At 57.7% G+C, this 63,350-nt stretch overlaps 11 protein-coding genes and 1 non-coding gene across 12 annotated transcripts in view; 7 read left to right on the top strand and 5 right to left on the bottom strand.

The window, feature by feature from the left end:
• PALD1 (phosphatase domain containing paladin 1) overlaps positions 1–2,266 on the bottom strand; it is a 10,749-nt gene extending 8,483 nt beyond the window's left edge. The window contains exons 1-8 of the mRNA XM_010223610.2: positions 2,085–2,266; positions 1,901–2,003; positions 1,493–1,672; positions 1,053–1,217; positions 807–967; positions 625–700; positions 342–493; positions 96–192 (exon numbers count right to left, since the gene is read on the bottom strand). Of these exons, the coding sequence (XP_010221912.2) occupies positions 96–192; positions 342–493; positions 625–700; positions 807–967; positions 1,053–1,217; positions 1,493–1,672; positions 1,901–2,003; positions 2,085–2,266 (1,116 nt within the window). The remainder of the gene's footprint in view (positions 1–95; positions 193–341; positions 494–624; positions 701–806; positions 968–1,052; positions 1,218–1,492; positions 1,673–1,900; positions 2,004–2,084) is intronic.
• Positions 2,267–6,105: 3,839 nt separating this feature from the next.
• On the bottom strand, positions 6,106–6,928 carry EIF4EBP2 (eukaryotic translation initiation factor 4E binding protein 2). The gene is made up of 3 exons (XM_010223619.2): positions 6,802–6,928; positions 6,239–6,406; positions 6,106–6,137 (listed from the first exon to the last, which is right to left on the bottom strand). The coding sequence occupies exons 1-3, from the start codon at positions 6,926–6,928 to the stop codon at positions 6,106–6,108; spliced, it is 327 nt and encodes a 108-aa protein (XP_010221921.2).
• Positions 6,929–7,080: 152 nt separating this feature from the next.
• On the top strand, positions 7,081–7,152 carry TRNAE-UUC (transfer RNA glutamic acid (anticodon UUC)). Its single transcript has one exon. It is a non-coding gene; the product is annotated as a tRNA-Glu (tRNA).
• A 436-nt stretch (positions 7,153–7,588) lies between these two features.
• Positions 7,589–11,725, top strand: NPFFR1 (neuropeptide FF receptor 1). Its single transcript, XM_088524878.1, has 5 exons — positions 7,589–7,658; positions 7,928–8,184; positions 9,288–9,570; positions 10,602–10,701; positions 10,921–11,725. The coding sequence occupies exons 1-5, from the start codon at positions 7,589–7,591 to the stop codon at positions 11,723–11,725; spliced, it is 1,515 nt and encodes a 504-aa protein (XP_088381004.1).
• A 201-nt stretch (positions 11,726–11,926) lies between these two features.
• Positions 11,927–18,516, top strand: PPA1 (inorganic pyrophosphatase 1). Its single transcript, XM_088524867.1, has 11 exons — positions 11,927–12,019; positions 12,105–12,169; positions 13,949–14,002; positions 14,365–14,484; positions 16,009–16,095; positions 16,258–16,384; positions 16,670–16,797; positions 17,220–17,305; positions 17,522–17,591; positions 18,138–18,177; positions 18,374–18,516. The coding sequence occupies exons 1-11, from the start codon at positions 11,956–11,958 to the stop codon at positions 18,514–18,516; spliced, it is 984 nt and encodes a 327-aa protein (XP_088380993.1). The 5' UTR covers positions 11,927–11,955.
• Positions 18,517–19,032: 516 nt separating this feature from the next.
• SAR1A (secretion associated Ras related GTPase 1A) lies at positions 19,033–21,041 on the top strand. The gene is made up of 6 exons (XM_010223615.2): positions 19,033–19,096; positions 19,307–19,426; positions 19,795–19,860; positions 20,031–20,134; positions 20,490–20,621; positions 20,762–21,041. Exons 1-6 carry the CDS (start codon positions 19,039–19,041, stop codon positions 20,876–20,878), a joined length of 597 nt encoding a protein of 198 aa, XP_010221917.2. The 5' UTR covers positions 19,033–19,038; the 3' UTR covers positions 20,879–21,041.
• A 1,140-nt stretch (positions 21,042–22,181) lies between these two features.
• TYSND1 (trypsin like peroxisomal matrix peptidase 1) lies at positions 22,182–24,431 on the top strand. The gene is made up of 4 exons (XM_088524857.1): positions 22,182–23,161; positions 23,234–23,367; positions 23,767–23,952; positions 24,039–24,431. Exons 1-4 carry the CDS (start codon positions 22,182–22,184, stop codon positions 24,254–24,256), a joined length of 1,518 nt encoding a protein of 505 aa, XP_088380983.1. The 3' UTR covers positions 24,257–24,431.
• Positions 24,432–24,543: 112 nt separating this feature from the next.
• Positions 24,544–27,284, bottom strand: SPOCK2 (SPARC (osteonectin), cwcv and kazal like domains proteoglycan 2). Its single transcript, XM_088525452.1, has 10 exons — positions 27,069–27,284; positions 26,234–26,279; positions 26,030–26,144; positions 25,824–25,941; positions 25,627–25,735; positions 25,456–25,560; positions 25,147–25,365; positions 25,008–25,070; positions 24,805–24,942; positions 24,544–24,728 (listed from the first exon to the last, which is right to left on the bottom strand). The coding sequence occupies exons 1-10, from the start codon at positions 27,249–27,251 to the stop codon at positions 24,589–24,591; spliced, it is 1,236 nt and encodes a 411-aa protein (XP_088381578.1). The 5' UTR covers positions 27,252–27,284; the 3' UTR covers positions 24,544–24,588.
• Positions 27,285–28,298: 1,014 nt separating this feature from the next.
• ASCC1 (activating signal cointegrator 1 complex subunit 1) lies at positions 28,299–42,830 on the bottom strand. The gene is made up of 10 exons (XM_088525338.1): positions 42,793–42,830; positions 41,369–41,504; positions 40,440–40,539; positions 40,226–40,323; positions 38,880–39,058; positions 35,936–36,072; positions 34,443–34,562; positions 32,641–32,765; positions 32,240–32,319; positions 28,299–28,468 (listed from the first exon to the last, which is right to left on the bottom strand). Exons 2-10 carry the CDS (start codon positions 41,475–41,477, stop codon positions 28,352–28,354), a joined length of 1,065 nt encoding a protein of 354 aa, XP_088381464.1. The 5' UTR covers positions 41,478–41,504; positions 42,793–42,830; the 3' UTR covers positions 28,299–28,351.
• Positions 42,656–44,992, top strand: ANAPC16 (anaphase promoting complex subunit 16). Its single transcript, XM_088525380.1, has 4 exons — positions 42,656–42,711; positions 43,642–43,796; positions 44,364–44,438; positions 44,861–44,992. Exons 1-4 carry the CDS (start codon positions 42,656–42,658, stop codon positions 44,974–44,976), a joined length of 402 nt encoding a protein of 133 aa, XP_088381506.1. The 3' UTR covers positions 44,977–44,992.
• Positions 44,993–46,985: 1,993 nt separating this feature from the next.
• DDIT4 (DNA damage inducible transcript 4) lies at positions 46,986–48,233 on the top strand. The gene is made up of 2 exons (XM_088525371.1): positions 46,986–47,106; positions 47,706–48,233. The coding sequence occupies exons 1-2, from the start codon at positions 47,010–47,012 to the stop codon at positions 48,194–48,196; spliced, it is 588 nt and encodes a 195-aa protein (XP_088381497.1). The 5' UTR covers positions 46,986–47,009; the 3' UTR covers positions 48,197–48,233.
• A 4,463-nt stretch (positions 48,234–52,696) lies between these two features.
• On the bottom strand, positions 52,697–62,558 carry DNAJB12 (DnaJ heat shock protein family (Hsp40) member B12). The gene is made up of 8 exons (XM_088525302.1): positions 62,401–62,558; positions 60,829–61,003; positions 59,787–59,932; positions 56,998–57,177; positions 55,183–55,262; positions 54,612–54,721; positions 53,087–53,259; positions 52,697–52,934 (listed from the first exon to the last, which is right to left on the bottom strand). Exons 1-8 carry the CDS (start codon positions 62,531–62,533, stop codon positions 52,813–52,815), a joined length of 1,119 nt encoding a protein of 372 aa, XP_088381428.1. The 5' UTR covers positions 62,534–62,558; the 3' UTR covers positions 52,697–52,812.
• Positions 62,559–63,350: the final 792 nt, after the last annotated feature.

The following is a 63,350-nucleotide window of genomic DNA, read 5'->3' as shown; positions in this document are numbered from 1 at the left end:
ACCCTCTGCCCATCTCCTGCCCCATAGTGGGGGCTCACGCGGAGCGATTCAGCAGCTTCATCACCCACAACTCACCTTTACAGACCACCACTTACCTCCTCGACCATCTGTTGACCTTTTGGTACCATCTCAATGAAGGCCTGAATGACCCGAAACCTTTCCCTTGTCGGCATTTTAGCTGCTTGGGGGAGGCTGGAGAAGAAACAGAAGATCATCAAGGTGTGAGCAACAAGACCAGAGTCCTCACCTCATCCCCCTTCCACCTTCCTTGCACGTTCGGGTCAGCCCAGGCCACCAGAAGGTGACAGAGCATAAGGGAAGCCCTGGAGGTAAGCCCTTACTCAGGCTTCGGCGTTGCTCCCTTGTGCTGGAGGAGGACGAGGGTGCCCATGGCCATGGCCAAGTTGGTCCTGCCGACACCGGTCTGACAGCTGAAGAGCAGGGCCGGTGGGGGCCTGCCAGGCTCGCGGAGCAGCAGCACGTTGGGGCTCTCCTAAGGAGAGGAGACACCAGTGCGCGGAGGCGGCAAATGTGGGCACAGTGGCTCCCGAAACACTCCTTGACCGCTACACAGGGCGCCTGGGAGCTGCAAGCCCTCCGGGGGCCCTCCCTCGCAGACCTTACCCTGAGGAACTGGATGAAAGCATCAAACTGGGCCTCGAGAGGAGCACCATCCACAGGCAAGGGCAGCCGATGGTACCTGCCAGCACAGGGAAGAGCCGCTCGTTATGGGGAACGGGCCGAGAGGACCTCTGGAGGACCTCCCCTCTGCATGGCACGGTCAGAGGTCCACCTCCCAGGGGCACCTGTAGGACGGCTGCGTGAAGATGGGCCTCCTGTAGACCTCCTCTGTCACATGGACGTCCTCCTCGCCCCGGATCCTCACGGCATGCGGCTCGTCCTTGAAGTGCTCGATGTCGTTGTAGACATAGTAGGTGCCCTCGCTCAGCTGCGCAAAGTCGTGGAGCTTCGAGAGACGAGCGCGGCCGTCACAACCCACGGCCGTCACAGCCACCGCCGCCTGGACGCGTGGGGACGTCCCCCTTGGTCACCTCTTTGCGAATGGTGAGCTCCAGGTTTTCCACCTTAACCCCCCTCTGGAGGCTGTGCAGGTTTTCGTGCAAGTTCTCCTTGCCGCGTGGCGTGTAGGGCATGAAGTCACTCTCCACGCGCAGGAAGACCACGGGCTCCTCGCGGACGCAGAAGAAGACACATTCCTGCAACAACCCCAGCACGCACCAGCCGTCAGCCTTCCCAGGGGCTACACCAAGAGTGGCGGGCTGGTTGCACAGAGGGTTTCCAAAGCCCGTCCCATCCTTGTAACAGGTTGGCCAAGAGCTCTGGGATGGAGTGTCTTGGCCACTCTGCCCAGAGTTGCTCATCTCTTGGAGCACCTCGAGACACGATGACACTGGGAGATGCCTCAAGGCAACTACACGTTGCCCCTCCAGAAGATGCAACGCAAGACGGGATGTCCCCATCCCACACCCACCTTGTGTCCCTCCTTCTGGATCTTCTGCAGCATCTGCCTGAAGCCGTTGAGGCTGGGCTGCCCCATGCCAAACACGGCGTGGCCGCCTTTGGCTTGCCGGAAATTCGGAGCGCCGCAGCTGCCGGTGGTGTTCAAGACGTCCAACTTACTGTACACATCGCTAACCAGAAAATATTTGCCCTGCAAGGGAAGGGGTGGAGAGAAGAAAGGGAAAAGCTGGAGCGGGACGCAAGTGCCGCATGTAGCAACCGCGAGCGATCTTCGGTGCACTGGGGAGCGAGCAGTGAGATTGGTTGAAGGAAGATCTTCCAACGATCAGTCCAATGTCTCGCAACACATCCCAGCAAGGTCTCCCCAGGCAACCAGGACATCCCGGGCACCGTTGAGGGCATCCCCATGGGCACCCACCTGCACGAGGTAGTGCTCCGGCGTGCTGTCCGAGATGCGGCCCACCGCGTAGTTGGCCTTCAGCAGCTCATCGTGGATCTGGAACTCCTCCCTGCAGTTGTACCTGCAACGGCACCGCTCGGAAAGTGCCCGTGGTGGCCGGGGGCACATCCCCGCGGGAGGAGGAGCAGCAGCGGGCACTTACGTGATGACCACGGGTGCCACCTTGTTGGTGATGATGGACTTGGCCTTGCTGTTGTGCAGCCCCGCGGCCTGGAAGGAGGGGATGCTCGAGCAGCGCTGGTCCTCCATGGCGCTGGCGCCGCGCGCGGCCTCGAAGGCAGCCGCCGACACCGTCTGCTGGGCCGTGCTGGCCGTTGTCCCCATAACCACGGGCAGCTTCATGGGGGGAGAACAAGGGAGAGAGGACGGCGCGCTCAGCGGGCACCACCGCCTCCCACCTTCAAAAGCTCCATATTTTGCTCAATATTTTGTGCGCGTCTCTGTGTGATTTGCCCCTAAGCCTCCCAACGCATTCCCGTCTCTGTTCCTTATTGCAGGACGCAACCAGGCCCTCCAGGACGTCTCGCGCCGGGCTGGAGCACTGTGAGCGTGCACACGTGTGTGTGCATGTCCATGTACACGTGCCAGGTGCCCACATGCCGAGATTCGGGGGAAAAACAGCAGAAAATGGTTCAAACGGCAGCAGCACCTTCCCACGAGCGCCGGGGCCGGGTTCCCGGGGCAGAGCCGCGAACTGGCGGGGCTGCCGCTTTCGCGGCGTGCCGGAGCCCGGCAGCTTGGCCGGGATTCAAAGCCGGAGCGAACAATAGCCTAAATATAGAGCCGGGGCGGGCGCCGGGGGCCGCAGCTGCAGGATGCATCTGCCGCGAGGAAGCGGCGCTCGCCCCGCGGCCTCTTCACCGGCGGGAGGAACCGGCACCGAGAAACCTGCCCGTTTCCCCCCCGCAATCCCTATTTTGGCACTTTTTTTTTTTTTTTTTTTTTGCAAGAGGCAGCTCGGTGAGGCCAGGTCCAAACTTTTCCCTTGGGAAATGCCAGCGCTGCCGTTCAGTCCAGCTTGGAAAACAGGAACCGCGAGGTGCCGAACTCGGGGCTCCGCGGGTGACCTTTTTTATGAGGCTTTTCCCAGCGGGATGGCCGGTCGGCATGGAAGGATGTGACTTCAGCCCGCGTCCGTCCATCCATCCGCCCGGCCCCGGCCGCATCCTGATCCACCGCAAGCAAAAAAACCTCCTATATGACATTAAAAAAACATTTGCTAGTACACAGGGAGCAGGTGAGCGGCGCCGCCTCTTGCTTGCGGCGCTGGAGCAACTCGACGGCCGGTGTTTTCCCAGAGTTTTCCGGCGTGGCAGAGCGAGGGAGCGCGGCACCACGGGCGCCGAGCGCAGCCTGTGATTTGCTTCTATTCCTAGCAAACCGCGGCGGGCGCCGGCTCAGCTTACAGGGCCCTCTCGGGCTGCTTTTCCAAGCGGACCACACCTTTAGCCGCACAAGAGCGGCCTTATGCGCGTGTGCGCTTCCCCCGCGCGCGCTCCCGGGCAAACAGAGCGCAGCCCCCGGGGCGGCTGCTCCGAGCGGAGACCTGCCGGCTATTTTTAGGCTCCGCGGAGCCCTCGGCACTTCCTGCCTCGCAGGAAGGAAACATCCCCCCGGGAAATGTCCCACCGGGAGCCGGCCGGGCCGCCGCGTGCTCCCGCGCTCTTGGGCGCGGATGGGGCAGGAGGGATGCAAGGAGGAAAGGCCCCATGGAGCGTCCAGGCAGAAGGAAAAGTCCCTTCCCAGCGGGAACCGCGATGGCAAAGCCGGGCCCGAAACGCCAGCATCGCGGTTGCCGCCTCTCCGTCCATCCATCCATCCATCCATCCTGCCAGCCGGCTGCGGGATGCGCTCGGCGCACTGTGGAGCCACGCTGGGCCAGGGAGGCTCCATCCGTGTCGGCAAAGCAAGGGGCGAAGCCGCCGCGCAGCGTTCCCGAGCCAGCAGCACCGGCGCACAGAGCAGACGCGTCCCACGGGCGAGTGGCGCTCACTCAGGGCCGAATCCCCAGGCATTTGGGCGCTCGAAGCGCTCACAAAGCCAAGCGCGGCCGGCCGGGACACCACGGTGACGGGCGGGACCCCTTTCCCGCCCCACTCCCCGCGTGTCCCCGTGTCGCGCGTGGGTCCCGGTCCCCCCCCACACACACGCACACCCCGCGTACCTGCACCGCAGCTGCCGCTGGGGCCGCGCGGCTACAACCGCACGCGGCTACAACCGCACGCGGCTACAGCCCGCGGCTACAGCCCGCGCGGCCACGCGGCGCCCACGCGCGGCGCCCCATGGGGGCGGCGGCGGCCGCGCGCCCCTCGCTCCCTCCGCGGCTCCCGCGGGTCCCTCCGGCCGCCGCTCCGTCCTCGCCGCCGCCGGGAGGGCGCGTGGGGCGGCCGAGGGGCAGGGTCCGCGCTGCGACCGCCCCCCTGCCCGCCCCCTCGGGGGGGACGGACCTGCCGCCACCCCCGCCCCGAGCCCCGGCCCGGGGAGCCCCTGCCCGTGGGGACAACCGAGCGCCCCCATCCCCGGGGGGCTTCGCAGCGAGATGTTTTTCAAAAATCCCCCCCCAAAATCCAATACTTGAAATTAAATATTTAAAAGTCGGCGAAATTTGTATCGTGTCCCATCGACGCCTGGGTGTTCGCGGCCTTCCGCGGGAGCCTCCGCTGGGGATGCCGCCGGTGCCCCAAGTGCCTCCCGAGGCCTCAACGGCGCTGCCGAAGGCGCCCTCCGTGCCCCAGCGGATAAATATTTGGAGAATCCCAATGGGCCCGTGAAAAAGGGTGGGAAAAAAAAAAAAAAAGAAAGAAAATAAGAAGAAAATCCCGGAGTATTCACACGTCCGCTCACTGTCACCGGGGCGGCGGGAGAGGAATGTAAACGGAGCCCAAAGGCAGGCCAAAAATGGTCAGGGAAACAGGGCGCATCCCACCGGGAAGAGCCAGCATACCGCGATTAAAAGGAGACTTTGCTCTTGCTTTTTTCCCCCTGTCCCAAATTTGTAATGCAAATATCCCAAAGGGGTTTTTTTCCATGTTTTTTTCCCTCCGCGGTTGATCGCTGCAGCAGCAAACACCCCTCGCAAGCGGCTACTGAGGAGACTCCGGCACCAAAGTTAATAGAATCAAGATTTTTATTGATCTCACTGTAACAGCAACCCTTGCCGAGAGCTTTTGTTTCCTCCCAAACACCTGTTTGGGAAGACAAATGAAAAAAGAAACAACCAAAACCCACCCTGAACAGCAGAGAAGCCGCCCCAAGACACGCCGGGCGCCCCTCACTTTGCGGCCAGGATCCTGGTTCAAAAAGAAATTTGTTGAAAGGCAGAAATGGGGACGGGAAGAGGCCAGGAAGGGAGAAAAGGTGGAGGGAAAAAAAAAAAAGTGGTTTTGCTTCTTTTTGCTTTGTTTTTGAACCCAAGTGTGCAACGGGCAGTCCCATGGGTCTTGGAGGGCAGATCCGGTCAATGACAATGATGATGATGGTCCACATACGAGCGAGCTCCTTTGGGGCTCAAAGGCGTAACGTTCCCCCCATGCCCTGCTGCTCCCTCCATCCCGGGAGCTAATAAACTTCGTAGGTCCCTCGCTTTAAGGCAAATAGATTTATTTTTCTATATAATATATATATTTGTGTCCTAAACACACACCGCACACGCGTTTTTAGTGACTTCCCCGACGGCCGCGCGCCGAGCCGATCCCTGAGACAGCAAACACCCCCGAGGGATTTTCACTCCTCTGTTATTCACATTTCGAAGGGGACGGGGCGGGGGGGGAGGATTTAAAAAAGGGAAAAACAAAGCAATGGGGAGAGCACTTGGTGGCTCGTGTTTGCTCCCCCCCGGAAGGAAGTTGCTGGTAAAGTGCCCCTTTTTGGTACCGAGAATAAAAACACGGGATCCGCGCTGTGTGAGGCTCCCACGCGCTCTGGTTGCGCTGCCCAATGCCGCAGGGTTCCTGGGAGCACCGAAGGGCCGGGCTAGGAGTCCTCGTCCAGCCCAAACCCAGGGAACCGCTTTGGCAGTGGAGCGGGAAGCAGGGAAGGAAGTGGAGCGGAGGCGCCGCAGGAGAGGGTGCCGAGTCCTTAAAACGGGTTTCGGGATGGGGATCGGCACCGCGTGGCCCTTCCTCCGGGCGAAGGGTCCCGCCGCGCGTGCGGGTGCCGTCTGCTCACATGTCCATCTCAAACTGCGCCTCGTCCCCTGCAGGAAGAGGGAAAGGGGTGTCAGGAAGGGCGGCGGGAAGACCTCGGAGAGGGCCGGGATGCTCCAGCGCATCCACGCTCGCCTCGAGGTGCTCTTACCCATGGGAGGCTTCCCGTCGTGGTTGGCGAGCTCGTCCTTGGCCTCCTCGGCGCCGGAGCCGGGGCTCGTGACACCCGGGATGTCGGGGAGGTGGCCCGGCGGCGTCTGCGCCATGGGCGAGTTGCGGCGCTCCAGCAGGAACTTGCGGTCGTAGATGATGCGCGTACCTGGCGGCGCCGAGGCCGGGACGGGCGGGAAAAGCAAAAAACCAAAACAAAACAAACCGAAACAAAAACACACATAACTTTATCGAGCAGAGCGCCTCTCATTCCGAGATAAGGCTCGCGCGAGGCTATTCTTGGCGGAGCGGCAGGAAAACATCGCCCTGCGGTGCCGGCGTGGGCCGCGCGCGCATCCGCGCTCTTCCCTTGGGAAACCGCGCGCTCGGGATGGGGGGCGAGGGCGGGAATCCCGTTTTACCGCCCGAGCCCAACGGGACGGGCGCGTCTCGCCCGCGGAGCAGCGCGGGGCGCCGCGGGCCGCATCTCCCCGCGCCGAGGGGGCGGTTTCCCGCAGGGGCAGCAGCGGAGGGGCCGGGGGAGCCCCGGCGGGGAGGCCTCACCTCCGGGGGTGGTGGAGAACAGGGTGCCGCCGGGGGTGCTGCAGCAGCCGGGGGGCAGCGCGGCGGCAGCGTCGCGCGCGGGCGCGGGGATGGCGCGGCTGGGCGCGCGGCCGCCGCCCGACGACATGGCCCCCCGCGCCTTTGTCCCGCGGCTCCCTCCTCCCGGATCCCGCCCCGGGATCCCGCCCCCGGGATCCCGCCCCCGGGATCCCGCCCCCCGGATCCCGCCCCTCGGATCCCGCCCCGTGGCGCGGCGCCGCGGGGAGCCGCCGGGCGCGCTCCCACGTGGTCTAGCGGTGAGGATTCCTGGCTTTCACCCAGGCGGCCCGGGTTCGACTCCCGGCGTGGGAAGGGACAGCGAGCGGCCGCTCCCTTTTCTTTCTTTCTCCCGGGATTCACGTGGGTATGGAGAGGGGCGGGCGAGCGGGCTGCGCAATCCACCGGGGATCGGGAGGGATATGCGGGCTGGATCCCCTCGGTTCGACGTGCCTGGCCCCATGAAGGGCCCCAGAGCACTGCATGTGCCCCCCTGCTCCGTGCAATGACCCCAGAGCGCTGCATGTGCCCCCTGCTCCATGTAAAGCCCTGCGCAGATCCCGTGGTGCCCGCGGCACCTTGGATTCGCTCCGATCTGCCTGGAGCTCGGCCTGGTGCCGCACCAGCGCGGAGCTGGTGCCAGGCAAGAGGCAGCGGAGGCCGGAGCGGCCCCGCGAGCTCCACGCGCCTCGTCCCACCGCTCGTTTTCAGCCACCGCGGACGCCCCGTCGGAGCTTCCCGCATGCACAAGATGGGGGAGGCCGTGGCCAGGGTGGCTCGGCGCGTCAACGACACCGTGGAGAACCAGCGCGACAGCCTGGGTGAGCGCGGCCGCTGCGCCGGCACACGGCGGGATCGGGTGTCCCGGCGCTGCTAAATAAAGCTCCGCGCTCCGGCCGCGGCCTCGCGAGCTGGGGGGGCTCCGCGCTCCCCCGCAGCCCCTCTTGGGCTCCGGCTGCGCCGCGCGGAGCGTTTTCCGTGGTGGATGTAGCCGGCTTGGCCGATGCTCACGTCTCTGTGGCCTCCGCGCTCTCCACGGGATATCTGGGAAGGGCTGGGAGCAGCGCGGGGCCCTCTGCTTCCCGCGCAGACCTGGCCGAGTGCAAGCTGGTCGCCTTCCCCGTGGGCATCTACAAGGCGGTGCGGAGCGTCGCGCACGGCATCCGCCGCGTCTCGCTGGCCAACAACGAGCTCCGGGCGCTCGCCGGCAGCTTCGCCGCCGCCTTCAGCCAGCTGCGAGGTGAGGCCGGGCGAAAACCTCCCTCCTCGGGAGCGGGGGGCATCCCCGCGGCCGCGGCGCGAGGCTGCTTCTCGTGGGCGCTCCGCAGAGCTGAACCTGGAGGGGAACCAGCTGCAGCGGCTGCCCAAGGAGCTGCGGGCGCTGCAGCAGCTCCGCGCCATCAACCTCTCCCGCAACCGCTTCCGGCGCTTCCCGGAGCCGCTGGCCGCTCTCAGCGCCCTCGAGAGCGTGGAGCTGGCGCACAACGAGATCGCGGGTGAGCGCGGGCAGCGCCGCGGGGTCCCCGCGCGCCCGGGGGCGCCGCGGGCGCCGCTGACGCGCGGCCTCCCTGCCCCGCAGAGCTGCCCGCGGAACTGCTGGCCGCCATGCGCGCGCTGCGGCGCCTTGACCTGCGTGGCAACCCGCTGCGCGCGCCGGGCGCCCTCGCCGGGCGCCTCGAGCTCCTCGTGTCGCCCGAGGGGGCCCCCGCGGTGCCCGAGTAAAGCGTTTGCGGCGTTCACGGTGTCTGCGTGTGTGATGGTGCCTCCATGCCCCAATCCCAGCTGCGCTTCTGCCCTCCGCGTGAATGCGGGATAACACCTCGGGGCGGGGGGGGGGCGGGTTGCACCTCATGGCAATCCCGGGCGGCATCGCTCCTCCCGGCGCCTGCATCCCGATCCAGGCATCCCGGTCTCCATGGTGACGGGAGGAGCTGCCGGCGCCGCCGGCCCCGTGTCCGTCCGTCCTTCCCGCGGGAGCACCGCAGTGCCGGGAGCCAAGGGGGAGAGGGGGGCGGACGAGGCGGGGAGGAGGGGGGTGCTTCGCGCCGTGACTCATCCGGCGGCTCCGGCGCCGCGGATGGGCTGCGGGTGGATGCGGATGCGGATGCGGCGCCGCTTCCCAGCGGCTGCCGGAGACCCCCGGCTCGCATGCCGGCACCGCGGGCGGACTTGGGCCAACCCGAGGAAGGTGAGCACCCCCCCCAGCCTTCCTCCCTGCCTCCTCCTCCTCCCACCGCTCACCTGCGCCCGGGGGGGAATTGGCTGTGCAAAGGGGAGTGGGGGCGGGGGGGAAAATCCCACCGTTTTGTGCCTGCAGGAGTGAAGTCCCACAAAGTTTATTCCTGCCTGAAGCGCGGGGAGCAAGACAGGGGCGGGGAACTCACAAATGAGCCCAAAAGCGGGTGGAGGAGAAGAATTCCTTTCGGTTTTCCACCTTCCCCTCCCCAGGCCCTTCCAACGGCAGCTGGTGGGAGCCGGGCGCGCGGCTCCGGGAGAACTACACCTTCTCGGCCTACTACCAGCACTCGTGCGCCGTGGCGGCCGCCTTCATCGCCGCCTACGTCTTCATCTTCCTCATGTGCATGGTGGGCAACGCGCTGGTGTGCCTCACGGTGCTGCGGAACCGCCAGATGCGCACGGTCACCAACATGTTCATCCTCAACCTGGCCGTGAGCGACCTGCTCGTGGGCATCTTCTGCATGCCCACCACGCTCGTGGACAACCTCATCACGGGTGAGCGGCGGGGGGCCTCGGCGCTTGGGGGCATAGCAAGAATACGGTCAAAAAGGATCAAGCAGAGGGAAAAAACGGGGAGGAAAAGGCAAGGTTCATGTCTGCATCGTCCCAAGGGCACAAGGACCTGAGAGCTCCTGAGCTTTGGCACTGCCGCGGGTGCTCCTGGAGATGCAGAGGAGACCAGCTGACGGAGAGCAGCTGGATGAGCCTTCATCCCGCTCACGGATCGCGGAGCCGGGGACCGGACTGCAGATCCCACCCGGAGAGACTCCCACTGCTCATGCCTCACCTGCAGCGCCGGTTATACCACGCCAAAACGGGCCCTCCGTCACCTATTTTTAACATTTCCGTCAATTCTGAATAATTCCCATCGCCTCTTACTCTACCGGGGCTTTTAAGCAGAGTTGTTGTTCATAACAACAGACATTAGGCTAAAGTCCCCTCTGTCCTTGCCAGCTGTTTTATCCAAGTAGCTCTAATAGGAGAGGAAAAATAAAAGCAATAAAAATAATTTGTTTGAGGGGAAAGGTTATCATTTTCTTTATAGCTATTATTCATGCGGGTAAATAAGTCTGTGTGGGTTTTTTTTGATATTTTTTGACACTTAGCGGCCAAGTAAACGTGACCTTCGCGCTGCATTGACATGTTTCTATATCTGCAGTCAAGATACAGGACTAAAGCCCTCGTGAACACAGATCCCAAGGTCAGTCCTTGTGATAACGGGTACAGTCCGATGAATGGGAGAGAGACGAGCAGGGGAAGGTGTACGGTGATGGTTTGCTCTTAAAGCTTCCAAAAATTGTAACGTCTTTACTTTTTCCGAGCGACCCTATCACTGGAGGCCATCCCTGCACGACAGCAAGCCTTGATCATCCCTCCTTAGGCTTTAGCATCAGAAATAGGCTGGAAATCACACAGCGCGTGGGGACACCTAGAGGAAGGTGCCGACGGATCCAGGCGGAGCGCCCAGCCGGGCAGGCCGGGCTCAGCGTTCCGGGAGCTGCCTGACGCTCTCCCCGTCATTCCAGGTTGGCCCTTTGACAACGCCATGTGCAAGATGAGCGGCCTGGTGCAGGGCATGTCCGTCTCGGCATCTGTTTTCACGCTGGTGGCCATTGCCGTGGAAAGGTACGTTGGCCAACGGGATCTTCCAAGCCTTGGCACCTCGCAGGGTGCAAGAGGCATGGGTTAGGTCCTCCTGGTGCAAGAGCTAACCCGTTGGGTCTTTAGGAGAGCGGGACCGCGTTGGGTCAAGGCAGGGTATTCCCAAGGCAACCAGCACACATTGCTGGTGGGTCAGGGCTCCCCGGAGCCATCATCCATCACCTCCTTCTCTCCCTCCCTTAGGTTTCGCTGCATTGTCCACCCGTTCCGCCAGAAGCTGACGCTGCGGAAAGCCCTGGTGACCATCGCGGTCATCTGGGTGTTGGCGCTGATCATCATGTGCCCATCGGCCATCACGCTGACGGTGACGAGGGAGGAGCACCACTTCATGGTGGACACCCACAACAACTCCTACCCGCTGTACTCCTGCTGGGAGGCCTGGCCGGACCTGGGCATGAGGCGCATCTACACCACCGTGCTCTTCACCCACATCTACGTGGCGCCCCTGGCCCTCATCGTGGTCATGTACGCCCGCATCGCCCTCAAGCTCTTCAAGTCGGCGGCGCCCGCGCGCGGCTCCACAGCGGACGAGCCCGAGGTGCGGCGCGTCTCCCGGCGCAAGGCGCGCGTCATCAACATGCTCGTCATGGTGGCCCTCTTCTTCACGCTCTCCTGGCTGCCCCTGTGGACGCTGATGCTGCTGACGGACTATGGGCAGCTGAGCGAGCGCCAGCTGCGCCTCGTGGCCGTCTACGTCTTCCCCTTCGCGCACTGGCTCGCCTTCTTCAATAGCAGCATCAACCCCATCATCTACGGCTACTTCAATGAGAACTTCCGACGGGGCTTCCAGGAGGCGTTCCGGGCGCCCTTCCGCTTGCCGCGCCGCCCGCACACCGGCGCCTACTCGCCGCCCAGCCACAGCCGCGGGCCACTCTTCGGCACCCGCAACCGCGTCTTTGCTGCCGCCGCGCAGCCCAGCGACTCCGAGCCACCGCCACTGCCACCACCGCCCCGCGCGGCCATCAGCGTCCCCGCGTGGGGCCTCTGAGCACGCCCGGGGGCCGAGCGACGACGCCAATAAACGTTTTCCAGGCGCCAACATCCCCGCTACCATTTTGTGCGCCCCGGGCGGGACTCGAACCCGTATCCCCGCGGGGTGGCCGGGGGCGGGGGGAGAAGGAGGAGGGCGGCGTGCGCCTGCGCAGTGGCGTGGCCGGGGGCGCGGCCGTTGGCGCGCGCGCACGGCGGCCGTTGGGGCGCGTGCGCGGAGGCGGCAGCATGGCCGGGTACAGCGTGGAGGAGCGCGCGGCGCCGCACAGCCTCGAGTACCGGCTCTTCTTCAGTGAGTGGCCCCGTCCCCATCCCCGACCCCAGCCCCGTCTCCTCTCCCTCCGCCGCGGGTAGTAACGGCCGCCGTTGCCTTGCAGAGGACGCCCGGGGCCGCTACATCTCGCCCTTTCACGACATCCCCATCTACGCGGATGGCACTGAGGTAAAGCGGGGGCGGGGATGAGGGTGGGAGGCGTTAAAAAAATGATAATGGAAAAAAACAAATGAAATAATTTTTTTAAAAAGCGTCCTCGCTGCTGCCTCGGGGCATGCGGTTAATGCTGGGCTCGCGTCGCTGAAATATTGTGTCCCTGCGCCGCCTCCCGCAGCCGCTGCCAGCCGCGGGTACGAGGAAACGCAAGGAGAGCCTTAAGGGAGAGGATCCCCCTCCTTAGGGTGCCCTTTCCCTGGTGGAAGAAGCAAGCCAGCATCCCTGAGCTTATATAAAAATGCTTTGGGTTAAAAAAAGGAGCATTTTTTGCAGCTAAGGGGATGCTGCACTCTTCCCTCTGGAGCTTTGGGCCGCTCTGTGCCGCTGCGCAGCTTTGGGCAGCTGAACAGGGGGCGAGAAGGTGAAATCCTCCTCGGGGCATCTGCTGGACACCTCCGGCCCTGCAAACAGAGCAGCAGGGGCACCTGCCGTGACGCAGAGGTTTTGTGTCTTTCAGGCAGGCAGCGTTTTATCAATTTGGGCAGGTCTAAGGCACCACCCAAAATCCAAATCCGATGCCGAGGAAGCCGCCGCGGCTCGTCTTGGCTTCCCACTTCCCGCTTCTTCAGCGATTGCTTGGGCTCTTTGGCACCCGGTTTTCCCCTTTATCACCTGCCTTCTGTTTGAGCAGCAGCGCAGAGGGCACAGAGCTGAGGAGGGTGATAAGCTGAACGCTTTTTGAACCTCTAATGAGCTCTGAGTCATTGCCCAGCACTAACCGGGCACCTGTGGGAGCGCTGGGTGCAAGCTCAGCTGCAGCTGGGTGAGTCACGGCAGGATGCCGAGTCTCAGCGTGAGCCCGTCATTGCTGTTACGTTACCAAGGGAGAGCCCCGCGGGTCGCGGAGGGCTCTGTGGGTCAGGAACTGTGAACGAAGGGACCGGCACTCCTGGTGTCCCCGCGGGTGCTTTGTGCTGCTTGCCAGGGCCTCCGTGCCAAGGCAGTCGGCGTCACCGGTGTCCCAAAGGTCACCGGCGCCAAAGTTGCACAACAGGACTGAGCGTCGAGGCCTCTCCGGCTGCGGTGCCTCTCTGGGGAGACCCTTGTTAGTGTGTTAGAAGCTGTGATACTAGCAGCGTAGTTCAGGAGATTGCTCTGCCTGAGCTCCTGCAGAGTCTTCAGTGCCCACTCTAACCACCCCCAATCTGCCTCGTTCCTTAAGTTACATAAAAAAAAAAAATGTATGCACACATCCACGCAACCCCCCTTCCGCTCTAAGGTGGGAATCAGCACTTACGGGATCCAGTAAACCCCTGTCAGGGGAGGGTGAGAGCAAAGTCAATGACATAACAGCGCTGACTGCACGACCGCAATCCAATTACGATGCAAGGGGTTTAGCGTGCCCTGAATTACCTTTCGCAGAGCTCAGACTGCTTAAGCTGGAGCTTAGAAAACTGGCTGATGGCAGGCAGCAAGGCTTGACTTTTTGCTAAAAGCATAAATCTCTTCAAATGGCCAACGCTGAGATTCCAGGGTGAAGGACCTTGTTTTCTTGTGAAAGTTGCAGCTGACAGAAAATGTGTTGATCACCTAGAAAGTGTGTGGCGTTCTGCGTGGACTAAAAGTAGTCTGCGTGGTGCCACGTGGCTAATTGGACTCTGGGGCTTCTATCATGTGCATCCAAACTGGGACCCAAAGAAGCAGAAAGTTACAGCTTTCATGCAACGTCCTTACGCCTGTGTCCCAGGTCTTGAAATTCCTTCCTGTTAACTGGTGGTTTGCGTTTTTCAGAACGTGTTCAACATGGTTGTGGAAGTACCTCGGTGGACAAATGCTAAAATGGAGGTAACTGTGCTAAAAATCCCACCCTCAGTATTCAAACTGACCAGTTGTAGCCATTGCTGAGTCTCTCCTCCTTGTCTTAAGGGCCTAACACGGAGGCTGAGGCTTGCAGAAGTCAGAATATGATTTTCCTGCTATGGCTTCTGATTAAAACAGTGTCTTAGCGTCTTAGCCCCATCTCTCATTCTGACATGGATGAGTCTGCTGAAAACTGGCAGTGCAACACAAACTGCTCAGTATTTCCTTTTGGCTTGGGTGGTTACTGTCGGCTTCTGGGCTTGTTAATTGGCAGCCGACTCCATAAAAAGGACTTCTGCCTTTACTCTGCTTGCTAAGAAAACCTCTGTTTGCAATTTTTCTTCCAGATTGCAACGAAGGATCCCTTGAACCCAATTAAGCAAGATGTGAAGAAAGGAAAGCTGCGCTACGTAGCCAACGTGTTCCCCCACAAGGGTTACATCTGGAATTACGGAGCCATCCCCCAGGTACTGTCGTGGGTTTCTGGGGCTCGTTTTGTGGGGAGGGGAGCAGGGCTGGCTACTGGCCGTGGAGGCCGCCTTGATGAGCTCACGTGTGCCTCGGGTTGCCACCCGAGCTGAAAGTTTGAGGTGTAAATGAAACATCTGCTGGACAGATGCCCAGTTCTGCGTGTTGGAACGAGGTGGCGGGGCATACTCAGAGGTCCAGGTAACCGCGTGATGCAACTGCAGTTGCGCTGCCAGGTTTTTCCTTGGAATAGCCGCTGGGGGCAGTGGTGGCCGCTCTGCAGACAGTGCTCTTAACAGGCCCATGTCTGCTGGGGGCGCAGGAGCTTTGTGCACGGGTGTTTGCCTCGGGTGCTCCTCAAAGCTCGAGGCTCCTTTTGGAAAATAAACCCCACCAGTGACAGCAGAAACGCTGTGAATTTTCTAGCTGTGGTTTTGCTAGCAGTACATGTGAAGTGTTTTCCTGAAGACTTCTTCCAGAACACGCCTGCTGCTTCTGGGAGCACTCGAACTTTCTTGTGACTGTGGAAAAGCCTAAAGGCTAAAATGGAGCAGCTTCTCCAAGAATGTTTTTCTCAGTGTGACTTTACTGTTCTTTAGCCTTACGGTGTTCCGAAGGTTGGCTTGATGAGCAGATGTCGCTGCAGAGGGAGGATAAACGAGGGCTGATTTGTTTGTCCTCTGTGCTGTGGGGAGAGCAAGTAACAGGCTTAACCTGGAAATCCTCTGCTCCACTTGACACCGTGGAGAAAATCTCTTCCGTGGCCAGAGTGACAAAGTACCAGAATTGATTGTCTGGGAATGATTACCTAGAGCTGGAGGGATGAGCCAAACATCTCAAGGTCTCTTCCAACTCTTCGCTGTGATTTGAAGTTTTACATGACAAAACACCTTGGCTTGTGGAACAATAATTTCCAGGTCCAATATAAAGAGTTCCCCGCTGAGTCTCGGATCTCCTGTCAAGTCCAGGAGACTTTTTGAGCTACTGTGGAGTCAGTCTCACTGTGGGGCGGGTGACATTATTGTTAGTGCTCTGGTGTCACCGCGTGTCTTTCAGTGTTTAACTAGCAGGAAACGATACCCGGTCTCTCTCTTTCCCATCTCTCCGGAACAGCAATCTGGAATTCAGGAAACTTCTGTTAAGAAATGAATAGGGAGAGGAGCAGGCAGGCAGCCAAATCAATGAATGTTCTTGCTAGATGTGAACTTCACCTTTGTGCAGCCGTTCAACTGAAGAGGAAGTCTGGGAAGATGTTTTGTCTGGAGAGAAGGTTTGTCCGTGGGAGGGAGCAGTTTACCCATGGCAAAATGAGAACTTTTAACTCGGATTAAACCTGCATTTGCAGGTGCGTGTAGAATAGTAGTCCAAACATCAGAATCGAAAGCAAGGGTACAGTGGGGCCATCACCTGTGTCCTCGGTGCAGTCGCTTGCAAGAAATAACCCTCCTTTTTGTTTCCTCTTGAAACACAGGAGTTCTTATGAGGTTTGTGTGGTGTTTTTTTGATTTTTTTTCCCCCCACAGACTTGGGAAGACCCGGGTCATAAAGATGAAAATACTGGCTGCTGTGGAGATAACGATCCGATTGACGTGTGCGAAATTGGAAGCAAGGTAGTGCGCTCTAAAGGGCAGCTGTCTCTTGGAACATGTAATTAATACCTCTCAAAGTCGAATCACTTGCCTAATTCCCCCCTCCTGCTTCTTACTGTGGTGTTTGCCCTCAGCGGTGCCTCTGAAGGCAACGGTGCAGCCACCAAAACCCTCTCCTTGCAGGTCTGCTCTCGAGGAGAGGTGATCAAGGTGAAGGTGCTGGGCACGCTGGCGCTGATTGACGAGGGGGAGACGGACTGGAAGATAATTGCTATCAACACTGAGGACCCCGAGGCAGGCAGCTATAATGGTGAGCAGCAGGAGGATGCGCCCCAGGATTCCCATCTCTCAGCTGGAAACTTCCAGGTCCGGAATACGGGCTTGTCACGGAATCAGTCACTCCTCTGGTGTGACGCTGGCCCGGACAGCAGAATTGGAGGTGTCACCCTCCACCAAAACCGTACCCTGCTGTTTATCACCGATTCCCCTGTCCCTTTACACTCACTCTGTGATTTTAGTGTAGCCCCAGGGGCAACTCACAGCTAAGTAACCCCTGCAACCGCAGTCTGCCTAACAGCCCTTTTGTCCTGACCAGATATCAGTGACGTCAGGAGGCTGAAACCTGGGTACTTGGAGGCTACCGTGGACTGGTTCAGAAGGTACAAAGTCCCGGATGGAAAGCCCGAAAACCAGTTTGCTTTTAATGGTGAATTTAAGGGCAAGGTAAGGACGGCATCTTCACGCAGCGCTGAGAGCGTTGCTGGACCGCAGGGAAGGCTGCATGTGGGTCAAGATGGACCTAGCTGATTTAGACGAACTTGGCGGGAGGAGCAGGAGGCTGTTTTTGGAGCACAGTCCTTATCTGAGACTGGAATATCTGCAGTTGGTTTCTCTTGGCTGGAGGCTTCCTTGGTACATCCTCGCATCTTGAAGTTTTAAAACAATTCAGGTTATAAAATCTCATTGTTTCGGCGGGTGCTCATAGAGACCTCACAAAAAGAGGTCTCTTGAGGCACCTGCCTGAGTTGGACACTGTCAGAAATCACCCTGTAAATGCCAGCCTCTCATGCCATGTAACCAATAGCCTGGGGCCAGCGATCCAGTATTTACACATAACGTGATGTTTGTCCTCATTTCAACCTTAGGATTTTGCACTGAGCGTTATCAAAAGCACTCATGAGCACTGGAAAGCTTTAATAGCTAAAAAAACAGATGGAGGGGAGATCAACTGGTAGGTAAACACGTTACGATACTTACTCCTTTCCCCTACACAAATAAGGCTGAAACTTGCTTTCCCAACCATAGACCTGCTTCCTGTTAGGGGCTCGCTCTCCGTCTTCCCCTTAAATCTGGCCACGCCGAGAGTTTAGTTTCTTTGTGTTCTGCTGTTGAACGCTGTTGGGGAAACTTGGCTTTCCCGTTCTCACAGACAACTTCTCTCTTGCAGCACAAACCTGACGGTGTCAGACAGCCCTTTCTGCTGTAGTCAGGAGTGCGCGAAAGCTACTGTGGATGCGGTGAGTGCAAATCAGCCCGGGCTTCCGGGTCAGGCACCCATCGTGGTGCCAAAAACCGTCCTCTGTTTCACCGGCGTCTTCAATACTCAGAGTATTTTGCATGACCGGGCTTGGCACCTGCCTCTGGTCGAACACAAAGGTGGATGCAGACAAAATCAGGCCTTCTTCCAGCCTTCCTTGCCCTCGGAGTCCCCTGGGAGACGGACCCTTGTGCGGGGCTGTCCCTTGTGTGCTGCCGGCATCTCGTGCATTGGTGGCTTTTTTTATTGCTTTTAAGAGGAGGCTACAGACAAGCGTTTCAAAACGCCTGGCGTTACAGTAAGAGGGGAGTGGTTGTTTGTGCTCAGAGCACCTCAGGCATGAGGGACGTGCCCAGGATGAGGAGCGGTGATGACTCCTGTTGCACATGCACTTATCTGCTCATAGCAAGCATCCCTGTCTGAGTGGTGCTTAGGGAGCTGCAGGGGTGAAGTTAGCCTCAATGGCACTGACATCTGCTCGCATTGCAACCTCTCTTGCTGCCTGCTAACACTCGTGTTGTTCCAGGCGCCGCCCTGCAAAGCTGCCAACGCGATCCCACCCGAAGGTAAGTCCCCAAATCCACGTTTTCTCTCGCAGAACTGCGATGGTGGGACAAATCCTGGCTGCCTCTCGGCCCCCTCCATCCCCGCGGGGTCGGGGTGGGCATCTCGTGCGGGGAATGAGCACACGGGGCACAGCTGGGGCGGGTAGGGCGGCTTCCTGGGGACCATGCGAGGGCCTTTATCCCTCCTGTGCCCTAGGGTCGTTTGTGGGGGGATACTGCAGCTGTGGAGCTCCGACCGAGGGCGGTTTTGGGGTGTTGGGGCTCGCCGCGGCGGAGGTCGCCCTGGCCACTCCTCCTCTCGTTGCAGTCGACAAGTGGTTCTACTACCAGCAGAACTGAGGGTGGCACCGCGTGCAGCAGCAGCCGCCCACGCCCCGGCTTCCCCGTCCCCCGCAGAGCCTGCCCCTAACTTATTGTGTGGAGAAGCGCGGCCCCCGCCGCCGGCGACAGAAGGACCTAATTTGTAATAAAGAAATAAAGAAATGATCGAGCATGGGGGCGGCGCGGCCCCCCGCGGTACGAGTTGAGTGCGGTAGAAATAAACCCCCTGCGCCCGCTCCAGCCTCGGCTCCTTCCGTGGGTCAAACGGGCGCGTTGGGGCGCGGGGCGGCCGCGAACCCGCGACCCCGCGGGGTCGGCGACGTCACGCGCGACGCGGGAGCCAGCGCGGCGGGAAGGGGCCGGGCGCGCGCGCGCGCCGTGACGCACTTCCGGCGGGGCAGCTGGAGGCGGCCGAGACGTTGGCGCCGCGGCGCGAGGTGAGGGGGGAGCGGGACGGGGCCGGGGGCGGCCGGGAGCCGCGGAGGGGGCGCAGAGCCCGGGCTGTCCCCGCGCTGTCCCCGCAGGCCATCGTGGTGCGCCATGTCCTTCCTCTTCGAGTGGCTCTACAGCGGCTTCAGCAGCGTCCTGCAGTTCCTGGGTGAGGCGGCGCCACCCCGCGCGGTTGGGGCGAAAAGGGACCGAAACGGGCAAAAAGGGCAGCGGCTTTCGCTGCTGCGCTTGGTCCCCTGGGGGTGGGTCTCGTTGTTCCCTGCTGGAAGCCCCGTGCCGGGATCGCTGTGGGAGAGGGATTCGCGCCCGTGGAGGTGCCTCCCGCATGCACGAGCCCCCGGGACGTCTCCCCTTCCAGGTCTGTACAAGAAGTCTGGAAAACTCGTGTTCCTGGGCCTGGACAATGCGGGCAAGACCACGCTGCTGCACATGCTCAAGGACGACAGGCTGGGCCAGCACGTCCCCACGCTGCACCCCAGTAAGAGCGGGGGCCCGCGGGAGCGCCCCGGGGGCGCCCACCGCTTTGGACACGTCGGCCTGGCACCTTCTTCCCAAACACAGGGCCAGGAGCCCGAGGAGCGGCCCCTTTGGTGGAGGGAACGTGCTTCCCATGGAAGTAACGCCGTAAGCGCGTTAATAAGCACGTGCTTGAGCGAGGAGGTCAGAGGAGCTGTTTCCTCCCTCCCCGTTTCGGCATAAAGCACAGATACCCACTGTGTACCGTGTGTGACATTAATATATGTCTTCACATACACACACGGAGCAATTCCGGCCACGACAGCGTCTTTGTTTTCCTGGAGTGTCTCTGTTTTCTTCTGCAATGCAGCCTGTGTCTCTCTTTTGTAGCGTCGGAGGAGCTGACGATTGCTGGGATGACTTTCACGACCTTCGATCTGGGTGGACACGAGCAAGGTAACGGATGGATCCATAGGTGGGTCCATCTCGTGATTTCCACGATGTTCTCCAGCCGCTTTAAGTTCACCTGGTGAAGAGGTCTCATTTCTGTCGCTTGAAGCGGTTTATGGACTTGCTTCAACTCGTGTTTTTCTCACCCGGGTGGGTATTTCTCGCCTCTGTTGCAGCTCGCCGGGTCTGGAAGAACTACCTGCCGGCCATCAACGGCATTGTCTTCCTGGTGGACTGCGCCGATCACTCGCGGCTCATGGAATCCAAAGTGGAGCTTAACGTAAGCTCCCCGTTCCTTCCTCCGCCGCCACCTCCGAGCAGCTGAAGCGCCCGCTCCCGTCACGGGGGCTGGAGCAGCAGGATCTGTGGGTCTCCTGCCTCAGGCTTTCAGTATCCCCCTTACGGTGCGGGGTGCATGTGTGGGAATTTGCACGTTACCCCAGCGCTGAGATCAGCGTAGGTCTCTATTCTAAAACCTGCCCTGGAAAGAGCCCTCTTCCAAAGGGCACCAAAGATAAACGTAGTGTTTCACGGAGCTTAGGGAGAGAAACGCAAGGTTTCTTCAGAAACACAGGGTTTCTGCAGGTGGGGAGTGCTCGCTTGGCCTTTGCTTCACTCGGCCGTCTCGCACGCAGGCGCTCATGACAGACGAAACAGTATCCAACGTGCCAATCCTTATCCTGGGCAACAAGATCGACAGACCCGAGGCCATCAGCGAGGAGAAGCTGCGGGAGATCTTTGGGCTGTATGGACAGACCACGGGGAAGGTAGGGAGAGCCTGTGCTTACGCCGACGCGCTTAACCACGCGCTTGAGCTCCCTCTGGAAGCGGCCCTTTGCTGTGGATTGGGACGGGCGTTTTAAGGCATCTCCTCTCATTTTCCCCCGTTTCTCCCGGGCTTTTCCAGGGCAACGTGCCGCTGAAGGAGCTGAACGCGCGCCCCATGGAGGTGTTCATGTGCAGCGTGCTCAAGCGGCAAGGCTACGGCGAGGGCTTCCGCTGGCTATCGCAGTACATTGACTGATCCTGGGGTGGGCGCGGAGCTCTGCCCCTCCGGACTGATCCCGTTCGCAGCTTCCGATGGACTTTCCCATGAGGACACGGAAGGCTTTCCGACCGCGTACCGGCATTGACCAAGAGACTCCTGGTTTTCTGCTCCTCCGTCGCACAGTGGTGACACAGCTCTTTTCCGCAGGACGCGGAGATCCTGCCCGGGGCTGCCAGCCGTCCCGCTCCGCTGCCGCGGTTTCCCATGGAAGCTGGGCCTTTTCCTTACCCCGGGGCTGGGGTGGTGGCAGGGGGCGGGGGTCAAACTCGGCACCCTGCACGGAGGCAGCTGAAGAGGAGAGCACGTCTCACCACTGTGGTTGATGGACTTCGAAGGAGAAAAAAAAAAAAAAAAGGCAATTATATTTTTTAAAGAAAGTGTCAATGTAAACAGCATCCCTTCTAACTTTTTAGTTTAACACTCATCTTCTTTAGTCCAGAGTCTGTTTAGGGTTGTTTTTTTTTTATATATATATATTATATATATATATATATATATATTTAATGGTATTTAGGTATTTCGCAAATGACTGAACAAAGTATCATGGTAGTAGATGGCCTCAATAAACATAGATTTGGCAGGAATGGAGCTGTAGGGTGGTAGTGCGGTGTCCCGCTGGCGTGGAGAGCCCCCGTGCCCTTCCATGCAGGGAGCTCGTGGCTGTTGCCGCACGGTTTTCCGGACACGGAGGCAGGCATCGCTCAGCAGCAGGACGAGCCCGGAAGGCCACAGAGCCGCTGGGGGCAGTTGTAGCACGGAGGTGTCTGGCGTTTGCATCTCACACGGTTATTCGCTAGGACCAAACCGGTCTCTTTTATACTCGGCAAGTTTTTGTCTGGCGTTTCCTTGCTGTCGCGCACTCGTTTTCGGTTAAATCAATAAAGACATGAGTTTCTCCTCAAAAAAGCCTCCCTTTGAACACAACCTTTACCCCGCACGCAGGGCTGCAACACCGGCACCGAGCCCCCCCCCACCCCCACCAGGGGAGGAATCCGGGTTCCCACAGCATTCCAGCCGAGATTCCCCTCTCCAACGGGGTCGCCGGGGCGGGAGGCTGCAGGGCTCCTGGCCGGAGCCGCCAGCGCTGGCGCAGAGGCCGCCACGTCAGCGCGCGCCCGCGGCGCTGCCAATAGGGGCGGCGCAAGCGGCGTGGGGCGGCGCTCACCGTCACGCGGGGACGCGGCGCCCTTTGCCCCGTGCGCGCTGGAACTTGCGGCGCTGCGTGGAGCTCGTGGCGCTGCGCGGAGCTCCCGGCGTCGCTGCACGGCCCGCGCGCCCCATGGCCATCTCGCCGGGCTGCTGCCGGCTGGCGGAGCGCAGCGGCTGCGCGGTCAGCGTGCACGTGCCGCCGGCGGCGGGCGATGGCGAGGCTGGCGCGGCGGAGCCGTGGAGCTGCAGCGGGGTGGTGCTGAGCTGGGCGCCCGCCGTGGTGCTGTGCCACGGCGGCGTCTTCTCCGCCGCGCTGCGGCACGGGGTCCCGGCCGCGTGGCCACCCGCCGAGGCGCTGGGCCCCGACGCGCTGCGGGCGGGCACGCGCGTGCGGGTTCTGGCAGCGGTGCGGGGGCGCCGGCGCCGTGTGGCCGCGCGGCTGCTGGCGCTCGTGCCCTGCACGGCGTTCGCAACGGCGCTCGCGGAGCTGGCGGGAGGGCCGTGGCACGCGGGCGACGGTGACGAGCCCGGTGCGCTCGCGTGGTTCGCGCTGCTGCGGGCGCCAGCGCTCGACGGCGCCGTGGAGGGCGCGTGGACACCGCGGGGCTCGGCGGCGGCGCTGCGCAAGGGGCAGGTGCTGGTGGCATGCGGCTCGGCCTTCGGCGCACTGCAGCCCGCGCTCTTCCTCAACGCGCTGAGCGCCGGCGTGCTGAGCAACGCGGCGGGCGCCCTGCTGATCACCGACGCGCGCTGCCTGCCCGGCACCGAGGGCGCCGGCGTCTTTGCCGACGGTACCCGGCCCCGGCTCGTGGCCGCCGTGGTGGCGCCGCTCTGCGGGGACGGCGGCGACAGCCTCGGCCTCACGCTGCTCTGCTCCCTCGATGCCATCTTGGAGGCCGCTGGTGCCATCTTGGAGCGCAACGGGGTCCCGCGGCCGTCGCCGGTGGAGGAGGAGGAGGAGGAGGAGGCACCGCCACCACCGCGCGTGGCCCTGGTGCAGTGCGGCCCAGCCTGGGGCTCGGGTGTCCTGCTGGGCCCCCGGCTGCTGCTCACGTGTCGCCACGTGCTGCGGCCCGGCGCCGCCATCACCGTGCGCACCGGGGATGTGCGGTGAGCGCGGCGGCCCCCGCGGTGGCCGGGTGCTGTGCGGGAGCTTGCTGCCAGCCCACGTGCTGTCCGCAGGGGCGCTGCCACACTCGGCGGGCGTGCGGTCTTCGTCACCGACGAGGAGTCGCCCTTCGACGTGGCCGTGGTGGAGCTGGAGCGTGACGTGCCCGGCTTCGTCCCGCCGCGCCTGGCCTCGCACTTCTGCCCGGGTGAGTGACGGCGCCGGGCGAGGGAGGGGACGCTCACGGCTGCCGTGGGGTCAGGGTGGTGGTGGGAACCCATCCCACGTCAGTCCCCTTGTCCCATCTCCAGCCAGGGTGGGACCCCATCCAGCATCATCATCCTTCTCCCAGCTCCAGCCGTGGCGATGGTGGGATCCCATCCCACATGACCCCAGCTCCAGAGGTGGTGGTGGACCCCATCCCACGTCTGTCCCTGCTCCAGCCATGGTGGTGGGACCCCCATCCCATGTCAGTCCCCTTGTCCCAGCTCCAGCCGTGGGGGTGGTGGGACCCCATGCCATGTTAGCCCCCGTGCCCCAGTTCCAGCCTTGGTGGTGGTAGTGGCACCACACGTGTGTCACCCCGTGCGCGCTGTGCTTTGAGCAGGGGAGGACGTGCATGTGGAGAGCTACGGGCTGCTGGGCAGCGCCTGCGGGCCCTCGGTGACGGCGGGCGTGCTCTCGGCGGTGCTCGCCGTGGCGGGCCGGCCCGTGATGCTGCAGACCACGTGCGCCGTGCACAGCGGCTCCAGCGGCGGGCCTGTCTTCTCCACGCGCACGGGGCAGCTCCTCGGTGAGACACCCGCCGCAAACCCGCCCCGGGCGGCCTCCGCTCGTGGCAGGCGCGACGCCCGCGAGCCGCTGCTGCCGTCCCTGCAGGCATCGTGGCCAGCAACACCCGGGACACCAGCGTGGGAGCCACGTACCCGCACCTCAACTTCAGCGTGCCCATCACCGTGCTGCAGCCCGCCGTAGCGCGCTACGTGCGCACGGGCGACGCGGCCGCGCTGGCCGCGCTCAACGGGGCCGGCGTGGGTGTGCGCGAGCTCTGGCGCCTGCAGCAGCCGCCGCCGGAGGTGCCGCTCAGCAAGCTCTGAGCCCAGCACCACAGGAAGGGCCCGGCGCGCTCCACACAGCAAGGGGTGTTTATTGCACAGCCGCTACACAACGTGGCCCCCGGCGCGGCGGGGGCAGCAAGGGGAGGACACAGCAGGGGACGGGGGCGAGGGGGGCAGCTGCTTCTGCTCCGTTTCCATCACGGTTTCTAACCCTTGCGAGGACGCAGATGTCTGGTTATTTGAGGACGCGTGGGCGCGCGCTGGCCCGTGGGGCTCTGCCCCGGGCTGGGGGGTGCCGTCCCCTCGCCGCTGCAGGCTCGCCGGTGCCCGCCGCGCTGCCCGCCCGCCCGCCGCCGGCCCCGCCGCCGCCGCTACCAGATGTAGCCGCCGTCGTCCGCCTCGGCCTCCTCCTCCTCCTCGGCCTCCTCGGTGGCCTCCTCGGGCTCCTTCTCCTCCTCGTCCTCCCAGCCCACACTGCTGCCGAAGTCGCCCGAAAACCCCGCTACGTCCTCTGCCGGGGGACAGGGCGGGTAGCGAGGGGCGCTCTCCAGCCTGCCCGCCGCCGTGCTCGAGCGCAGCGCTCTTACCGCAGTCGGGGCGCCCGTGTCCCCGCGTGCCCGTGAGCTCCTGGCCCAACTGGTCCACGCACCAGCACTCGCCGCCGCCCTGCTCACACTGCAGCCGCCGGTAGTAGCCGTCCTCGTCGCAGCTGGGGATGAAGACACCTGCGGGGAGGGTTGGCGGCGTGCCGCGCGGTGCCGGAAATGTCCCCGCGCCGCCCGCCACTCACCCGGCTTCTTCTTGGCCGCCTCCAGCACCTGGATCTTCTCCAGCTCCCGCAGACAGGGCGGCTCTGTGCGCGCGAGCACAGCGCGGGTGAGGGCGCACGTCCCCCCGCGCCGGCCCGCGCCCGCCCGCCCCACACGCACTCTCCCTCCAGAAGCAGAGGCACCACTCGGCGGCAGAGACGCGCCCGTCGGCGTGCGTGTCGCAGGAGTTGAAGAAGGCGCGCACGCACGCCTCGTACTTGTCCAGGTTGATGGCGGCCAGCTCGGGCGCCTCCAGGAAGCCGTCGCCGCTCGTGTCGAGCCGCGCGAACATCCAGCCTGTGGCGTCCTTGCAGCCCGCCGCCGCGCTGCGCTCCGGCGCTGGGGGAGCCGGGGGCGCGTGGGGACGGCCGCGTGCGGCTCTGTCCCCCCACCCCGGCGCCCCCCGCGCCACGGTTGTTGCCGTCCTACCGGGGCTGCCGGTGGAGCCGTTGAGCTTGGCGTTCTCGCGCAGCAGCTGGAACCAGTCGTGCAGGCGGTCGCCCAGGTCGGCCAGGTCCTGTCCGGTGCAGGTGTCTGCGGAGGCAGCGGTGTCCGTTGGGGTCCCGCCGGCCGCCCCGGTGCCCCCCGGTCCCCGCTCACCTCGCGTGGTGGCGGCCGTGGGGCCGTGCTCGGTGGGACAGGGACACGGGCCCTGGCACTTGACGGTGAGCTGCTTGCTGGCCAGGCACGCCTGCTGCTCCAGCTTGCACTGTGGGGGAAAGCCAGTAACAAGCGCGCGTGGGCCGGGGTGCTGTGCCGCGGGGCGCCACGCAAGGCAAGCGGGCGGGCGGCCTTACCGCCGAGCTGTACGTGTGGCCGTCGGAGCCGCAGACGGCGGCAAGCGGGGCGGCGTGGCAGGCCCTGCAGGTGCCCTCCTTGGCATCGCGCACCTTCCAGCTCGTGGGCGGCTTGATCCTGCCCGTGATGGGGAAAGGGGGACGTGGCGGCGGCAACAGCGCCATGCGCCGCGGCCCCGGCCGTGCGGTGCCCGCCACGCGCTCACCTGTGCTCCAGCTTCTTGCGGCTGATGCACATGGCGCGCTGGTAGCCCTGCGACACGCATACCTTGTGCCGGCTGCACTTCACCTTCTGGCACGGGTCCTTGGTGGTGTCCAGCGCTGCGGGGACGGGGGGACACAAGCTGCACGCGGGGACCCCCGGCCTCCGGGGGGCGGCGGCTGCGGGGGTGCCGGTGCGCAGACCCTACCTTCATCGAGGGGCTGCGTGTCCTCCCAGCTCTTGATGTAGTCGTCCTGGGGGAGGCAGAGCGGAGAGGGGAGCACGCGGCAATGGCCCGAGCGGGGAGGGGGACGAGCGCGGCACTGGGGACACTCACCTCCACCTCCTGGTGCCGCGGTGGCCGGGCAGGACCCCGAAGGAGAGAGGAGGAGGGTGGTGAGCAGCGCCGTGAGCGGCTCCACAGGGGCAGCTTTCGGGAGGCAGCCCCGGCCGCGCGGTGACACAGCTAATCGCGTCCCCCCTCGTCGGCACACCCGTGCATGAAGCCGTGGGCGCCGCGAGCCGCCAACCCCGCGGGGACAGGGAGGCTCCGCATCCCGCGGCACCAGAGCCGGGGCGGGGGGGAGCGCTGCGGACGTCCCCGTCGCGGTGCCATTGGGGTGGCATTGAGGCCGCATGCAGGGGGCACTACACGTGCAGGGTGATGTGGCGTAGGCGCTGGGATGCAGGGGGATGCAATACAGGCACTGGGATGCAGGCACTGGGATGCAGGGGGATGCAATACGGGTGCTGGGAAGCAGAGGGATGCAATATAGGCGCTGGGATGCAGGGGGATGGGATGCGGGCGCTGGGAAGCAGAGGGATGCGATACGGGCGCTGGGATGCGGGCGCTGGGATGCAGGGGGATGGGATGCGAGCGCTGGGATGTAGGGGGTGCGATACGGGCGCTGGGATGCAGGGGGATGGGATGCGGGCGCTGCGGTGCAGCGCGGGGGGCCGCGGCGGCGCCAGCTGCGGCATCCGCAGCGGCGCATCTGCCCCCTCCCTGCCCATGCCTCCCCGCCAGGCCGCCGCGGACTCACGTCTCGAAAGCGGTTCCAGTGCTTGATCCTGCCGCTGTACTGGGCGATGGAGGAGAGCCATTGTTCGTCCTCCATGAAATTGCCGGCGCTCTCGCCCGCCTGGCCCGTGCCGGCGCCGCTGGCGACGGGCAGCAGGAGGGCGAGCAGCGCCAGGGCAGCGCGGTGACCACCGGAGCCCCCCATCCTGCTGCTGCTGCTGCTGCTGCGGCGGCGGCGGCCGCGGGGCGGCACCGGGAGGCAGGCGGGGCTCTCCGCGTCCCCGCGGCTCCCCCCGCACCTGCGCGTCGCCGCCGTGTCGCGACACGCCGCGGGGAGGGGGGCGGAGGGACCCCCGCCGCAGCCCACGGGGGACACACGAGGCACAGGGAGCTCTGGGCACGGGGGCAGGACCGCACCAAATTGCTGCCTTTTCACCCCGCTGCACACAGGAGCCAGGGTTTCACGCAGCACCCGCAGCTGCTGCGCTCGGGTGCTGGGAGGACTCCGCAGGCTCTGCGGCGCGCGTTATACAAGGGGATTAAGGGCTGGGCAAGTTTAAGTACACACACAGCAGCCTGCTGAAGCAAAGGCTAAAGCAGGACACAGGCGAGGGGGGCACACGTGAGGACCCTGAATTCTGCGGCCAAGGGAAGCTGCTCCTTTGGGCGGCTGAGATTTTCCAAGCACTGCTCCAGGCTGGAGCATGTGTTGGAGGCTGAACGAAGCCCCAGGATCCCGGGCTTCTCCCAGCACTCGCCCAAGGCTGGGGCCGCTCTTGTTGGATCAAAGAACTCGGCTCTTCTAAATGCAGAAACCTCCTACCAGGCACGGCTGCTTTTTTTGACACGCTCTGAAACAGTCCCTGGAAGCGGCTCTTGCCATAAACGCTTTCTTATTAACACAGTTATGCGCTGGAAGTTTAATTACAGCAGCTATCAACGCAACAGGAGATAAACACGCCGCTTTTGAAGGGAATTAATTTGTTTGGAGATCACCATCACACTGCTGGAGATCCAAGCAACGCCTGGCCCTGACACTGTGAAATCCCCTTTGGGAATAAAGCCACTTTGGAGCAGTGGTGATGCCCCGAAAGCCGCCTGCACCAGCTTTCCCAGGGGAAAAAAACACCATGGAGAAAGGGCAAAGCCTGGTCCTGGGTGCAACACGTGTGAAATGAGGCATCCTCGTGGGGAGCTCTCAAATGAGCCCCTCATTGGGGCTTCTGGCCAAAACACCCGTCCTGTTAAAATGTACTTCCTCGATGGATCCCTGTGACTCCGGGCACGGATGGGAGCGTTCCCGCTTCAGGAAAACGTCAGCTGCCCGGACGTCGCATAGTAGCCCGAGGGGTCCGAGGAGAAGCGCTGAGAAAGACGGACCGAATCCAGCTGCACCTCGCCGAAGGAGAAGTTCTCAAAGAGCTGAAAAAGAGGGAGAAAATGTCCCAGGAACGCCTGGAGAAACACAACTCGCGGCTGCTTCGCACACCTCCTCCGCGAAACAGCCCTGTAAGCAGCCTCAAAGACTTGTTGTGCCTCTAATGAAGCTATTCCTAAAAAAAAGATGCCCCTGTCCTTGTCATGAGGCTGCTCTGTCAGATTACATCGTGATAATTCCCCTGCTCCAAAGCGCGGAGGATGCTCTGACAGGGAAAGGGAGAAAAGAGAGGAAGAGGAATGACTCCAGCCGCACAAACTCCATTTTACGCAACTAAAGATTGATACAATCAAAGACGAATTACGTCTCCCAAAGCCCGCGTGGTTCGCAGTGAGAGGACTTAGGCTAAAATGCCTCATTAATAAGGAATGATGGGAAGGGCTCATCGGAGAAAGGAGGAAGATGTCGCCAAGGTGGCTGGATCTCCGGCTTTTCCAGCTTTCCTGCAAAACGCATTGCCCCAGGATGAGGAAGGAAGCCGCCAGAAGGCACAGCCCGGATCACGGCCACGAGGAAAGCACAACCCTCATACTCTGTATTGCCTGGGCTTCTTCAAGCTCTGCCACCTCCCGCGCGCCCGAGCGCGCACGGTTCCCGGGGAGAACACAGCTAGGACTATTGATTTTTGGTAACGCAGCTGTACTTTCTGCGAGAAAACATGCCAGGAGATTTAAGGGACAAGCACAGCCATTCCTCCTGCTTTCGCTGCCAGACAACTTTTCACAGATGCCTCCTGGCTCCTGGGGGCTTGCAGTGAGGGCAGGCGTGACACGGAGCGATCGCAGTCGAGGCGCCGTAAAGGCCCAGAGCTGCCGCAGGCGTCAGCTGCATCCCTGAAACATCAGGAGTCCCCCCTGCCATCCAAGAAGGGGTATTGGAGCCCCTGGGGCTTGGAAACGGATCTGGGGAAGCCAGGCGCCTGCTTTGGACCTTCGACGCTGTCTGTCTTGGGGAGAAGCCAAGCAGAGCTGAGAAAGATATTTATATCTCCCCAGCCACCGAAGAATCCTCCGGTTCTGGAGGATGGGCTCCAGAACCGCCTATAAATGCAGCCGGTGGAAGCACCTTGGTCCCCCTCTCCCAGGAAAACGCACAGCAAGAGGGAGCATTTAGCAAGGAAGGCGGGGGAAGGAGAAAGCCAGGGATCCGCGGGGCTGCTAAAAGCCGTGTCATTTGATTGGAGCGGGATGTAGGGCTCAGCAAAAGCACAGTAATTCCGTAAATCCAAACACATTGAAGGATTTATGGCCTCGCCGCCTGAAGAATAAGTAAGAGGCTGGGGGCTGGGTTTTTTCTTTTTTTTTTCTTCTCTGATATTATAAATGAAAACGAACCTGTTAGAGGCAAGGAGCAATTCCAAAAGTCAAGGACCTAACTCCCACCAGGGGACCAAACTCACTTGATGGAGTGCCCTCTGCTTCTCCATGGTAAATCAGACTCAAGGAAGGAAAAGGCATCGTTAACTTGTAACCCGCAGCCCTGCGCCTACACGGGAAGGTGCCTGGGAAGCTCCACCTGCTTCCCTGTTCCGCTCCAGGGCCGCACAAGGACCCCGATGGGATCACATCTTTCCCAGACGCGGATCCAAGCGGCAGCCCATGCGAGTCAACGCTCGGGGCTTTGGATCCCCCTGCAGCTCCATGGAAATTTGTGTGCCGGCAGAAATCAAGCCCTGGTTGCTATGGTGAAAGGCACTCTGCAAACTAAGAGACAAATACGAGTGGGACATTTGGAGGTTACTGGAGTTTTGCACATCTTTTTTGATGAGAATAAAAAAAAAGAAAAAGCAGTGCCTTTCAGGCTCTGCTGCCTCCTGCTCTGCTTCGCAGGACAGCTCATTTAAGGAAATTAATACCCAGCCGTTGCCTTTCCCAAAAGAAGACTCGGGGCTCCTGGCAGTCCGTATTCCGGCATTTGGGAGAGGAGGCTCCATGGATCCAGATACCAGGACAAGGAGCTTCCACCAGCAGCTCTTCTCTCCAAAGGGAACCATGAAGTTAAGGTATCTGGTACTTCCATGGGAGGCACCTTTTTCATGGATGGGCCCCAGCATGGAAGGAATTCCAGCTCCCAAACACAACTCATCCTACAGGATCTATTTTCTGAGCAGTGGGAAGGGGAGCGGCCTGCGTAACCGCCCAGCAGCAGAAACGGGAGGGTGTGTTTAACTCCACGGAACGGGCAGGACAAAGGATTATTAAATAAAATCCTGACGAGTTCTGCTGAGAGCAAAATACCAGCTGGAGTCTCGGGTGCCATCGGCAAACACGAGCTGCCGGCACATCTGTGGCACAGCCGTGGCACTCCGGTGCCACACGCTGGAATTGCGGGTTGACCACTTTGCCTTAAATTTGCCATGGTCTTAGTCGGACAACGGCAACGAAAGTGGCTAAACCTCCAGTTTTGGGACACAAGGGGCTCCTAGCAGTAGCCGAAGCTGTGCGCAGGGAATGCAAAGCTGCCTAATGCAGGCACTAACGTTCCGGCACCGCTCGGCTCCTCCTGCGGAACATAACAGAACCGCTTCATGAGAGGGCAACCTCCTGGAGCAGGGGGAGGTCAATACCATCCAGCAAAGGGGGCAAGGAGAAGCAGCGCCTCCTCGCAAGGTCATGCTGGAATGCGCCAGTTGGGCTCCTCCGCTCAGGAGCCCGGAGCTATTTATGACTCATGTAATTAATTAATGCCAACGGGCGCTCTGCTGCAGGCACGTGGGAGACCAAGGGGAAATATGAAGCGAGCAGGTTAGGAAGCGTAGTGGAGGGGGGGAGGCAGGATGATATTTCTGGCAGCAGGCCGCGCTTCAAAGCTATTACCAGCAGCCCAAACAGCCTTTGGGCTCTTTGGGCTCCATCAGTGCAAAAAAAGAAATCAATTAGGAGTGTTCAAAATGCATCGGCTCGTGTTTCAGGGAGCAGCGGAATAAGAAAGAGCCCGTGGAGACAGAGCAGTTGCATTTTACAGCTTCCAAGCGCCGGCTCCGCTGGCACGACCGGCAGAGGGAGTATCCTTGTGCCGTTGGAAGCGCTCCTGCTTGCGGATGACGAGCATTAAGGATGAAGGGCTGTTTGATTTTCTCCCTCTCTCCAGTCTGAGGACAAATTTAACAAACATGGAAAGAGCAAAGAGCTAAGTGAAATGTGGATGTATGCCTAGAAAGCTGAGTGCCTGCAGACACTCTGGCTTTCTCGCACACATCTTCCAGAACCTGTGTTCTCTTCCAGCTTCGTTTGCTTCCTGCGTTTTTATTTTCTCTCTGAGCCTCGGTCTGACATTGCCATGTGCCCTCAGATCCTGCCTACCTGCTACTCCTCTGGAGCAAAACCAAGCAAAAATCAACAGCAAAGGTTTAAAAACAAAACAAAAACAAACAAAAAAAAAACTCGTGAAGTTGCAGGTTTTAGTGACATAAATACACACAGGAGCAAGTAGAGCAAGAGGAACCAAGCTCTCCTTTTGGGTGGGCTGAGGAACAACAGGACCTGAGTCTCCAGGGTAAACCAGGAGGGAAGCAACCAACAACACCAGTACCCACTGCATTGGTGCTGCCGCCTGCTCCAAGCCTCGCCAGCTTTAGGAGGGCTCCTGTTCCACATCGGAATGCTCCTAATTTTGAAGGATCCACATTGTCTACCTTCCAAAGGGATCCCCTCTGGTGGCACCCATAAGCTTAGGACAAAGGCAGTTTTAAAGAGGTGTTTCAAGCTGCACTGCACCCAGAGCTGCCTCCAATACCCTAATTATTTCATACTGACCTTGAGGATGTTCCGGCCATTAAAGGACTCCCGTTCCTTGCAAGGTGATTTACCAGCTGCCGAACTGCTCCGCTCTTCAGCTGTAAAGAGAAAAGCCACCAACACAGGGAGCTTCAGTCGGGAGAACTACATGCACCATCCTCCATCCCTCCTCGCTCTTGCTGCCACCTTTGCCCAATTCCTCATGCAGAAACATTCCCGCTTGGCCTCTGCAGGGAACACGAGTGCAGCGATGCTGCAGCCTGCTGCAGCAGACAGCCTTTGGGCAGAGGGTTTTTAACCTTTTTAAACAGAGAGGAAAAAAGAAAAAACACATAAAAACCAAGAGCTGCTGAGCAAAGCTCCTCCTGTCCAGTCTGCTGCTTTGAGTGCATTTAGTGGAAGGGAGCGGGGGTACCCACCACTGGGGTCTTTCCTGAAGAGAGTGTTCATGACAGTAGCGTGCAGTTTCACCCGATCCCACTCCTTCAGCATCAGGCCGGAGGCCACGAAGCGCTCCACCAGCTTATCCGCGATCACCTGCAGCCTGCAAAGGCCAAGGGAGAGAGGTCGGAGCACGGCAGCGTGGGCAGCGTTTCGCCAGGAGGCACATGTGAAGTGAAGGCTCCTTGTGCGCTCGGGAATGCCGAGCAGGCCCTGAATGGAAAGGCAACAACCTCCCCTGAATTCTGCCAGGCAAAGCAGTCCTCGAGCACGAGGTTCTGGCCGAGAAGCTTTCGCAGAGGTTCAAGGGCAGAGAGTTCGTTCATGGCAAGGAGCGCGATGCTCTTGGCACTTGAAGGACACATCTTTCTACTGCCATGCAATGTAATAAAAGCCTCCTTACAAGGGCTAAAACCAGAGCCCCACAGAGAGAGCTTGACTCTAGAGGGATCCACTCTCATTTACGGAGCGCACCTTAAGTATTACCCATCTATAAAGCAGGATTTGGGCTCCTCTCCCACCTCCCAGCAGTCAGACAGCGCTCTCATTCCCCTAGGAACCACCACTTTGGTTTCTCAGCTATAACAGGACACGGTGCTCCAGCATCACGGCGCTCCCTGGGCTTCGTGCTGCCCATCGTGGGCTTCCAGCAGCCACGCGACGATTTCAAGACTTGCAGACTACCAATTCTCATGGATTTCTACCACTTTCTGGCTTTACATGGGTGATTTTTAAAATTAGCAGTGACAAATATTGAATGAATATCATTACAGACAACACTAAAACAAATTAACAGAGAATAGCTCGAGTGAAAACGGTGCTTTATCGTGCTATAAAGTTAATCAAGGAAATAAAAAAATTAGAATGAATTATAACGGAAATTATTTGCCATGTGGGAGGCACAAGAGCATGATCACTCTCTGGGTCTGAGCCATTCTATGTGCGGAAGGGCTTCCAAGCCTCAGTGCTGTCTGTGGTTAGGCAAGCTAAGTCAGGGTAAATCAAACCGCCTGCTTTATAGCTTAAGCTGAGGGAGATCATGGGAAGATCAGGAAGGGTCTCCATCCCTCAGCCACACCAGGAACCACCTGGAATAGCTGGCCATACATCTCGCATGGGATGGGAAGCCACAAAACTCGCCAGCGTTAGCAGCAAACATCTGACCTAGCACAGCAAAGCACGTGGCCTCCGCTTGCTTCTAGTTCTGAGCAAGAAACTGTGATTTCTACCCGCTTTGCCCGTTTCCCCGAGCAAAGTGCTACTTAGCAGGCAAGAAGCGTGTGGAGTTGCTCAGCAGTGATCCGTGCAGCAGACTGGAAAGCAAAGCAGGTTTTCACGGAGGAATCTCCGTGCCTCTCTTCTTTGTGATCACTCCTTGGTCAATACATTGTCTCCCGGAGCCTCAGCAAAAGCAAAAGAAACTTATTGTGCTCTAAATGAGCATAAAAATGTCTCCTTTCCCCTCTGCAAAGCTGAACGTTTGCTGAACTCTCACTACCAGCTCAGGGACTATATTAGGACAGAAGTGCCGGTTCATCCTGCTGTGAGAGATGAATTAATTGACAGGAAAGGGCAGGACCCGCCTGGATGAAGAGTTACAACCACACAACGCTCTCTGACCGCGCCGAAAGCAAAAGACGTGCTGCAAAACACAGCTCTGGAGGTCTTTAGGTGCCAAGATCCAGGTCTGGCCCTAATCTGCTTCCTTCAAGAATTCCCGCTTCCTCAGTGCTCTCCACACGTGAAGGGGAGTCGCAAGGAGGGAACACGAGGAACTCACCTGTCCGAGCCGTCCTTCATGTGGACTTTTGCATAGAGGACATCTGTCATGGCAGGGTCATCGTTCATGTACTCCACCCCTGCCACCTCCACGGTCAAGGGGCTGCCTCCGGTAATTTGGCTGCAATGCAAGAAAACCCTTAATTTAAAACCCTTAAAGCACAAAACAGCCCACCCGCTTTTGAGATACGACCCAGAGTGCTCTTCACGCACACACTAAATGTTTGGGTTTGCTAGCAAATTATATATATATATATATAGCTATAGGTAAATACAGTATTTTTTACCATACACTAAATGCTGAAAACTCCCTGAAACACAAAAGCCTCCCCAGTTTCTAAAGCTTGAAAACTGCTCATTTTCTCCAGAAATATCATTAAATTCTCCACATTTTTGCTGTTTTGGACATACATTAAGTCAACCTGATGGCATTCACAGGCCATCTCAAGGCAGAAATCTCCATCTAGTTTATATAAAAGCCCATCAGCAATAATAGAGGATAATTTCTCATTCCAAGGAAGCTCCCATTTTCCTGCAAAGGGACCGATTGTGCCACGAAGTCTCCAGTTCCCTCACTCCTCTGCAAAAAGCACCCAACACCAAGTGCAGTTTTAAGTACATTTGAACACGCCAGAAGCAAAATGAGCCATTTTATAATTTTTTCCAGCTGCTCCTGCAGGAAGGCAGAGCTTACAACACATGATTCAATAGGCACTCCCACACCTGTATCCTATAAAATGCCATGTATCCTATGAAAAGGGGCAGCAAGGGCACGTATCTTCCTTCAGAAGGCACTGCCTGCATGCAGAAAAGCAAACGCACACTGACGAAGGTCTCTGTGCAATGAGGGGAGCCTAAACCAATTTTTAAAAGTGTGTTTATTTGGCAACGCCAAGAAAAATAACTGTGTTCCAAAGGTGATTCCTCCTCCACCCAAGGAAACAGTGGCTAAGGATTTCCTCTCGGTTCAATCCACTCATAAGGAAGGCAGCAGCTACTGATGGAAACTGGCTTGCGTTTTTGTTTAACAGGTGGGAAAAAAATCAAAATGAAGCCTTAATTTTGGAGGAAGAGGTGTAAATTTTGGCCTTGCATCAGTTCTCACAGATATTAACAAGGCTAGCATGGCTAAACCCTCGCGGGCCAATGTGAAAATGAAGCAGGCATTCTGCATGCTAAAGCTTTGCAAGCAATAAATAAATAACCAGCCCCTCAGGCCACTCAGCAGTGCAGGGATAAGCTAATTGCGGTGCCATTCGACTACGTTTACAGTTAACAGCAGAAATTCTTCACACAAGAAATAACTGGGACTGCTGTGAGAAAAGGAAACAAGTAGAGAAGGTTTCCGGGCAGTGCCGGGGGCTGGCGCAGAACTACAAGTTACAGTTGCTGCTACTGCTCCTTGATGTAGGATATTTCTAGTCAAAACGCTTTGGGTTTTGCTGAGCTCCCAGGCTGTAGGGCTGCAATCTGCTCCCCTTTGGTGGCACTCACTCCACAAAGTCCTCTTTGCAGCGCTGCAGGAGCTCGCACGCCTTGCGGATCTCCTGCTCGCTCAGGAGCACCAAGGTCCCCAGCGTCAGGTGCAGCTTCGCAGGGTTCTGGAACAGGCTGCTGCTCACCCCGGGATCCTACAAATCGATCCATAAAGCACAGGTTTATTGAGGCCTCTCATGCACAGACACCCCTTCCTCAGAGAGGAAAATATGACAGAGAAGAGGCACCCGGTCGCATTTCTCTCAATTGGCCAAGCTGAAACGAGAGACAAACTTTTCGGGGGGGGGGGGGGTTGGTGAGCAGGGGAATCCAGCCCAGTAGGAAAGTCACATTTTTTGTACAATAGCCGGAACCAGCTGTAGCGACAAGCTCCAAATGATCTCTAAATCCTGTCCAAACACGGGTTGTACCTCCCAGCACAAGCTAATCCCAACTCTGATAACTACATTTCGCCTGTTCCCAGGCGCTCCATAGCTCGCTGGGATGAATCGCGATTTAATTCCCTTTACAGCAAGAGCTACGTGTTGTTGCTGGGGAAGAACTGCTCCCAGGTGGAGCAGTGGTTACATTGAGCTTTAAGAAACAGGCTTTTTTGTTCTGGGACATTTATAAAAATACCTCAAGGTTGATTATCACACCCATATTAAAACAATCATTTCTACTTAGCAGCCACTTCCCATGGGCGCATTAAATAACCTCTGATTTTAACTCCCAACACCACAGAAACGTTTCTCCGCCTGCAAAAAGGTAGAGTGAGTTTAGGAGAATATTCCCTGTGTGCATCATCCATGCGTGACAATGGCCATTTTAGCCTGTGCTTCTCTCCCAGACACTGCCCTCTCACGGCCAGAAAACACCCTCAGATCTGCCATGAGACATCAGGAAGCTTAGAGCATGCAAGGATCTAAACCGAGGGGTTTAGAGCAAGCCAGGAGACACAGGAACAAGAAGGCTGCTCCCCTTCTCGTGATAAAGCTGTATCACCTCTGTGCGCGATGCACGGTCCATCCCAGGCTTCCTGAACAGATCTCTTGTGGGGAAGACAGAAACAAAAGCCCTCAGCAGGTTGCCCAACAGCGAGTTTCCCTTCCCTGGAACTGCCAGTTAGTCATTTCCTACATGGAAAGGGACTCACTGCAGAAGCGAAGGGCCTGATTTTTAATGTTCTAATTCCAGATTAAAAGGGCAACTCACTCCCACTCAGGTGGCCTTAAAAAGTAGCTCTTTCCTCTCTCACGCTGCTTGGACTTCTACCATTGCTCCCCTCCTAGGTGGAGCATGGAAAAGGTTTTTGTTGGAGCCCTAACCCCTCTTTTTCAAAGCCTGGGCACATCGTCTCCACAAAGCTAAAACACCAGAGCAGGGAAACCACAGTCCAGAGCATAATTCAGGCCTTGCACGCAACTCAAGAAAGAAACAGACTCATCTGCGCTTTCCCCTTGGTTGCATCCTTCATATTGGCTTGAGAGCTTCCAGTGCCTGCAGACAACCTTGTGATTTTTTCCCTTGACAGCAGGATACTATGTGTCCTCTGCTCGATAATCATATTTCTTTGCCATGCTACATCTGCTAAGACTGCAAGTGCTGCACAACCAGAGCCACTTTCCTTTTCCACCTGCATATTCTGATGAATCTTTCAGTCTTCCTCAGACTGACAACTAAATGACTGTGCTAGGAGACTTCCAAGGTCATCCAGTCACCCGGCTCTCCCTCTGCACTGTGTCAGTACTGACCTTGTTCAGGTGAGCCACATCTCAGTATTTGTATTAAATCCGCCCTGAAAAAGCCTCTCCTCAATCCTGGGTCACTGTCTGGCTGCACTGACCGTGGAACACCTTGAACAACACTGGCAGTGCTCCCTATCTCCACATAAAGTTCACCTTATAAAAGGTCTTAAGGACAAAAAAAAATAGTTAGACAGCATATACCCACCAAGACAACACTGTGTTATTAAATATGGATGAATGGTCGGCATGGTAACTGCTCCGGAGAGCTAGAATCCCCCCCAAATGTTCAATGGCCAGAAGAAACCGTCACTCACACACCTGGTCTTCTCCCTTCCTTACCACTATTGATGAACCTCGTTCGAAGCCTGGAATCTACCTAATTCTGCACCATTTTGCCTCAGCTAATTGCAGAGGGAAACAGAGTGTGCCACTTCTCTCACTGCAGCCCATCCAGATTTCTTTGGGCACCCTGAGAAATCCCGTTGCTCAAGCTACTCCTTGAGCTAACAGGCAGCAGATCTGGAAGCCCTTTTGCTAGTGCCAGAAGGAGGAAGGGTAGAAAAATAAAGCACTGTAACAAAGTGTTTTCCTTGTGCTCGTGGGGACTGCAGCCCCAGCCTGTCTGCCTCTGCCCATGGCGACACGTCCTGCTATGGGAAATAGGCCCAAATATAATAAAGGATTTCCAAAAAGTCCTTGCTGCAGTGAAAGGCAATCTGCACCCTATCACGGAGACTGCTGTGCTGTTATTAGGAAGACTCGGGTGCTGGTCTGGAACTTCTATATGTCTATATAATATCCCTGGTCAGACACAGGGAAGCAAGAAAAAATCCCAAAAGGATCCACAGGACATGCTGGCAGACAGCTAGGGAGAGGAAGAGGATCTGACAGGGGGGTAACTGCATCAACAGCCCCTTGCGAGACACCCAAGTCCCCGTCCCCTGCAAGCACTGGGAATAGCGACCAACAGAGGGAGCCAGGCAACTACTGTCACCTCCGCCACCCGCTGCCGAATTCCCAGCCCTCCGAGCTGGCCATGCAGCTCCCTTCCTCCTCCTGCCACTGTGGGGACTCATCTCTTACCAAGAGGCATCTCCTCGACATCCGCAGTGGACAGAGGAGTTTCATACCTTCCTGCCTCAGAGTCTGGCCCTGCGCACAGAGTCAGCCCTTCTGCACGGCTAGAAGCGTGTTGGGATATCCGAAGCGCTCACCTTGGAGCATTTCTCCAGCACCTGCTCCTTGAACTGCAGGAACCTCTCCTGCACGACGGGCTGGTTGAGGGCAAAGGAGAGGAAGTGCGTGAAGGGCTGCTTCTTCCGCACGCTCTCGAGGAGGACGTCGATGCGCGTGCGGGCCGAGACGACCCCGCCGCGCTGCTCGCCCGTGATCACTGCAAGGAAGCAGAGCGGGATCCATGTGCCTTTCCCAAGGCTACGGGGTAACTGGTGGTACTTTGCTCCATGTGCGGGCAAAATGAAAAGTAATTAAGCAGACTAGGGGTTTTCTTGTTCCAAAACACAGTTTTCCTTTAAATGACTAGAGAACAGAAAGATACAGAGAGGCCAGGAGGGAATTATAATAACCTGCACAGCAGCACCTCTCAACTATCAGCCCAGGGCTCATGAAAGAGGATAGAGGAACTAAAACCCCCAGCTGTGCAGCGAGAAATCTTGCCTAACTCCCTGCCCGACTTAAAACACCTGACAGGGCTGTGCTTCCCTGTGCAAAGGCAGCAAAAGGTACCCCTGCATTCTCAAGAAAGCCAGCCCAGCATGGGTAAAAAAAAAAAAAAAAAAAAAAAAAAAAAAAAAAAAAAAAAAAAAAAAAAGCTAAGAGTCTATCACTTCAGTGGCTCTTTGGGTTTAGAGAGCACTATTTTAAGTTTTCATAAAGGCACTTTCAGTCAAAGTGAAAAAGAAAATCTCTCAAGATGGCCTAGATGGTTTGTGCTCGCACTTCAAGGCCCCAGACAGAGAGCCCTCGAGTTAAAAAGGGAAGAACTGCAAGGAGAATATTGTCTTTGCTTCCCATTACACTGCGTTTTCAGCATCTCTCTACCTTCCTGGGTCTCGGGGAGAAGGTAAGACCCACTCTGTTTCACTGGCCATGAAAAAGCAGCAGCAGTGTCAAAACTCTTCCCGCATTAAAGAAAATGAAATTTGCTTCGTGTATAAATACACAACCTTTCTGGATATTACAGCTCCTCGTTAATAGCATTATTACAAATGGAAATAATAAAAGGTTTTAAAAAAGAGGGAAAAAAACAACACATTTGTGCCTAAAATTCTCAAGATAGTCATTTAAGGCACAGAAGACACTTCAGCAAGACGTTGCTTAAAACAGCATTTTTTTGCTCCAAAAATCTTACACTGCTTTATGAGAGTCTATAGACAGTGAAAATAAATAGAGGAGAAAACTGAAGTGATTTTCCCAGGGCCATAAAGTGAGTTAGTGACACACCAGGGGCAGAAATTAAACGAAGAATTAACAACATCTCCTGTTCCCTCCTCAGTGGCTACAGGAGAGGGCTGTAATTTCTGTGTCCGTTAAAGCTCACCGATTTCTCCCTCCACTCCAGGCCTGGGAATGCTGATGGAGGTCCGAGTCTCTGTTTCTAGCCGCTTCTTGGTCTCCCCCTTCTTCCCAATGATGTACCTAAAGGTACGAAGGTAAAGGCCCCGTCATTTTTCCCCTCCTAAACACAGGAAAAGTGGAACTGCATTTCAGGGACGGGGCTTATTGCCCCTGGCTTCCCAACACACTCAGCTCACTTGTAAAGCAGGCTGGGAACCTCCACCCGGCACCGAAAGCCTTTCTCAGTCTCCTCCACCTCAAAGGCATCGCACGGTTCGTCTGCACAGTCACCAGGGCCTGCCAGGAGAAAAAACAAAAACAAAGCAGAACAAATGAACTTTTACAACCTTTGTAAAGTCTGGCAGTGTTTTATGTAGGACAAAAGCCTCCTAGTCATCTTTTCCCAAGGTTAAATAAAGGGACAAGCGGACTTCCCTCGGTGACAGCTAATGCTTTTGATTTCATCTCACCACCAGAGCTGAAAAATAAGGAGTGCCTCTAAATCTGCCAGGCTGGGAGGAAAGCAGCAGTTACAGCCCAGGTTTTTGCTCTCCTGGCAGGGTGGAAACCTCCAGCCCACCTGGAGAATGCAGCAGGACTTCCTTGGCACACAGGAACGCGGATAGAAGGCGTAGATGGAAAGTCCTGGTTCAAGGATTCGCGTGCATGCACGAAAACACGGGAATTCTCACGCCCTCTGCAAGGGCCAGTTACAGGCAAACCTGTCATCTGCAGGGCACTCAGTCATGTCTGCTAAGATTGAGCATGATTTCATCAGAAAGAGATTTCTACCTCTCTCATCACAGCATAGAGATGGGTTTTGGGGGCTAGCAACTTATCAGAGCTTTGCTCGATCCTCTGAACAGCAGGGTGGAAGGAATCAGGACACAGCAGGCCTTTCTTATTAAGGAAAAACAAACAAACAAAAAAAACCCAAAACCCACCTAAACTATGCCCATAGGAGCTCCTGCAGAGCTACAACAAACACAAATCACAGCTAGGAAACTGAAGTTACTCCTACCAGGACAGGACCAAATCTCCAGGCCCACTGTCCAAATCACAGAAGAGCTGAGGTTGGAAGGGCCCCTGGAGACCATCTGTTCCAGCCCCCTGCATCCTCCTTTACCTGCATAGAAATCCTCTTCCTCTTCAGCATGGTAGGCCTGCTCCTGAATGAGATTTTTCCTGTAAATTCTTCCCCCAATCCTTATCAGGGTGGGACGCAGCACTTCCATGGTGCTCCTCTTTCTAGTGACAGCACTCTATTTAAAAAAAAAAAAAAAAAAAAAAAAAAAAAAAGATAGTTCTGCCAGCTTAAGACAAGAAACAGGAAACTCAGAGGTTTCCCAAGGGGTAGTTTCTGAGGGGCATCAGAGAAGCAAAGAATAAGCAAAACTCAGTGCCCCCTCAGCCAGAGGTGCCATTTTAGTCTAATTCTGGATTCTCGGTAGTTTCTCCTCATCATTCATTTTCACGGGGGAATTTTCAGCTGCAGATGGAAGGCACTATGGCCTCTCACAAGGAATTCTCCAGAACACCAACCCCTTTCAGAGTATCCGTCATCTCACACCAAGCTTTTCCAAAAACACAGGCCCAGCCACTTGTCCAGGTTTGGAGAGGCCCCCTACCACTGCCTCCTCCCTTTTTCCAGGGATGCTGAGCACTCCCACACCTTTTCCACCCCAGGAGACCATCATCCCCCTGCCCTGATGGGAGCTGCAGCTCAACAGCTGAAAAGGGTCACTTTGAAACGGGAGAGGGAAGACAGCTGGGGCCAGTTAATCCTTCAACTGTTGCATCCCCACCTGCCAAAAAAAAGCCACAAGTCCATCCCTTAAACACACGAGGCCACTAGGAATGATTTACGCCAAGCGCAGCTGTCCTGCAACACCTTAACACATTGCATCAGGCGGCCCTTGGACTCTTTTATTCCCTTAACAACACAGAAAGTTCACGGTGAGGAAAAAAAAAAAAAAAAAACACACAGAGACGCAGCCTCCCTGTACTCCTGGCAGCTGCTGCGAGCCAAGCACTGCAACAGGGGACACGGCGCCCCACTCGGGAGAACGTGTTCTGATGTAACAGCAAGGGGAGAACTCCAGGAGCTGGGCCCGTCACGGACACGCGTGTATATTTATTTATTTATATATATATAGTTTTTTAAAGAAGGCACATTTTTCAGCAAAACAAAACAAAAAGTGTTTTCGTCGGGAAGTTTACTCACATGGGGGGAAAATAAACAGCAGACCGAACTGTCTTTCAAAACGAGCTGAGCCTCAGCGGCATTGAAGGCGCACACCGGCCCCGCCGCTGCGCACGCGCGCGGGCCGTTAACGGCCGTTAACGGCCGTTGGCGCCCGCGCGGCGGGGGAGCGGCGGGGAGGGGCCGCGCGCGCCGCCCGCCCGTCCCAGCATGCACCGCGAGCGCGATCACGCGCGCCGCCTGCGCCAAGCCGTCCGCGCGCCCAGGTGAGGCTGGCGGAACGGGAGCAGGAACGGGAGCGGGAACGCGAGCCGCGGGAACACGCGGGCGCCAGGAGCGCCACTCACCGGGACGCAGCTCCCTACGGACGCCGGGGAGGGGCCATGGCAACAGGAGGCGGGGGGAGGGCACGGAGGGCGCCATCCTTGGTCCTGCGCATGCGCGGCCGCGGAGCGTGCGCACTGGTACTAGTGAAGCCGCTGCCCGTCTTACCGGCAGTGTGGGCAGGAGGCGTCGTGGTGCATGCGCAGAGGCGCCCCCCCACAAAATGGCCGTTGGGGAAGAGAAGGGGAACAAAACCGCCTGGAGCCTCGGAAAGCGCTTAAAATCCGAGCCTTCCCCCCGCCTTTTTTTCTCCACCAAGTCTTCGAGTGCTATACACAGCCAGTGGCTGCGCAACGTAAAGAGCCTCCGGTAACAAATGGCAGGCACACTTCTGAATGCCAGGTCATATGAGATATATATATATATATATATATATATATATATATATATATATATATGTACATACACGTGAGGTAGTTTTTGACAAGTTTTAAGTCCTCTCTCATCACAAAAGGATGCAGATGACGGTTCTTAAAAGGAGGCTGAGAAAATGCTGTGCAAGAGGGGACTGTGCTAGAAGGCGGATGATCCAAAGTGGGTTTCTTTGGTCAAACGCTCCATAAAACCCAGGGGCGACACCCGGAGTGGCTGCTTTTTGCCTTTTTTAACCTCCCCTTGCGCTTAGGCCCCTGCAGCCTAGTCGAGAGGCGTCCGCAGGGAGCGGGCAGGGTGCCAAATCCCCCGAATGTGGGTCAGTGACAGGCGCCAGGTTATTTCTGGGCACCGCGCTCACGTCCCGCTCAATTCCTGGCCCCCGTGAGGGTCTCCGGCGCTTCCTGACTCCGTCTCTGCTTCCTCCCCCCTCGCGCCAGGCTCGGGCGCAGCGAGATGGCCGCGTCGTCGTCATCCTCGGCCGGCGGCGTGAGCGGCAGTTCCGTGACCGGGTCGGGCTTCAGCGTGTCGGACCTGGCACCGCCACGCAAGGCCCTCTTCACCTACCCCAAGGGCGCCGGCGAGATGCTGGAAGGTGACCGCTCGGATCCCACCCTATTCCCGCTCTCCCCACGCTCCCGAGTCCCAGGGCTCGCTCGGACTCAGCGTAGTTGGCCGTGCTCCTCGGGAGTAACCATTAGGGCCGATAACGTGCGGCCAGAGAGATGAGATACGGCTGCGGCCTTGCCGCGGCGAGGGCAGCACCAGAGCCCGAACGCCGAGCGATGGTGACTCAGGGCTTGCGCGTGGCACCTAATGAGCCCTTGAAACAAATTAAAATAACGAAGCGCTCCGTGTCAAAGGGGCAGTTGTTCTCCGCGGGAGCCGCTGAGGCCCAGCCAAAGGCCCTTGTCTCTTCCTCATCTTCACGGCACGGAGCCACAGCTTGTGTCACCTCCCCTGCCCGGCTGTCCCCGTCCCCCTGCGGCTCGTCCCCGCCTGGCTCTCGTGCAGGGTCTAGAGAGCAGAGAGCGGCACGTTCCCAGCGGCGGAGAAAGTCCCGACGCACGGGTGGGCCGGGGGCTGCAGCGCTCGCTCGGAGGCTGCCGAATCGTAAAACTCCCCGGCCGGATGAATCCAACCTGCCTCTCTGTGTTTGCAGATGGCTCAGAGAGATTCCTCTGCGAATCCGTCTTCAGCTACCAGGTCGCGTCCACGTTAAAGCAAGTGAAACACGGTAGGTGCTGGGGTGGGGAAGGAGCTGGGAAGGAAGGCCAACGCGTTCCAGCGCCCCGGCCACGCGGAAGCAGGGGCGGCCCTTTCAGGGCAATGAATTAGTGCTAGGCCAGGCTGCGGCGCCGCGGTCCGTGTGCGAGCGCCGTGCAGAACACGGGTTCAGAGCGTGTTTGTCCCTCCGCCCTGCGCTGCGCTGGCTCGGTGCTCCAGGCCCAGCGCCACGGCCTCGGGGAGGTCATTCGAGTCCTGCCCTGGGTCCGTGCTGAGCCCTCGTGACGCCGGCAGTGTCAGGCAAGGCTTCCCGAGGCGCTCGGCGCCGCGCGGGAAGCGCGCCGTGCCGGCGGTCGCGCCGCGCCGTCCCCCCGCTTGCACCGTCATCGGCGGCGCCGCCGCGAGCCCCGCTCACCTTTGAACTTCTCACAGATCAACAAGTGGCGCGCATGGAAAAACTGGCCGGGCTGGTGGAGGAGCTGGAGGCGGACGAGTGGAGGTACAAGCCCATCGAGCAGCTCCTGGGCTTCACTCCCTCCTCGGGCTGAGCGCGCCTGCGTCGCCCGCCCCAGCCCCTCCTCGGGATCCCCTTTGGAGCTGCCGCCACATTGAAATCCCAGGAATCCTCGCAGGACTCGCATGCCTGCAACTGGCCAGAGAGGAGCAGCTCTAAAGAAGCTGGAGAACAACCCGGTGGCCGGCAGGGAAGCAAAGACTTCAAGTTTGGGGTGGAAGATTTTAAAGCTTGGACTTGCCCCGAGCGTTTGCAGACCTCGGAAAGGCTTGAAGGGCCATCCCTCAGCTGGGACGTGCCCATCTCTGCTGCCCCCGTCAGGGGCACAAGCACAAAGCGCTACCAAAAAAGTGCCCCTTGGTCCTAGCTGTTGTTTCTGCAGACGAATAAATAGGAGGAAAACTCTATTTTCCCCGTCATTAAGTGCTGGGTGGTTCTGTCATAATAAACGTTTTCAAAAGCAGAGTTATTTGATCTTTTCAGAGCTCAGTGCAGGGGGGCAGGAGCGATCGTTCCCGACAGCTCCCTAATCCAGCTTGGATAATATCCTCCCTGCACCGGATTTATGCCTGGAACCTCATGGACCGCGTTAGCCGTAAGCGGGTCGCGGGCTATCGCCGATTTACCCAGGAAGCGTCGGCTTCCGACATTAAAACCTCTTTGGGAGGGGGTTATTTGGGAAAGAAAGGCGTGTTTCAGTCTGCAACTTGTTTGTCTCAAACCGGCTATTTTTAAGCAGCGCTCGCTCCAGCCGCCTAAGCCAAACCTGCCCAAAATAGACCCCTGCAGCGCCCCAAGCGCCCCCTGCCCCAAAACCGCACGAATATTCCCCAAATCTGCCTTCCGCAGCGAGGCCGGCGAAGTGAAAAGTTCAGGGCGCAGGAAAACATGTTGTGTCGGCCTGCGCCGCTGCCGGCGGGGAGGGGAAAATATATCTAAAAAATAAATAAATAAATATATAAAGTGCCTGAACAAAGAGGCTCGTTCAGGGCTGTTTTTCCTGCGGGCGCCCACGGGACGCGATGTACCGGCTCCCTCCTCCTCCTCCTCCCCGTAGCCCGGCCCCCGGGATGGGGGAAAATAAGAGTATAAAAAAAAATTAAAAGATCGGTTTTAATTAAAAAAAAAAAAAAAACAGAATTGGGGGTTTTGCAACGTTGGAGGGAAGGCCCTGGGATGGGGAGGGATTTGGAGGGGGGAATTTGGCTCACGGTGGTGCCAGCACAAGCCCCTTCCTCCTCCTCCTCCTCCTCCTCCTCGCGGCTGCTCTGCGAAAGTGCTGAGCTCAGCACGCCGGAGCACCCAAAACTGCACGTTCTGTTCCCAAAGCAGCTGCCCTGGCCCCGGCGCCATGAGGGGGAGGGGAGAGGAGGGAAATACCCCCCTTTTCCCCGTGTTTTGGGCATCCGGCTCCTGGGAAAGGGAGCACATTTTCACCCTGCTCCACAGGGCCGGCTTTAACCTGGGTTAAAACCATTAACCACCCTCCCCCCTCAAAAAAAAAAAAAATCCAACAAACAAACAAGCAGCCCCCCCCCCCCTAAAAAAACACTTTTAAAAACTCTCTTTTGCCATTTTTCCCCCCAGGTTTCGAGCCCAAGCTCCCGGCTCCGCTTTGCTCCCACCTGGGGCCCCCTCTCCGCACCAACAACTTTTTTTTTTGGTGGGGGGACGGGGACGAGTGGAAAAACAAAAGGAAATAATCAAAAACAATAAGAAACGATAATAACAATAAAGGAAATAATGATGAAAATAATTAAAACCCGGAGATACTGAGGGAAACAAAGCCCCAATGCCCCCCCCGCGCCCTGATGCAAACCCGGGCGCCGCTTGCGCTGGCGCGCGGGGGGGGGCGGCGCGGGGGCGCGCAGCGGGGGGGGGGAGCGGGGGGCGTGGCCTCGCGCTGTCGCCGGGCAGGAGAGACGCCGCGGACGTGCCGCGCGCTGCCATTGGCGGGCGCGGGGGCCGGGGGGCGGGGCCGCGCGGGCCGCCGCTATATAGGGAGGGGTGCGGCGGGGGCACGGGGCAGTGTGAGGCGGGCGCGGAGCGGGCGCCGCGGCGGGCGCCATGCCGGGCCTGTGGGAGCGGGTGGCGGGCGGAGAGCGGCGCCGGCTGGAGGGCTCCGACTGCGAGTCGCTGGGCAGCGCCTCGGGCTCCGAGGGAGGTGAGTGGCGACCGCGGGGAACGTGCTTGTGGGCTGGCGTGGGGTCGCCCAGGGGATGGGGTGGCTCCCAGGAGGTCCCTCGGGGGCGGGGGGGGGGCGCTACAAGAGATCCCCCTGAGAAATGGGAGTCTCCAAAGAGGTCCCCATTGGGTGAGTGGGGTCTTCCAAAAGGTCCTTCTGGGAGACTGGGGGGGGGGGGGTCCCAGAGAATGTCCCGAGTGGATAGAGGGGGTCTCCTTAGGGATGTGTGTCCATGCAAGGTCCCCAATGGATTGGGGAGGGGGCCTCAAGAGGTTCCCTAAGGGATGTGTGTCCCACATAAGGTCCCAAATGGATTGAGGGGACCCCCCCCCACCCTCCCCAGGAGGGTTCCTCGAGGGATATGTGTCCCAAATAAGGTCCCTGGCAGCTGCAGGTGGTCCCCAAGAGGCCCCCTTGAGGGATATGCCTCCCAGAGAAGGTCCCCACAGATGGGGGGGATTTGCCACAGCGCAGCAGGGGCCCCACAAAGGGCCCTGTGTGACCATCAGGTGCCCCCAGCCCCATGATCCCCCGGTGGGTGCCGGGCACTGATGTGCGCGGCCGCTGCCTCCCTGCAGATGCTGAGTCCTCGGCTGAGGCCTCCCTGCCGGACCTGGAGCTGCTGCACGACCCCGAGGACGAGCTGCTGTGCACCCACCTCCTGGACGTGGTGCGGGCCACGCTGGGGCAGGCGCCGCTGGGCGCCAAGCGCTGCTGCCGCCTCCTCATGCCGGAGCCGCTGGCGGCGCAGGTGCGGACGGAGCTGCTGCGGCTGGCGTGCAGCGAGCCCTGCGGGCTGCGCGGCGCCCTGCTCGACCTGTGCGTGGAGCGCGGCCGGGCCTGCCACGACGTGGGCCACATCGCCGTGGATCCCGCCGTGGTGCCCACCTTCCAGCTCACGCTCGTGCTGCGCCTGGACTCGCGCCTCTGGCCCAAGATCCAGGGGCTGCTGGCGGCGGCGCCCGCCTTGGCGCCCGCGTTCGGCCAGGCGCTCAAGCTTGCCCCGGGCTTCAGGGTCATCAAGAAGAAGCTCTACAGCTCTGAGCAGCTGCTCATCGAGGAGTGCTGATGCTCCCAGGGCTTGCCAAGGAGCAGCTGGTGAGAAAAGGAAGGGAAAAAAAGGACAAAAAAAAGTAAAAGAAAAAAGAAAAAAAATCACAAAAAAGACAACCCACCTGGCAGGCAGCTGGAGTGCGGCAGCTCCCTGTAGTTGAGGCTCTGGGTGGAGGTGCCGCAGCCCCCTCCCTGCCCTCCTCCTGGTTTTGGGGCTGGGTGAGCGCCGGCTGAGGCGAAGGCGCGACGGAAGCGGGATGCGAGATGGAGACTCCACTACTGACACACGGGCAGCTACGATGGGACACCCCGGCACGGGGGGCCCGACATCCGGCTGTGTCTTGGACTGGGACACTGGCGGGCGAGGGGTGCGCGCCGGGGCCGAGGGCAGGACCCCTCGCAAAGCCCCCGGCACCACGGTTTACACTAGTTCACTTGATGTTCAAGTGCAAAACTTTCTATGCAATTGTGCTGGTTGTTCCTTTTTTTTTTTTTTTTTACTTTTCTAATAAAACCTTTCTACTCGATGCTGCCCTCCCTGCTTTCAAAATACTTCTAGGTTTTGCTGGTGTCCTCAGGAAGCAGCAACCCCGCGGGTGCCCCGCGAGCTCTGGTTACCTCTAATTTCAGGACACAGCGGGTGACTCAGGGGTGGCTGCGCTGAGTCAGGCCTGTCCTGGATGTCCCTGTCACTGGTGAGGAGCAGCCCAGAGCCTGGCCAGCTCCCACGGCATGGGACAAGGAAGTGGCTGGTGGTGCCCTGCCAGGAACCATACATAACATACGCACACATTTGATATATATACATGCACCTGCAGTCAAGGGGAAGCCAGGGGTGATGTTGCCAGCCTAGGGCAGTGCAAATACCCTGGGTTATCTACTACATAGTTAACAAGACTAAGTGAAAACAAGAAATGAGGGAGAAAATGGTCCCCTCCTCAAAAAAAAAAAAAAAAAGGTGAGGAAATACAACCAGTCACCAGATCCCTGAGCATCCCCCAGCCCTCGGAGGAGCAAGTGGAGCTGGGTTTGCTGGGCGGGATGCCCAGTTTGCCTTGGGAAAACTGGGGCATAGAGAGCACCCACAACATGCACGTACATTTTCTAATCTATACATTATATAGATCACGTACGTGTGTGGCCGTAGGGGGGGAATCGCGGTGGCACTTGCTCCCGCACCCGCCGGGAGCCGCGTGAGCAGGATGCCCGGCCTATTTATAGCCAGATGCCCTTTCCGAGGTTAAAAATGGGAAGCAGCGAGGGGGAAAACAAGGTCCCCATGGGGAAAACAGGGACGGGACGTTTTCGCCAGGAAGGTGCCAGAGGGCACCTTTATTTAGCCCTTCCTGGGAAAGCAAGAGGGGAATGTGGGGGCATCGCACGGCGCGCGTGACCGGCCTGGTGACACCAAGTGCCCCCACGGCACTGGCTTCCCATTTCTGGTGTTTTTCCTCCTACAAATGAAGGGTTTGGGATGAAGCTTACCTGCTGGAGCAGTTGGCACTGCTGCCTTTCCCAATTAGGAGTTGGGAAGGGGCCTGGAAGCCAAGGAGCATCGGAAAAGCCTCCTGCCTGCGTGACACCAGCACCGCGGAGGCCTCGCACGTTAGAAACATTTATTTATAGATGTACAGGGGGAAAATTAAATCAGGAAATACAGCTTGGGGCAGCACCCGCTTCCTCACTCCTGTTATCCACGGGTATCTGCGCCAAAAAAACGGGAAAAACCCAAAATGGAAGGTTTGGTGGGCTGGCTCTGCCAAGGTATTTGGTGCCTTTTGCGAACGTCGCTCTTGCTTAACCCCCTCCCCTGAGCTCTTTGTGTCTCTACCAGTTAGTCCATGATGCCCAAATCCCACCCAAAGACCAAGGAACTGCAAGAAAAAAAACAACACCTTTAAAATCCTGGTCCACGTCGTGGTAGCTGTGGGATAATAAGGCGCACAGGCAGCGGGAAATAAATACGACCCCCAAAACGGATGGCCTTCTGCTGCTAAGGAAGCCAAACCCTCTCACCTCCTGCCTCTCCAGCCCTCTTTCCACCCTACCTGAAGTGACTGCTGCCTGGGTTGAGCCCCCTACGGGGACGGTTCCCCCTGGAAACATCTTTAGACCAAACTCAACTGCAGAGTACGAAAATAAAACAAAACCGAATCCAGTTTATTGCACTAACTGCGCTCGCTCTGTATTTGCTTGCAAAGAGCGAGCAGCGCCTCGGGCGCTCTCCCGCTTTGCTCTCTGCAAAGCTCAGCCGGGAATCCAGGGGGGATCCAGCAGAAGGGATCCCCCCCATCCCAGGAAAACTTCTTTCAACAGAAGCAAGGACGAGCTGCGTTTCTCCGGGATTTTCCAGGTCTCCTCGAAGAAACGCGGCAAACATTGGGTCGGGGGCCGCGTTACCAGCGGGAGCAAGAGGGGAAAAAAAGCAAGCGTTGGGAGGGGAAAAATACAACAAGGCCACAGAGGGCTGAGGGCTATGGAAAGCCCTGTTCACTGCGCGCTGATTACGAGGCAAAATGAAAGCAGACGCTGCGAAAAGAAGAAAAAAAAAAGACAGTTACGTGCACAAAGAAACCCAAGAAGTGACGAGCTAAAGCCACCGAGGACAGTCCTGCACCGAAGGAGACGCCGCATGCGAAGCCGCTCTTCGCTTCTGCCAAACCCCCAGCCCGGGCAGGTTCAGTGTAATTTCCACCCCCTGTGGATGTGAAAATTCCTTTATTCGGCCCCATCACCCCAAGCCAAGCCCCAGGACGCCGGGGCCCTCGCGAGAACAAGACACGGCCGCTGCACAGGGCTCCCTGGGTTAGTGGATGAGGCGGGAGCAGCGGCTGCTTCCCGCCGTGCTAAAACCTGGCGGAAAACCCAATAATTTACCCCGACCTCTGCATAGTTTAAAAGTACAACATATATACAGCTATAAATTAATTCTAAATAGATTATATTTTCCTTCTTAAGCGTTCTTTCATCCCCCAGTTGTCCGTTTTCTCTCTCCACCAAGAGTGACCGTCGCGGTCACGGAGGGTCTCCTTTTCCTCGGTGCCTTCTGCAGTTGGTTTTATTTTTTCCTACTTTTTCACTCTGCACACTTGTCCTCGTGGCAGTGACATCCTAGGAGCAACCAGAGCGTTGCGCTCGGGAGGAGGAGGATGGGCAGCTTTACTTCCTCTCCTGATTGCTGCCCGGGACGTCTAACGGCGGAGACGGACAGTGAGAGGGCGGTTGTGCGTCGCTAACGCTCCCATTCCGTTTTAATTTAAGGTTTGATTCTTTTAATACAGTGTCTGTCACCGTGGCTCAGTGCACTTCACCGAGAGTCTTGCGGGGTGTGGAGAGCCTGGGGAGAAAAGCGGGAATTGTGGTGCTCTGCAAACCCCGCTGCTTCCCTCTCCTTGCCTTTCCCTGGGCTATGGGGAGGCTCCGCTTGGGTCCCGGGTGCATTTTGCAAAGGAAATAGGCAATTCGCAGGGGCCTCCCGTTAAGAGGGGCAGTTAGCAAATCACCCCCGTGGGTGGATCAAGGTAAGAAGCGGGATACACCCAAAAAGAAAGAAAGGCAGAATATGCGCCACAGGATTTGATCTGAGGGCTCATGCGCTCCGTTTGCCAAGGAAAACAAAAACGACCAAAAATTCCACTGCCAAACCTTCTTGCTTGTGCCTGCGGGTCACGTAGCTGGATATCCGCGGGCCCGGAGACGACTCTGGAGGCCTAAAAGGTGTCCACAAAACCCAGACGCGGGCTGCGCTCCCCTTTCAGCTGAAAGCCCCGCTTCCAACCAGCTGTGCGGGCACAGGAGGCCTGGGGGTTTTACAGCCCTCCTAGCGAAAGCAGCCCAAATAACGGAGCAGAAATGGGCCTCAGAACTCCAATTTTTGCGTTATTTTCAGGCGGGTCTCCCAGGACCAGCCCTCCTCCACGCCAGCTCAGCTTGCCTTAATTCAGGCTCTCCAACCCGGGAGTCTGTTTGCACTTTGTTTCCCAGTTTGACCCAGTTACTTCCACGGCCTGCTGCAAGCGCGGCTGTGTGCTTTTGAGTGCCACAGGAAGGCCACGGGGTGGGGGGCAAGGAACATCTGTTTTGCACGAGTCCATTCCCTGTCGTCGTATTTCTCCAAGTGCCAAAGGATAACAGCTTTTCAGTCAAACAGACAAGAAAGCAACAGAAAAGGTTCGCTGCAAGGTGGCAGCTGGCTGCCAAGGCCAGGAAAGGCTTTGCAGGATACGGGCAGGGGGAAAAAAAAATAGAAACTTCCAACCAGCCAAGGCACAAAACCACCAGTGTATCGAGCGCACAGCTGGCCAGGCCTCAGCCAGGTCGCCGACGCGCCTGGGGCTTCCGCTTTGCTCCTAGAGGACCCGCGCCGACAAGGCCGGAGGAAAGAGCACGCGTGGACAGAGCCGAGGGGGCCGGCATGCAAACTACACGGGATCAGTTCCCCAGTGAACGTGCGCGGGGCGCGGGGGGCGGCGCTGGCCCCGCGACGCGCGCGCGGCCCGAGGACACTCACGAGGACTCGCGTCTCAGACAGAGATTTAAGTAAGCATTAAAAGCACCGCTGGGCCCCGCTGCAGCGTCCCGGGGAGCGCCGCCAGCTCGTACTTAGACCTCTGCTGAGCGGGCTGGCCGGCACTATCCGTGCAGGGAGGCTTGAACGTCCGACAGTCTGCTGCAGCTGGGGGTGCCCATCCTCTGCGCCCGCTGGTACAGGTCCGAGTCCCCGAAGTAGCGCGCCCGGTACAACAAGCCCTCCTCTGCGGAAGGAAGAAGCCCACGTCAAAGCACGCCATGCGGCCCCGCGGGGACGGATCCCCCGGGCCACGTCCCCGCCGCTCGGGAAGGCGGGGGTCATTCTCCAGCTCATGCTGCGGGCCGGGCCCTGGGCTGCTGCCCCCGCGCTACTCACTCTGCTGCTTCTCCTTCCAGCAGTTGTTTCGGAGGTTCGCGATGTAGTCGTCCTCCACGCTCCGCTCGACGTTCTTGAGGTTGGCGCCCGTGTACTCCTCTGCGAAGCTCTCCGAGACGTAGTAGACGACTTTCAAGTGCTCCGTCACCCTCCTGTGCGTGTGACTCACAGACCTAAACCAAGGAGCGGAGGCTCCTCAGGGCAGAGCAGAAGGCTCCCGGCTCCTTAAACCACCCGACGCGCCTCGATACCGCTCAAAGCCCCCATCGTACTCCTGTGCACCCAGGACTGGAGGCTTTGCTGAGGAGAAGCGTTTCTGGTGGGCCTGAAACACTGACACGGGGAGAGCAAAACCCACCTGGCCTCCAGCGAGGTGGGCAGAGCTCTGACAGACATATCCCCGGGGGCAGATTGCCCGAGGGCTAAACACGTCTGGAATGAAGTGATCCCCACAAATTCCAGCACTAATGAAACCCCCCTGTTGCTTCCTCGCCAGCAGGCCCCTGCCTGTCCCCTGAGCTCGGCACGGGGAGCCCCAGGTCTCTGCCAAACAGCAGGCGAGCGCGGCCGCGGCAGCAGCGCGGAGGGGCCGGCCGCCCGCGCGAGCAAGCGCACGGGAGCACCGCCTGCCGGCGCGGGAAGCATTCCCAGCTCATCCCGGTGCCTCCGGCGGCGTGCCGGAGCTCTGCTCCGTCTGGATCGGCTCCTTGGCCTTTCCTGCCCCAAGCCGAGCTTGGAAATCGGGGCGGCTGCGTTGCCTGAGCGCCCAGGATGGGAACTAGGTAAAAGCACCATGAAAACGTGCACTTGCTTCAGAGCCAGGCATGAGCCTCGACATGCAGGGCTCGCTTGGAGCCTGTTGGCAGAGAAAGGCCTGGGGCTCAAGGATGGTTCTCCCCCTCTTCACCAGTACCAAACGGGTCTAGATACAAAAACACTCATTTCTACAGTGCTAACGAATACCCCAGACATCACGTCTCAATACTCCTTAGGCTCTCCGCGTGACCTTTATTCTAGGCACTAATGTCCCAGCCTTTGCCTTGGACTTGAAAGCTGATCCTGCCTTCGTAGTATTTAAGGTCACCATTGGCAAACACTGTCACCAGTGAAACTAAACACAGGGCCCACAGCCTGCAGACAAACCTGCCCTCCACTAGCCTTTTAAACACACATAAGGGACTCCAGGGACAACAGATGAAGCCTTTGCAAGGATGGCACGAGCAGCCAGAACTCAAGCCTGCTCTCGTTGGCACTGCCCAAGCTCCCTGCCAAAATAAACCCTCTGCTCCAGGCAGGTTGCCCCTCTTGCGAGACCCCTGGGCCCTCCAGCCCCAGGTCTGCTTGAGAAGCAGCCGCTCTTACCTGACGTGTGGGGGACGCCTGGGAGGGAGCAACATGGGCACGAGATAAAGCCAAACAAGGCAGGAAAACCCGAGTCTAATTCCCTACCCGATATTGCCCCCCTGCCCTCCAGAAGCCAACCCCAAGGCCGGGCTGAGAAGTTTTAAGCAAAGCAGGTACTGACGGCCTGTGGCTCAAGCTGTAGGGTGGGCTGGAGACCATCATCTGGCTGAGGGCGGACACGATGATGAGGATGAGGATGGGCATCAGCTGCACAAACAAGCCCAGGCCGCCCTGCGGGAAGAGAAACACCCAGTGGAGCAGCAGCCACGCGCCTGGGTCCGTGAGGACCCTATGGGGCTGCTCTTCTTGATCTAAGCAGGGGTTGGAGGAGTATACAGCACCTGAAAGATGGGCTGGCTCTTTGAAATGGAGGGATTGAATGAGAAAAGAAATGTTTACCCCGTGTTAGAAAACAAACGCGTTTTACTGATGCGATCTTATTTCATGAGGTTGCTGTATCAAGACACATCACTCTTTTCCCCCCCTTGAAAGATAGCTCTGAAAGCCCAGGGAGAGCAGCCAGATAATTAAACCAGCAGTTTCTTGTAAATTCTGGAGTTAATTTACTCCCCATTACTCATTTCTGCCCAGAAGGGCAAAAACAAGAACTGACCCATTGAGCAGACATGCCAGATAGCTGCAATTTTGATACCAGAAACACTTTGACAGTCCCCAGCCGCTCCTGCACTTACATCACCCTGGTGCTCTCGTCTGTCTTGCCTCTGGTGGTAGGTATAGCGCATCCTGCCGTTGCTGTATACGTGAACGTTACCTATAGGCGAAAGGAGAGCGTTAGGAAGCACTCGCAGCACGTTACACCCCGCTGGCTGCCTAGCAGGGAGCCCAAAACGGCCACGATCCACACTGGCCTCATTGACTGGAAAGCAGATTCCCAGGGAATTCAGAAATGTGTCACTTGGAGCTTCTTGGGTTTCGGCCACGCTCGGCAAAGACGAAAGGACAGAGGGAGAGACTCTCATAAAGAGAACCTGACTCAAGGTCCTGACTTCTAAGCAGGGATGTCTCAGGGGGAGGAAGTGAAGGAAGGAATCCTGACAGCTCGCTGGACTTTTAGGTGATGGGCATATGAGACTCCATAGGGGACTGATAAGAGAATTTATTCAAAAAAAAAAAAAAAACCCTATATTTATGACCCGAAGGCAGCATTTCCACAAGAATCTCTGGATAGAGCCCCAGCTGAAAGAGGAATATTCTCAGGGCACGCTGAGCAATCTGCCTGGAGGTGACGTGGTGGCCACCGAGATGCAGCCTTAGGATTTTATAGGAAATCTGGATCACAGGAGAGGGAGCTCAGGAGGTCACCTAGTGCGCCAACCTCCTGCTTGAAGCAGGCTCAGCTATGCAGAAAGAATATCCAGGCTTCCTACTTTGAAGAGAATTTAATTTTAGATTAAAACATGTTAAAGAGAGAACATTTTGGTATCTTCTTCCACCACAAAAAGAGAGCTCCTGCACGTCTTGTCTTAAATGTCAAAACTACAGCTGAAAAGGGAGACCAGCTGAGAAACTGCTCCTGAATTCTTTTGGGACAGAGAGGAGAGGAAAAGAGGTGAAGCTAAAATAGCAGCTCACTGTTTTTACTGGGATAGCTTTACCTCTCCACTGGGCAGAACATGAATACAAAAGGTCTCAGGATGCTTTTTCAAGTAATTGAAGTCAGTGTGCCAATTCTTAAAAATCAGATAGGAAAGAGTGACTTTCAATCTATCTGCCTGAAACAGAAATATTTATTTTTCCAAGTTTGTCCAGAGAGGGCAAATAATCATGCCTTCACTTCCAGCCAACTCTGACTGCAGAAAATACTAGGGAGTCTTCCAAAAGGCCCCTACCTTGATATTAAACGTGTCTTTTTGATCTGAACTGATCAAGAGAAACAAGGGTCGCTCTGTTTCTTCCTGCTCCCACACAGTGATCGGCACCGTGTAGGGACATGATACAGATTTGACTCAAATAGTTTAAATTATGCTCTAGAAATAAACTTTCCAGCTTTTCTAGGGGACACAGCAGAGGAAAGGGAGTGGAGACTCATCTCAATGAAATGGGCTGGGTGACAAAGCAGATACGGGTCAAGAACAAGACCCAGAAGTTATTATAGTTTGTTCTGATGAGAAGATTTAGCGTCCAAAACCACCAGGCAGAAAATATCTTTTCAAAACAGGCTTACTTTGACAAATAGCATTAAAACAAATCATTTTTGTTCTAATATTCAACCCAACCTCAAAAATAGTCCATGTTGCCAGCACGCAAACAAACACCTGGAGCTGGGAAGAAACCCAGCTTTGAGGGTGTTACCTGCTGCTTGGTGCATTCTCTGAGTACCCCCTCTGAACAACTTAGAAACTCTCCATGTTGGGGTCACTTGTGAAGGAGAATTCCCATCAAATTGGGCTGTGGGGAAGAGCCTAAATAACCCAAGTAATTGCTGCATTACTGCTGTGTGAGAAGGACTGGGTCCCGTGCACGAGAGGAAGGCTTAGCAGGCTTACTAGAGGGGAAACCACCACCAAAGAACATGTTGAAGAGGTCCTCGGGGGAGATGTCCGCCTCGAAGCCGCGGTGGAAGTCAGCGTGGCCGTGGCGAGCGGGGTTGAGCTTCTCGTCTCCAAACTGGTCGTACTGCTTCCTCTTCTCCGCGTTGCTCAACACGGCGTACGCGTTCCCTATGGCTGCAATATTGGCAATAAGGAAGCAATTAGGCTTCTTTCTTGGGGAAACGCCGCGCTCAGCCCTGCACGCTGGAAGGACTTGCTCTTCTCATTACACAAATGAGAGCTGTGGGCAGCCAAGGCTTGAGCGGCGCAGCACCAGCACCTGGCAAACACAGGCTAAAGAAAACCAGGCCAACAAACTCCACGCACGAGGCCTTAATTAATTAAAACCAAGAAGCTAGAATGTTATTGGGGAGCTATAATGTCATTGGTATGAATTTTGTATAAGCCCATTGAGAAATCCTCCTAGATGAATTAAACCATGAATCGCTAAAGAAATATTGGTGAGAAAGCAGCTACTCGCTGCACGTAACGAAACTTGCTGTTTCTTTTCTGACTGCTGTCCAAATCCTGCAGCCATAAGACACTGCACGGGAAATCACGACCTCAGCTGACAAATCTTATCCAGAAGTTGCCCTATGCAGATTCAGCATTACAGCCTAAAACCAGAGCTGCAAAGGATTTCACCATGCCCTACATACCCGAAAGAGGCTTTAAAACTTCCAGCGAGACCTAGTTAGAAAAGGTTGCCTAAAAGTTCTGTCCGTGAGCTAAAAGATTTCCAGGTGTCAGCAGCAAGGGGCATAATTACGAGGACGGGTACCCGGCACCCGTGACAGTGGAAATGTACTGGAATTAAATCCCAGCCAGTTGCCCAGGTAACTCTCTCCCCAACCTCAGCACGTAATAAGCAGGCTGCCAAAAACGCCTGCTCACCACCTTCCTATTTCTGTACTTCTTTCTTTACACATCCCAAGCTCACCACTTCCACCCTGTGCTCTGTACTTGGCTGCTGGAGCCTCCTCCCTCCTCCCAGCATCACGAGGAGGTAAAAAAAATCCACGGCGCGAGAGAGGACTGATGTAAAAGGGGCAGGAGCAGAAGCAAGAGAGCACAGGAACCCTAAGAACCCAAATTTTGCCAGACTGAGGTCCTTGGTTTCTTCTTGGAGTTGGAGAGTGGAGGATATAAAGTCAGTAAGTTTGTTCTCGTTCTTGATTATAATCAGTGCACGCAGAGCAAATATTTCTGCAACGAAGCCAGGCTCCAAGGGCTGACTCTCAGCAAACTACCTTGCTCTCTCAAACCATACGTTAAGCAATGAAAAATGGAGAGATTTGGGATTTGTTCGTTGTGGAGCTTTCTGCTGACAAAGGCCAAGGAACATCTCGGTCCAAATCAGGATTTTAGCTCCGAGTGGCCCAACTCAGCTCTTTTCCAACGTCAGCCAAAGGGAGTGATGCAAACCTGCTCCGAGGCAGACTCTGGCCAACTGCAACTATGGACCGAGACAAGGTCTGGGGACAAGACGTAACCCTTTATCAGCTCTCACTGGGAAGATGAATGTCAAGACATCAGTGCTAGAAAAAAATTAACTAAAACCCTCGTAAGCCCCGTACGCTTCCCCCTTCACCCTCTGGAACCAAACACTGCACTTCAGCGAGCACGGCAAGGCGGGAGCTCAGCCTGGGGCCGGAGGAGGGCAGAGCCAACGAGACAAGGGCTGTAGGAGAGATAACCCGATAGCCCCGCAGCGCAGGATAAAGGGCACCTTGCCCAACGCGCGACTTCTGGCACGTAACTGCTGTCAAAGCCCTCGGCAAACACCATTATTTAAGATTACAAGTGAAGAAACCTGCCTTTCGCCACTTAGCGAGGATTGAGCAGCGGCTCAGGGCACAGGCTGTGTAGATAGATGTGATGGCCACAGACGTTCACTGTTTAATCTGGACCCTGCACTAAAAGGGCTCTCCCAAGCAGCTGAGGGTCAGCTCGTTATTTGCTAACAGCAACACACTTATCAGTCACGGCTTTAAGTCTTAAGAGAGCTGCACAACCCTTACATAAGACTTTTACTGCTGAATTTATGCCTACTACAAGCCTACTGAACACTGTACCAATGCCAGGCTCATACTGGGCTGGCCCTGTCCCCCGTTTCTGGAGAATTTTGTGCCTTGCACTTCCAAGTTGGCTAGAATCAGAGCTGCAAAGGGCTGAACACCGCAGAAAGCAATGCTGCAAAACTGGCACGGAGAAGTTTCATGTTTGTTTAGCAGAACGATAGCAACCAAATGTCCATAGTTTGCTGAAGGAAATTTTTAGGGCAGTTCTTAGCTTGCTGGAAATTTACTGTGTTGCCCCAGATCCGCTTAGTCTCAGGGCATCGATCGCCACCTCTCCAAATCCCACGGGCCAAAACCAGGGACAAGAACACAGCCATGCGCACCCGTGTCACCTCTGTAGGCACCACTGAGGTGAAAAGGGCAGGTTTTGGGTGTTAGCACCGAGGTAGACTCCAAATTCAGGAGCAAGTGTTGGAAAAACCCTCATTTTGCTTGTGAGCAACTTCAGGTCCAGCCCAGGGAAACCTGGTGCCATGATCACTACTACACTCCCTTTATCTTACTGCACAACTGGAGTTCTTGTGTAACCCTTTTATTCTAGGGACAAAAGGCAGCTAGGAGTTTTCTTTCACTCTGTTTGGCTCATTTTGGTGTTCTTGCTAGCCCAACTCAGCACCAACATCTGACAGCTGAGGGTAAATAAAAGTTGGAAAGGCTCTTTACCTTTAAATGCCTCTGTAGCCCCCGGTGCGTGGTTCTTGTCCGGGTGAAATTTCAGCGCAAGTTTCCGGTAAGCCTTTTTCAGGTCCTCGTCAGAAGCTTCCCTGTTCACTCCCAGGATTTCATAGTAATCTTTGCACTGCTTTACCCTACACCAGGAGAGAGATGAGAGAACATGGACAGTTATTTTGGGCTGTGGAAGTTTCTTTGCACCGAGTATGTCAACTTTGCAACACGGCCCAGCACCGTTTGGGCTGATGCTGTTGGCTGAACCCTGGTTTACTCGGCTGTGACCCATTTCTTTCCACACACTCATCCGCACCGCGCCTGCATCACCCCACACAAACATTCTCAAAGAACAGGTCAAGCCAGTCAAGGTGGAAGGGCCCCTGCCCAGGCAATGAGCTCATTTGCAAAAGCATTCGCCTGGCAAACAAGCTCCAGCTTCGTCATGGTCACGTTCGGGTGGCTGCGCAGGAGATGCAGGGCATAGAGAGCAGCCAGGACCTGACAGCCTTTCCTTTCCAGGTTCAGTTAACTCACAGACCTAAAAATAAGATCAGGTGATTTCTACAGGATAGAGAACAGTCCTTCAGCTTCCAGTACTTGGGAATGGCACAGGGGAATAAAGCAAAGCTGAAAGAGTATATGGAAAACTGGAGACTGGATAAAGCGCCCTGAGATTCTTCAGCTGGAGCTTTGGAAGTGCATTCTGCTAACGGAGTGAGGTGTCCTGAGGTGGTTTTCTATTTTATGGGGCTTTAAACAGAGACTGAGAGCACAAAAGCAGGAGAGCAGGACGAGGATGTAACCTGTCACAATAGTTACTGCCACCAGGGCAAAGCTTGAGCAGAGGGGGCGCCTGCCGCGTGCTCTGAGTCATGATTTCCGCTCACACGCTTCACGACCGGGAATTTTCCCAGTATGATGGGACAGCACTCCAACGAGCATCCGTGTTTCACCGAAACGCATCTCTAAGACATCGGGAAAACCCAGACTGGCGCGACACCTTCAATCCCAAACCCACGGGCAGCGGCGCACGCACCTCTTCACCGCATCCACCTGGTCCTGCGTGTAGCCCTTGGGAGCCTCCCCGCCGGCCTCGCCGTTGGCCGACGGGAAATCGCCGCTCGGCTGCTTGTGCTGCGCGTTTGGGGACTCCCTGGACTGGGGCTGCCCCTTGGGTGCCTGTTCATTCTTGTTGAGCGACTCGAGCAGAACTGGGGAAAGAGGAGCAGAAGAAAACGGGGTAAGAGACTGCCCAGCTCAACGTGCACCTCCCGTTCTCCCACAAAAAGAGAAGCCCCTCTTATTCCCCCAGGGAGAGAGGGCAGGAACAGTCCCCTTTTGGGACACAGAGACACAGCCCTCAGCACTGGCAGTGTGACAGGATGGTAACTAATAACTCAGAAGGGTCTTTTGTTCTCTGCACTGCTTCATGGCTTTCATTGGTGGAGAGAAAGCAGCAAAACCCCTCCTTTCCCTTAATGACTGCATCCATTTGCGCCCTTTCCTTAAGTGGGACACAGACATATTTTTGGCACGCCGTTTCAGACTGTCTCCTCCTCTTTGCGAGCCTCAGGCACTGCCATCCTTTTCAGCCACGGTGGGGAACATACTCAGGTCTGGCCTAGCGGCACAGACCCTTAGTCGATTGTGCTATGAAACCAAAGGACGTTTTTCCAAGACCTGAGATACTGAATCCACCCGGCAAAGAACATCCTTGTGCCACCAGCCACCCCACGCTTCTTTGGGCCCTGTGATGACAGCGTCAGGCCTCAGCCAGGGTCACTCTGTTGTGCTGCTGGCACGAGGCCCGCGCAGCTGATCTTGGCCCAGTTTAACGGATCTCGCAAGAAAGAGGAGAAATTTCCCAGGAGAACAGGAACTGCGCAAAGCCTCGATGACACATGCGTGACTGTGGGACAGCCTGCGGTACTTCCCAACCGCGCACGCAAAGGCCGCTAGCAGGAGAACATAAGAGTTCACCAGGGTGAAAAAGCCCCAGAGCAACTGGCTCAGCACACGCAACTCGAAACCAAAACTCAGATAAGGGCTGCAAAAGCTGGAAACAAACCAGCCCTTTATATAAATTTCTAGGGTTTAAGAACAAACAGAGGGAACGTTGTATTTAGCCTGTTTCACAAACCACTTCCCAGGCGCTTTTGCAAGCACATTAATCGCATTGGTGCTAAAGCTTCCAAGAAGCTTTGCAAACAGCTCTCCAAAAAGCACAGGAGCCGCTGGAAAAAGCCCGTTGCGCCGACACTGCTGCCCTGGGCTCTTCCCAGGGCGGTTTTCGCTGCGTCAGGGTTTTCGCGGGGGCAGGAGGAAAGGAGCCGTTTTCTGCCAGGAATACGGGGACGGGGAGAAACGGCCACGGCGCGCGCGGCCGTTACGCGGCGGCCGTTACGCGCGGCCGCAAAGCCCCCTGGGAGCCGTAGTGACCCCCGCGCCCCCGCCGCCGCCCCCAGGGCGCGGGCGGACTCGCCTGCCCGGCATGCCCCGCGCGGCGCGCAGGCGCAGCGCGGCCGGGAGGTCGGCGCGGCGGCGGCGCCGCCAGGCCCCGGTGCGGCCCTGCCCACGCCCGCCGCCCCGCCGGTTCCCCGGCGCTCACCGCGGACCCGCTGCGAGGGGTACAAGCGCTGCGCCTTCTCCAGGAAGCGGCGCGCCCGCTCGGGCTGGCCGGCCTTGGCGGCGCCCAGCGCGATGCCGATGCACCGCTCCGCCTCGTCCCTGTTCGACTCCATGGCGGCGGCGGCCGTGACGGCGGCGGGCGGGGCGCGCCCTGATGACGTCAGGCCCCCGCCCGCCCGCCCTCCGCGCAGCGCGTCCCACCGCCTCTTCCGTAATGCCCCGAGTAGCGGCGCCGCTACCGTAGTGGCAGAGGCACGCCGGACAAAAACGGGGTAGAAGGGGATAATTTAGTGAAAAACAAGTTTAGGCAAATTTAACCATTAAAACGCACGAGAGGGACCCACAAAGGCTGAAACGCCTGAGGAAGGTCCAAGATTAGCCTCACCCCACGGCAATTTTTCCCTCTAAAGCCAGGGCAGCAGCTCTTCCCTGCAGGAAGATGATTGGGCCAACACAGCCCATCCCAGGACAGCAGAGAGAAGGGGGAAGAAAACCAACACGAAACCGCTCCTGTGCTTCCTATTAAATATGGCACAAGGAAAAATAAATAAATAAATATAATCGGGAGAAAAGAGGACAGTGACTGCCCTCTAGCTCCCACAAGCAGAAGTTCTGGGCAGCTGCAGGTAACAGCTCCCTTTTTTAAAAAAAGAAGGGAATTTGAGACTGGAAGCAGGGGGAAAGAAAGGAGAAGACCAAGTTTTAGACATTCGCTCTTCTTTATTTTTTTTTAAGTTGTCTTTAAACATTAATGCACACACCCTTTCCACTCCTAGATGTCCCAGCTAGCGCGAAGGGCTCGGCTGAACAACGCGCCCGGGGCGCTCCCGCCACTTCTCTGCTTCTGCCTCTGCTTCCCGGTGATCCCAGGGCTTCTTTTGCAGGAGTAACCTAAAAAAAAAAATTAAAAAGCATGCTCTTCTGCAAATT

Source organism: Tinamus guttatus, unplaced genomic scaffold (genome assembly GCF_059628265.1).
Source record: "Tinamus guttatus ecotype Peru unplaced genomic scaffold, ASM5962826v1 Tinamus_guttatus_pri_ptg000023l, whole genome shotgun sequence".
Lineage (NCBI taxonomy): Eukaryota > Metazoa > Chordata > Aves > Tinamiformes > Tinamidae > Tinamus > Tinamus guttatus.
Note: the sequence above shows the minus strand (reverse complement) of the source record. Positions and strands in the feature narration are given on the sequence as shown.

Coding starts and splice junctions, on each gene's coding strand:
- EIF4EBP2 (XM_010223619.2), bottom strand. CDS start 6,928: ATGTCGTCGGGCGGCGGCCGCGCGCCCAGCCGCGCCATCCCCGCGCCC. Junction 6,407..6,801: donor GTTCTCCACCACCCCCGGAG/GTGAGGCCTCCC, acceptor CGGCGCCGCCAG/GTACGCGCATCATCTACGAC. Junction 6,138..6,238: donor CGACGGGAAGCCTCCCATGG/GTAAGAGCACCT, acceptor CTCTTCCTGCAG/GGGACGAGGCGCAGTTTGAG.
- NPFFR1 (XM_088524878.1), top strand. CDS start 7,589: ATGGGGGAGGCCGTGGCCAGGGTGGCTCGGCGCGTCAACGACACCGTG. Junction 7,659..7,927: donor GAACCAGCGCGACAGCCTGG/GTGAGCGCGGCC, acceptor CTTCCCGCGCAG/ACCTGGCCGAGTGCAAGCTG. Junction 8,185..9,287: donor GAGCTGAACCTGGAGGGGAA/CCAGCTGCAGCG, acceptor CCCTCCCCAGGC/CCTTCCAACGGCAGCTGGTG.
- PPA1 (XM_088524867.1), top strand. CDS start 11,956: ATGGCCGGGTACAGCGTGGAGGAGCGCGCGGCGCCGCACAGCCTCGAG. Junction 16,798..17,219: donor ATGGTGAATTTAAGGGCAAG/GTAAGGACGGCA, acceptor TTTCAACCTTAG/GATTTTGCACTGAGCGTTAT. Junction 17,592..18,137: donor CGAAAGCTACTGTGGATGCG/GTGAGTGCAAAT, acceptor GTGTTGTTCCAG/GCGCCGCCCTGCAAAGCTGC.
- SAR1A (XM_010223615.2), top strand. CDS start 19,039: ATGTCCTTCCTCTTCGAGTGGCTCTACAGCGGCTTCAGCAGCGTCCTG. Junction 20,135..20,489: donor AATCCAAAGTGGAGCTTAAC/GTAAGCTCCCCG, acceptor TCTCGCACGCAG/GCGCTCATGACAGACGAAAC. Junction 20,622..20,761: donor ATGGACAGACCACGGGGAAG/GTAGGGAGAGCC, acceptor GGGCTTTTCCAG/GGCAACGTGCCGCTGAAGGA.
- TYSND1 (XM_088524857.1), top strand. CDS start 22,182: ATGGCCATCTCGCCGGGCTGCTGCCGGCTGGCGGAGCGCAGCGGCTGC. Junction 23,162..23,233: donor GTGCGCACCGGGGATGTGCG/GTGAGCGCGGCG, acceptor TGCTGTCCGCAG/GGGCGCTGCCACACTCGGCG. Junction 23,953..24,038: donor GCGCACGGGGCAGCTCCTCG/GTGAGACACCCG, acceptor CCGTCCCTGCAG/GCATCGTGGCCAGCAACACC.
- SPOCK2 (XM_088525452.1), bottom strand. CDS start 27,251: ATGGGGGGCTCCGGTGGTCACCGCGCTGCCCTGGCGCTGCTCGCCCTC. Junction 26,145..26,233: donor CACGCAGCCCCTCGATGAAG/GTAGGGTCTGCG, acceptor CCGTCCCCGCAG/CGCTGGACACCACCAAGGAC. Junction 25,736..25,823: donor GCCACACGTACAGCTCGGCG/GTAAGGCCGCCC, acceptor TTTCCCCCACAG/TGCAAGCTGGAGCAGCAGGC.
- ASCC1 (XM_088525338.1), bottom strand. CDS start 41,477: ATGGAAGTGCTGCGTCCCACCCTGATAAGGATTGGGGGAAGAATTTAC. Junction 40,324..40,439: donor GTTCCCAGCCTGCTTTACAA/GTGAGCTGAGTG, acceptor TCGTACCTTTAG/GTACATCATTGGGAAGAAGG. Junction 36,073..38,879: donor TGCTGGAGAAATGCTCCAAG/GTGAGCGCTTCG, acceptor ATCGATTTGTAG/GATCCCGGGGTGAGCAGCAG.
- ANAPC16 (XM_088525380.1), top strand. CDS start 42,656: ATGCACCGCGAGCGCGATCACGCGCGCCGCCTGCGCCAAGCCGTCCGC. Junction 43,797..44,363: donor CGCCGGCGAGATGCTGGAAG/GTGACCGCTCGG, acceptor CTGTGTTTGCAG/ATGGCTCAGAGAGATTCCTC. Junction 44,439..44,860: donor GTTAAAGCAAGTGAAACACG/GTAGGTGCTGGG, acceptor AACTTCTCACAG/ATCAACAAGTGGCGCGCATG.
- DDIT4 (XM_088525371.1), top strand. CDS start 47,010: ATGCCGGGCCTGTGGGAGCGGGTGGCGGGCGGAGAGCGGCGCCGGCTG. Junction 47,107..47,705: donor CGCCTCGGGCTCCGAGGGAG/GTGAGTGGCGAC, acceptor GCCTCCCTGCAG/ATGCTGAGTCCTCGGCTGAG.
- DNAJB12 (XM_088525302.1), bottom strand. CDS start 62,533: ATGGAGTCGAACAGGGACGAGGCGGAGCGGTGCATCGGCATCGCGCTG. Junction 59,933..60,828: donor CAGGTGGATGCGGTGAAGAG/GTGCGTGCGCCG, acceptor CTCCTGGTGTAG/GGTAAAGCAGTGCAAAGATT. Junction 52,935..53,086: donor CTGGAAGGAGAAGCAGCAGA/GTGAGTAGCGCG, acceptor TTCCTTCCGCAG/AGGAGGGCTTGTTGTACCGG.